The sequence below is a fragment of the Salvelinus alpinus genome, chromosome 16 (assembly GCF_045679555.1).
Source record: "Salvelinus alpinus chromosome 16, SLU_Salpinus.1, whole genome shotgun sequence".
NCBI classification, from domain to species: Eukaryota; Metazoa; Chordata; class Actinopteri; order Salmoniformes; family Salmonidae; genus Salvelinus; species Salvelinus alpinus.
The window spans coordinates 42866514-42937664 of record NC_092101.1 but is presented as its reverse complement, the minus strand read 5'-3'; the positions used below and the strand labels follow the sequence as shown (position 1 = coordinate 42937664).

The 71151-nt window shown below is 43.7% G+C and overlaps 4 protein-coding genes and 1 long non-coding RNA gene across 8 annotated transcripts in view; 4 read left to right on the top strand and 1 right to left on the bottom strand.

Moving 5' to 3' along the window:
- Positions 1-10925: 10925 nt before the first annotated feature.
- LOC139541549 (tetraspanin-1) lies at positions 10926-36264 on the top strand. Its single transcript, XM_071346319.1, has 9 exons — positions 10926-11164; positions 16735-16930; positions 17223-17285; positions 25959-26165; positions 27224-27298; positions 33548-33646; positions 34369-34512; positions 35047-35130; positions 35923-36264. The coding sequence occupies exons 3-9, from the start codon at positions 17229-17231 to the stop codon at positions 35980-35982; spliced, it is 726 nt and encodes a 241-aa protein (XP_071202420.1). The 5' UTR covers positions 10926-11164; positions 16735-16930; positions 17223-17228; the 3' UTR covers positions 35983-36264.
- A 10021-nt stretch (positions 36265-46285) lies between these two features.
- Positions 46286-48058, top strand: LOC139541790 (uncharacterized). Its single transcript, XR_011668412.1, has 3 exons — positions 46286-46531; positions 47423-47555; positions 47781-48058. It is a non-coding gene; the product is annotated as an uncharacterized lncRNA (long non-coding RNA).
- Positions 48059-59575: 11517 nt separating this feature from the next.
- On the top strand, positions 59576-61191 carry LOC139540629 (interferon-induced protein with tetratricopeptide repeats 2-like). Its single transcript, XM_071344438.1, has 2 exons — positions 59576-59608; positions 59840-61191. The coding sequence occupies exons 1-2, from the start codon at positions 59576-59578 to the stop codon at positions 61184-61186; spliced, it is 1380 nt and encodes a 459-aa protein (XP_071200539.1). The 3' UTR covers positions 61187-61191.
- A 245-nt stretch (positions 61192-61436) lies between these two features.
- On the bottom strand, positions 61437-65961 carry prpf38a (pre-mRNA processing factor 38A). Its single transcript, XM_071346317.1, has 10 exons — positions 65739-65961; positions 65164-65323; positions 64876-64997; positions 64693-64778; positions 64499-64609; positions 64242-64348; positions 64088-64114; positions 63777-63868; positions 63582-63630; positions 61437-62778 (listed from the first exon to the last, which is right to left on the bottom strand). The coding sequence occupies exons 1-10, from the start codon at positions 65866-65868 to the stop codon at positions 62733-62735; spliced, it is 930 nt and encodes a 309-aa protein (XP_071202418.1). The 5' UTR covers positions 65869-65961; the 3' UTR covers positions 61437-62732.
- Positions 65962-65965: 4 nt separating this feature from the next.
- The window catches only part of orc1 (origin recognition complex, subunit 1), a 10090-nt gene continuing 4904 nt past the window's right edge, over positions 65966-71151 (top strand). For 2 of the 4 annotated variants that reach the window (XM_071346309.1, XM_071346308.1), the window contains exons 1-9: positions 65966-66224; positions 66401-66508; positions 66645-66772; positions 67049-67221; positions 67484-67916; positions 68056-68305; positions 68715-68837; positions 69167-69232; positions 69336-69440. In XM_071346309.1, coding sequence (XP_071202410.1) covers positions 66411-66508; positions 66645-66772; positions 67049-67221; positions 67484-67916; positions 68056-68305; positions 68715-68837; positions 69167-69232; positions 69336-69440 — 1376 coding nt within the window. In that variant the 5' untranslated portion in view covers positions 65966-66224; positions 66401-66410. The remainder of the gene's footprint in view (positions 66225-66400; positions 66509-66644; positions 66773-67048; positions 67222-67483; positions 67917-68055; positions 68306-68714; positions 68838-69166; positions 69233-69335; positions 69441-71151) is intronic. The other 2 variants (XM_071346310.1, XM_071346311.1) reach the window with 2 other exon arrangements.

Below are 71151 nucleotides of genomic sequence, written 5' to 3'. Positions count from 1 at the left end.
AGACACCATCCATGAAGTTACCTGCGGCTCCAGAGTCTACCAAGGCTTGAAGGGGAAGCTCGTGGTTGTCCCAGGAAAGGGTAACTGGAATGAGCAGGCGGGAGTTGGATGGATGGGAGGAGGTTATGTTACCCGTTACAGTCCTCCCAGGCCTGCACGGGAGAGTGCGTTTTCCCTGGAGCCCGGGACACGTGGAGAGGAAATGGCCCGGTTTGCCGCAATATAGACAGCATCGCTCCCTCATCCGGCGGTCTCTCTCAGCCTGGGAGATGCGTCCAACCTGCATGGGTTCCGGTGGAGTCAGTGAGGATAAAGGTGGAGACCCGGAGCTGGGACCGATAGGAGCTAGGGTGAGAGATCTACGGTTGAGCTCTCTCTCTCTCAGACGCTGGTCTATGCGTGAAGCCAACTTGATCAGGGACTCGAGGTTGTCTGGTGGTTCCCGAGTGGCCAGTTCATCTTGGATGGTGTCGGAAAGACCCTTCAAAAAACACACTGTGAGCGCCTCGTCATTCCAGCCACTCACTGCTGCCACCGTGTGGAACTGGATGGCATAGTCCATCACGCTGCGCCGACCTTGGCGGAGAGTCAGGAGCTGTTTGGCTGAGTCAGGACCGCTGGTAGGACCTTGAAACACTCGCTTGAATTCTTCAGCAAAGGTAGAGTAGCTGGCACAGCAGGGACTTTGGGCATCCCACACAGCAGTAGCCCAGGCTAGGGCTCTTTCCGACAGCAGGGTGATAATATATGCTATCTTGGAGCGGTCGGTGGGAAACGACGAGGGTTGCAGCTCGAAGGAGAGAGAACATTGGGTGAAAAACCCCTTACAAACACTCGGATCACCTGAGAACCGTTGGGGAGGCGGCAGACGAGGTTCAGCCAGGGGGTTAACTGCCACGGGCACTTGAATCTGATGAACTGGAGCAGAAGCGGTTGCAGGAGAAAGTTGATCAGAAATCTGCTTTATGGAAGTCATCATCTCCGACAGAAGTTGAGAATGTCCAGCCAGTAAGGCCTCTTGCTGAACCAGAGCAGCTTCGTGACGTTGGACAGTCCCCTCGTGGTGGGACAGCATGGGAAAAAAGTCCTGGGTACTGGCTGCCTCTGGGTTCATATTAATGGCTCAGTGCTTCTGTCAGGACCCGGTGCGAGAAACAGTCACTAAATAATTGGCAGAACCCAGAAGATGAGGCAGACACAGCAGTACTAGAGATGGTGGTTTAATAAAAAATAGATATCCTCCAAAATACAACGAAAAATCCACAAAGTGGTAAAAAACAGCAGGGAAAAACAAACCTCAAAAGACTACTCAAATAATAAACAAGAACAAAACCAGAGAACCTCTGGAAAATCCAACAAGAGAAAAGTCTATATAAAACAAGGCTTGGGCTGGGGCTGGGTGCTAACTTACAAACACTGAGCAAGGAACTAAGGAACACACAGGGTTTAAATACTAACAAGGGAATGACTTACAGGTGCAAACAATAATTGGAGCAAGAAAAACAAAAGGTACAAAAAAGGTGCAAGGGGGACATCTAGTGAACAAAACCTGAACAGTCCTGGCCAAAACCTGACACTAATAGCCAAGAATATTGAGGCGGCTTATTGTAATGCTTACCCTATAGCAATGCACTCAATCCCAGATTCATTTGGCACATCATTGTGCACATGCTGTTACATTTCAAGAAATATATTGAGGCAAAAATGACAAACAGTGTAGCCTACAAATAGAACTGAAATGACTGAACATGACATTTATTTCAATATGATTTAAATATGTCGACTTTAGAATTCCTGTGTTTGTGTTTTAATCTCGCTTTCCATTTGAAAAAATTTTTATCCATCACTTGTTCATTTGGAAAGGCGTTGGCATTCGTAGTCAACGCCATTCCCAAATTATCAGCGGTCATAGAGAGACGGATTGTCACGATTGTGCCACCTGTGCCGGCTCCACGCACCAGGCCTCCAGTGCGTCTCCCCAGTCCGGGCGCAGCGTCCAACCCAGCTCCTAGGCCGGAGCCTTCCTCTGCGCCGGTGCCCAGTCCAGGCACGGTGTCCAGTCCAGCTCCTAGGCCGGAGCCTTCCTCTGCGCCGGTGCCCAGTCCAGGCACGGTGTCCAGTCCAGCTCCAAGGCCGGAGCCTTCCTCTGCGCCGGTGCCCAGTCCAGGCACGGTGTCCAGTCCAGCTCCTAGGCCGGAGCCTTCCTCTGCGCCGGTGCCCAGTCCAGGCACGGTGTCCAGTCCAGCTCCTAGGCCGGAGCCTTCCTCTGCGCCGATGCCCAGTCCAGGCACGGTGTCCAGTCCAGCTCCTAGGCCGGAGCCTTCCTCTGCGCCGGTGCCCAGTCCAGGCACGGTGTCCAGTCCAGCTCCTAGGCCGGAGCCTTCCTCTGCGCCGGTGCCCAGTCCAGGCACGGTGTACAGTCCAGCTCCAAGGCCGGAGCCTTCCTCTGTGCCGGTGCCCAGTCCAGGCACGGTGTCCAGTCCAGCTCCTAGGCTGGAGCCTTCCTCTGCACCGGTGCCCAGTCCAGGCACGGTGCCCAGTCCAGGCACGCACTTCAGGAAGGGTGCGGAGAGCTGGCACAGGACTCACCAGACTGCTGACAGGCTCCTCAGGTCGGATGCCGTGCAGAACACACCTACATAACATTTCTCTCATCTCTCTCTCTCCCAACTTCTCCATTGCCTCCCTGACGGTTTCTGGCTCTTCAGGGTGAGTACGGGGAGCTGGCACAGATGGCACTGGACTGATGACCCGCTCTTCCACTATCCGCTGCTCCGCCAACCACCCCTCGTGCCCTCCCCCCCCAAAAAAATCTTGGGGTTTCTGTGGCCGCAGTCCCCGGCGTCGTCGCTGTCCTTCCACCTTCCTTGGTGTCTCCTTCCAAGGAAGGGTCTCACAACCTCCCATAATTTCTTCTCAGGTCCTAAACTCCTTTACCTCCGTCACACGCTTCTTGGTCCTTGCTTGGTGGGATATTCTGTCACGATCGTCGTAATGAGCGGACCAAGGCTCAGCGTGATTGAAGTTCCACATCTTTATTACGGTGACACTTTAAACAAAAAACAATAAACCAATAACGAAACGTGAAAGTAGTGCTGCACATGCACAAACACAAAAAAATATCCCACAAACACAGGTGGGAAAAATGGCTACCTAAATATGATCCCCAATTAGAGGCAACGATTACCAGCTGCCTCTAATTGGGAACCATACAAAACACCAACATAGAAATATTGAGCTAGAACACCCCCTAGTCACGCCCTGACCTACTACACCATAGAGAACCAAGGGCGTGACACGGATAAACATCTTGATTATATGTTTAGCGGAGATCTTCTGTGTATAAAGTGATGCGGAAGGGCAAGAAAGCATCTAACGACGCACTTAGCTGTTCTACGAGTGGTCTGAGGCAGTCTGTAAATAACGAGAGTTTTCAAGTGCAACTTTACTAGAGATTGTTTTGAGAAACAGCTAGGAGATTTAACGATGCTCCTACGAAGGTTCTAACGAGCCTTAAGACGCTTTTGGGAAACCGGGCTCAGATGTGCTTTGTTTAGGGGGGACCACGTTCTCTATATCCTCCTATATCTGCAGAGCAGGCTGAAACAAAGGGTCGGGTTTGATGCCGTAGAAAACAAAACAGCTTGGAACGACAGCCTAGAGTAGCATATTACCCTTTACACACATGCAGGCGCGCACACACACACACACACACACACACACACACACACACACACACACACACACACACACACACACACACACACACACACACACACACACACACACACACACACACACACACACACACACACACACACACACACACACACACACACACACACACACACACACCCTCCTCTAGGCTAGTTATGTGCTGCAGTAAGCCATTCATCTGGATAATGAAGCCTATGTAGTGTCTGTTAGTGATAGCACATATACCTTGGCCCGGCTGGCAGATGCATCTGCTCAGAGGAAGACACACGGCGTGTGATGGGCTGAGTCAGCAGCGCCACCTGACAGATACATGGATAGCCGTCTCCAAACTAATACATACATAGACGTGTGTGTGGACACATAGAAATGCACATGCACACACACACACACATGCACACGCACACACCAAGCAGAACCAAGAGGACACTAATCTCTCACAGCTACATGAAAGGTCATAAAGAACCAAAGAAAATATATGGGGGATTGAAAATGATGCAGACGATTACATTGATAGAAGCCACAATCTATCTGAAATATTAAAGCTGATCTACCCCCTAAAAAATGTAAATAATAATACAAATAAAGAAGTAATGAAGTAGTGAAGGGAAAGAGAGGGAAGAACAGAGGAAAATAAAACAGGTGAGAGAGATATATTGTTACAGGAGAGAGAGAAGACATGGAGGACAAAGATAAGGTAGGCACCTCCTCTCTGCTGCACGGTAGCCCATCAAGGTAGGCTGTTATAACACAGCTCATCTCCTCTCTGCTGCACGGTAACCTATCAAGCTAGGCTGCTAAAACACAGCTCTCTCTGCTGCACGGTAACCTATCAAGCTAGAATGCTAAAACACAGCTCATCTCCTCTCTGCTGCACGGTAACCTATCAAGATTGTCTGAAGACACTGAAGGGAGAGACATTATGCCAGAGAAGAGGAAACCCTACTCCCTTTCCTCCCTCCATCTCCACCACTTCATCTCTCTGTCATCCCTTTTGGGCTTGATGACACCCATTCATTACCACAGGGGTTTGTGTGTGTGACCGTGTGTGTGTGCTTGTGCATGTGCGTGTATGTTTTGTGTGTGTAAGCGGTTGCGTGCATTTTCGTATGCGGCCACACTACCTTGCAATCACCTCCACGGTTTCCCAATTACCTCCTGTCTAATTGATGTTGGACATATTAAAGGTAATGAGGCGTCCGCCCATCTGTTGAGTTAGAGTTACAGAGCTGTACAGAGCAGGTCCTATGAGGGAATTATCATTGAGAGGGTGAGCCAAGACAAAGCTGCAAGGACAGAGCCATAGAAAGACTAAGGAGAGAGGGAGGGAGAGAGAGAAAGAGAGAGAAAGAGAGAGAGAGGGAAAGACAGGTGAAGGATAAAGAGAGAGAGAGGGGGATAGAGATAGCGAGAGAGATCTAGAGAGAGAAAAGAGAGAGCGAGAGAGAGAGAGAGAGAGAGAGAGAGATGGGGAAAGACTGAGGAATGAGAGGGAAAGAGAGACAAAGAAGAGAACTGTTACCGCCAAGCCATCTCTCTCTCTCTCTCTCTCTCTCTCTCTCTCTCTCTCTCTCTCTCTCTCTCTCTCTCTCTCTCTCTCTCTCTCTCTCTCTCTCTCTCTCTCTCTCTCTCTCTCTCTCTCTCTCTCTCTCTCTCTCTCTCTCTCTCTCTCTCTCTCTCTCTCTCTCTCTCTCTCTCTCTCTCTCTCTCTCTCTCTCTCTCTCTCTCTCTCTCTCTCTGCTTCTCTTTCTCTCCCTGCAATCAAAGACAAGCCTTCGCCTCATGTCACTCTATTTTCTTCTCCCATACATCTTGCATCTCTTTTATGGCAGTCATATTTCAACTATATGGCTCGATGTATGGCAGGTATATATATATATATATATATATATATATATATATATATATATACACTGGATAACATATGATTAACGGGGCTCAACCAGCTCTGTACATCGAATAAATTATAAATATATATATTTTATAGACTTATATAGTCCTCAGTGCCAGTTTTATTTGAGATGACAGTTGGTTGGTTGCTGCTGGCCAGCGTTAGTGGTTTTGAGTAAGCAGGTGCCAGTGGAGTCTAGTTACAGCTCTCGTCTCCCTTTGTTGTGGCTTCATCCCCAGTGACTTATCAAAGGGAGAGCCTCTGGACAGAACCAAAGTCACAGCGTGTGTGTTGTGTGCATACGTGTGTACGAGTGTGTACATGTGCGTGTCTCCTCTTTGCCTTTATGTGCCTTTGAGTTTGTACTTATGAAAGTGTGTGTGTGTGTATACACGTTTTACTATACTTGTGAGTACCAGAAGTCCTCACAAGAATAGTAATCCAACAAAAATTCTGAGAAGGGAGGACATTTTGCCGGTCCTCACTTGTAAAAAAGGCTATTTTCACTTAGGGCTAAGGCTTAGGGGTTAGGTTTAGGGTTAGGGTTAGGGGTAAGGCTTAGGGGTAAGGCTTAGGGGTTAGGTTAAGGGGTTAGGTTTAGGGTTAGGGGTAAGGCTTAGGGGTTAGGTTTAGGGGTTAGTTTAGGTCTAGGGGTACGGCTTAGGGGTTAGGTTTAGGGGTTTGTTTAGGGGTTAGGTTTAGGGGTTTGTTTAGGGGTTAGGTTTAGGGGTTAGGTTTAGGGGTACGGCTTAGGGGTTAGGTTTAGGGTTAGTGTTAGGGGTAAGGCTTAGGGGTTATGTTTAGGGGTAAGGCTTAGGGGTTAGGGTTACGGGTAAGGCTTAGGGGTTAGGTTTAGGGTTAGGGTTGGGGTTAGAATTAGGGTTAGGGTTAGGGGTTAGGGTTAAGGTGTTAGGGAAAATAGGCTTTTGAATGGGAATCAATTGTTGGTCCCTAAAAAGTCCTCACAAGTATAGTAAGACATGCGTGTGCGTGTATCTGTCTGTGTGTGTTTGTGTGTGTGTCTGTGTTTGTGCGTGTGTGTGTGTGTGTGTGTGTACCTCTGTGCATATATCCACACATGTCTGTTAGAGTTGAATGTCATCTGTCCCTGTGTCTGATGCTGTGCCGTGTGGTGCTCTGCTGTGCTCTGCTGTGCTCGGTGGAGCTCTGCGGTCCTCGGTGGTGCTCTGCGGTGCTCAGTGGTGCTCTGCCGTGCTCGGTGGTGCTCTGCGGTGATCGGTGGTGCTCTGCGGTGCTCGGTGGTGCTCTGCTGTGCTCGGTGGTGCTCTGCGGTGCTCTGCTGTGCTCGGTGGTCATCTGCTGTGCTCTGCTGTGCTCGGTGGTGCTCTGCTGTGCTCTGCCGTGCTCTGCGGTGCTCGATGGTGCTCTGCCGTGCTCTGCCGTGCTCTGCGGTGCTCGGTGGTGCTCTGCTGTGCTCGATGGTGCTCTGCGGTGCTCGGTGCTCATCTGCTGTGCTCTGCTGTGCTCTGCGGTGCTCAGTGGTGCGGTGCGCTATAGGTAATTACTCTCTGCGGTCTCCTGCCTCCCTCCCTGGTCTCTGTAACTCCACTCAGACAACAGTCCACTATTTTTGACCAGATCTCCCTATGTACTATATAGGGAATAGGGTGCTGTTAGTGACTCCCAGGTGATAGCTACCCCTACAGAGCCACCAATCAAAAGCCATTATCCAAACTGTTTCACGAATGCAGGTTTTAAACACAGTATGCTGTTCAGTATTTTAAAGAGGACAAGACAGATACAGAAAAACAGCACTAAAACCCCTACTATAACTCTACAATGTTCAAAGCTGTTCTGAGGGGTCATTCTCTGATACACGGTGACATGAGGGTCTCTTTTGCGTTACCATGCTTAACAATAACCACGTGTGAGTGAGGGAGGGTGCCTTTGAACTGTAAAATGAAGTACTGTTGCTCCATATGGATGGGTAGATGCATAGTAAGGGATATGGATGCATAGTAAATCGTGCTCCGGGATATGGGAGGAGGCAGGCCAGTTCCCAGAAAGCACTTCTAGATGCCACGTGGATGAGATTAGCCCCTTCACCTCTGAACCCATGGTTAAAAGACAGGCAGGGAGAGAAGGATAAGTGGCGAAAGAGTGAAAGCGGGAGAGAGAGGGAGGGACAGACAATGACTAAGGGGGCAGGAAGAAAGAGATGGAAAGGGGGAATGAAAGAGAGGAAGATTAGAATGATAGAGGGGGGTAGAGAAAGGTGGAGGGGGAAGAAGGGGTGGGAGGTAGAGAAGTGGTGGGAGGCAATGAGCCAGAAATCCACAGCTTCAAAGCTGATCAAATTTTACAGTTGAGTTATCCCTTTCTCAGTGCCTTGAAATAGCCAAACAATTTTACAATCATCCAACACATTAACCTTTCGCAAGTCAGAGTGAGTCACTGTCCATAATGGTTCGATGAGGCGCTTTGCATGCCTGATCAGATGAAGGAAGATAATTGCTCTTTCAGGGGGCGAGACAAAAAAAGGAAAGAGGAAGAGAGGGAGAGAAGGAGGGAAGGAGGAAAGGAAGGAGAGGAGTGATGTGGTTGCCCATTGTACTCCTCCCTGGGCTCTGCCCATCACTGTGTGGTATGATAGAGTTAGTGGGTCCTGGGCCCATACTTAACATTTCCTCAGGTGAGAAGTGAGCGGGGGAGCACGTTAGACGGATGTGGAGGAGCAGAGAGAGAGACAGAGAGAGAGACAGAGAGTGAGTCTGACAGACAAACCAACCTGCACATGTCCTCTATGCCATTGTTATTGTTATTGTCTATTGTATGGTTACGTCATGCCAATAAAGCAATTTGAATTAAATTGCGAGAGAGAGGGGGGGGGGGGGGGGGGAATAGTAAACACGTTCTTAACAGATGATATGACTTAAATGAAAGCTTTTAACCACATGGGGAATTGGTGTTTCTGTGTTCACAGCGTTAGTGAACTGTAATCTGTTAAGGTTAACAGGCATTTGTAGCAATCGTATTAGGTTTGAGTTACTCTAATTATCAGAATAGGAAATGCAATTACTGCCACATAGATAGATTGAGAGAGGGATGGAGAATGAAAAATACAGAGAGGGATGTCGGGACAGGGAGGGCTGTAGAGAGAGAGAGATTAACAGGGGGATGGAGAATGAGCAAGAGAAACAGAGCAAGATAAAGGAGAGAAAGGAAGCATAGAAAGAGGCCTCTTTTAGCTAATTAGCCAGCCCGCTAAGGGTCCTGGGAGAATTCCCCCTTCCCCCCTCTGCTACACCATACAAACCCAGGGGCCGTAGGTGAAATAATATGTATGGCCATGAGGCTCATAACCAAGGCATGTCATACCACACCATGTCATCAGTCACAGAACAAAGGACACACAGGTCAGAGGCTGAGCTCTTCTTTCGCTCTCCACTGTCCGCTCTGCTTGCTCCGCTCGCTCTCTGCTCGTTCTCCGCTCTCTGCTCTGCTCTGCTTGCTCCGCTCGCTCTCTGCTCGTTCTCCGCTCGCTCTCTGCTCTGCTTTCTCCGCTCGCTCTCTGCTCGTTCTCCGCTTGCTCTCTGCTCTGCTTGCTCCGCTCGCTCTCTGCTCGTTCTCCGCTCTCTGCTCTGCTCTGCTTGCTCCGCTCGCTCTCTGCTCTGCTTGCTCCGCTCGCTCTCTGCTCGTTCTCCGCTCGCTCTCTGCTCTGCTTTCTCCGCTCGCTCTCTGCTCGTTCTCCGCTTGCTCTCTGCTCTGCTTGCTCCGCTCGCTCTCTGCTCTGCTTGCTCCGCTCGCTCTCTGCTCGTTCTCCGCTCGATCTCTGCTCGTTCTCCACTCGCTCTCTGCTCGTTCTCTACTCGCTCTCTGCTCTTTGCTCCGCTCGCTCTCTGCTCTGCTTGCTCCTCTCGCTCTCTACTCTGCTTGCTCCGCTCGCTCTCTGCTCTGCTCCGCTTGCTCTCTGCTCTGCTTGCTCCGCTCGCTCTCTGCTCGTTCTCTGCTCGCTCTCTGCTCTGCTTGCTCCGCTTGCTCTCTGCTCTGCTTGCTCCGCTCGCTCTCTGCTCGTTCTCTGCTCGCTCTCTGCTCTCCACTCTGCTCTGCTACACTACACGCTTCTCTCAGAATTCTCGGCCTTTTCATATAGATCCTTCTTGCATCGCCTTCCTCTGCTCTTCCTCTTCTTCTTCTTCTTCTTCCAGTGATGTAATGGTACCCCCTCTTCTTCTCTCGCTCTCTCTTTCCCCTTCTCCTCTCCTCCCGTCTCTGTCATAAACAGCTTTCCCTTTGTGTGTGAGTCAATTAGAGAGCCCTTTGGTTTGATTTATAGAGCCGGCTTCCATTGGCCTAATGGATTGCTGTGAATTAATATGCATTTTCTCATGTGTGTGATAAATTATAGAGTTGGGAGACAATAGAGGTCACAGTAGTAGAGTCCTGGTGTTTAGTCAGCTCCACCAGCCCACCACTTTAAACCTTCACTGGAGGAAGGGCCATCAATTAGAAATGTTTAGGCATAATGTATAGACCTAATGGATTATGAACAATAATAGGACTGAGCTAGGCTCATTGAGCTCTTTCAGTATTTTTCACATTGAGTAGACAAGAATGAGAGGTTAATGCAGATGGATTAGAACTACTGATTACGACCGTCTCATGCACGAAAGAATATTGTATGTGGGCTATTCCACAGAAACAGAGTGACACTGAGACTCAGATTTGTCCATTTAAAATGTATCTCAAATAAAAAATGATGATTGCAAAGTTAAACAAACCAGGTCTATGCACAAGGACTACTTTTAACTATTTTCACTAAACATTTCCCAAAAATACATTTCTACTGAAAATGTAAAAAATATATATTTACTTGAAGAACAGTGCAGATGAACAGAATGACGATTTGTGCCGTCATTCTCTTCCCAAACCTTTCATCGGCACTTCTCTTCAAGTAAATGTGTTTTTGTTTGACATGAACATTTTAAAGTGCAAAATCTGTGTCAGTGTCACCGGTGTTACTGTGGAAATTGCCCATGTCGGAATTAGATTTTTAAAAATCTTGATGGTACTGTTCCATTCATTTGCTTTGAAAAACCAGGGTGTAATTCAAACCCCCTGACACCCAGCAGAGCCGACTAGACCTGGACCTACGGGGTCGTGAAACCACTACATCATCACATTATTGTTTCACTCCAACCTCTGTTTTGGTTGCTTCTCGTTAGGTGCCACGATGCCACTTCCGGTGTCTTGTAATTCATGAGGTCAGCCATACCTTACCCTTTCCTTCCCTCTCATAGGCTACACCATTAAAAACGTTTCCATTCCTGGGAGATATGGACTAATGACAACAGGCCCTCTGGTGGTGCAGGTCCACTTAGCGTTAGCTGCAGCGGTAGCGATTAATGGTAGAGCCGAGATGTATTACCCCGTTACCCTGGAGAGTCAGAGATAATTCTCAATCTGGCCCATCTCATCAAGGTACCCGCTTTTTACGCTTTTCGTACGCTGAAACCCCCGGTAGATCTCGCCAGCCCATCACGTCCCGTCATCCGCCGCAACGTGATGAAAAAGCCCACCTCTAATCATTACGGCACGGTCAGTAGTATCAACTGGTTTAATAGCTAAGGAAGCCTGACAGGTGCTCTTCTTGCTAAGATTGAGGAGGGTGGGATTAATGAGGGTATTGCTGAGATTGCCATAACTCACAAAAGGACCATTAAAGTGATATTACGGAGAAGGCTCGATCAGATATGTTTTCAACTCCAGCAAGGTGGCATTGGGCGGCGCGTCATTTTTCACTGAGATTTTTAATGCCTGCGGGTCTTCCGTGCCTCTCCACCACCAGAAATGTATAGAGAATCTAAAAAACACTGCTGATAAGAGAAGAAAAAGAGGAAAACAGAGAGAGAGAGAGAGAGAGAGAGAGAGAGAGAGAGAGCGAGAGAGACATGACAGATAGAGACAGAGACAGCGAGACAAAGAGAGTAGATAGAGAGAGATAAATAGGGGTGGGGGTGTGAGAGGTGCTGCTGAGGAGTTTTTTCTCCGTTCATACAGGCCTAAGAAAGGACTAGTTCACACATTTTGTGGAGAAAACACAATATATGTTGATATTTTTTTTAAGGGGGTGCTGCAGCTACCCCCAGCACCTCTACTTCCTGAGGCGATGCCCACCAGCATCATGCTGTGAGGGACAAACATTCTACAGATCTTTTCAGATCCTCCTCCCGATGGACTAGGGAGACCAGTGGAGTGCTTCTGCTTACTGGGACTAGACTACTTACTGAAGATAAATTCTTATTGAAATTCTTCATTATTTTCTGACCAACTGTCCAATCCGTTTTAACAGATCATCTATCTCCTTTCTCAACAATTTACCTGATTACCCTCACCTGGTGATGCAAGCCCTGAATCATGAGGAGCATGTCCAAATCCAAACCCGTGGACCAAGCCTAGCAGGCCTTCGCTATGTGAACAATGGCCATCCTTGACTGGTTTGAAAAGAAAACTGCACGTCAAAGAAAGGCGCATGCATTCCTTTACCGAGGGACACATTGATCAACACTGGTGCTTGAAGACAGTACAAAGAGAGGACAGACCACCAGACTCTACCCTGCAGAACACTACTGCCCTCTACTGGTAGGAAGTGGTACTCTATTTTACATCCACGGGACATTGCTCATAGGAGAACAAAGGACCAGCCAAGCTCATCACTGAAGATAAGCAAAAGATTGTGCAGGAAAACAGCAACTAAACAACAATGATACTTAAAGTTCACTTCAAATGAGTCATTCAGTTGGGGGATGTTCAGCTCGATGGTTCAGACGTCAAATGACTGAATTCATCTGGACAGCCTCTTGTTCATTCATTCATTCAACCAAGGAGGTAATTCAACCAAAGAATCACGTCAGTTTGGCATAGAACCTCAACACTAGATTAGCAGCCTGCTGTAGATGTAAATCATTCCCCACAGTGTGTGATGATTATACACTATACCCCTATGGTAAATAGGTGACAGTAGATTAGCAGCCTGGAGTAGACATGGATCTGCACAGTATGTAATAATTGTACAATATAACCATTATTTGTTACATTAGATTAGTTTACAGTTGACACTGATGATATACACGGAATGTACAAAACATTAAGAACACCTGTTTAATGAAATGGACTGGCCAGATGAATCCAGTTGGAATCTATGATCCCTTATTGATGTCACCTGTTAAATCCACTTCAATCAGTGTAGATGGTTAAAGAAGGATAAATTAGACAATTGAGACATGGATTATGTGTGTATGCCATTCAGACGGTAGTAGGTTCCTTGCGCACCAGGTGGTGTCAAGAAATGCAGTGCGTTTGGGTGTTTCCACTCGCAACAGTTTCTTATGTGTATCAAGAATGGTCCACCACCCAAAGGACATCCAGTCAACTTGGCACAACTGTGGGAAGGCCAGCATCCCAATGGAACGCTCTTTTGACACCTTGTGCAATTCAATATTAGGAAGGTGTTCTTAATGTTTTGTGCACTCCGTGTACATGGGGTACCAGTACCGAGTCAATGTGCAGTGGCACGTGGTAATTGAGGTAGATACAACATGTACTGTACATACACAACCGTTCAAAAGTTTGTGGTCACTTAGAAATGTTCTTGTTTTTGAAAGAAAAACAATTTTAGTCCATTAAAATGACATCAAATTGATCAGAAATACAGTGTAGACATTGTTAATGTTGTAAATGGCTATTGTAGCTGGAAACGGCAGATTTTTAATGGAATATCTACATAGGCATACAGAGGCCCATTATCAGCAACCATCACTCCTGTGTTCCAATGGCACGTTGTGTTAGCTAATCCAAGTTTATCATTTTAAAAGGCTAATTGATCATTAGAAAACCTTTTTGCAATTATGTTAGCACAGCTGAAAACTGTTGTCCTGACTAAAGAAGCAATAAAACTGGCCTTCTTTAGACTAGTTGAGTATCTGGAGCATCAGCATTTGTGGGTTCGATTACAGGCTCAAAATGGCCAGAAACAAAGAACTTTCTTCTGAAACTCATTAGTCTATTCTTGTTCTGAGAAATGAAGGCTAATCAATGCGAGAAATTGCCAAGAAACTGAAGATCTCGGACAACGCTGTGTACTACTCCCTTCACAGAACAGCGCAAACTGTCTCTAACCAGAATAGAAAGAGGAGTGGGAGGCCCTGGGGCACAACTGAGCAAGAGGACAAGTACATTAGTGTCTAGTTTGAGAAACAGACGCCTCACAAGTCCTCAACTGGCAGCTTCATTAAATAGCACCTGCAAAACACCAGTCTCAATGTCAACAGTGAAGAGGCGACTCCGGGATGCTGACCTTCTAGGCAGAGTTCCTCTGTCCAGTGTCTGTGTTCCTTTGCCCATCTTAATCTTTTCTTTTTATTGGCCAGTCTGAGATATGGCTTTTTTTCTTTGGAACTCTGCCTAGAAGGCCAGCATCCCGGAGTCGCCTCTTCACTGTTGACGTTGAGACTGGTGTCAATTTCGATTCTCATAGCAAAGGGTCTGAATACTTATGTCAATAAGGTAATTCAATTTTTTTTTTAAGTAATAATACTCTTTTTAAAACCTGTTTTGCTTTGACATTATGGGTTATTCTTTTGGGTTATTTTTGGGGGGGTTATTAAAAAAATATATATTTTAGAATAAGGCTCTGACGTAACAAAATGTTTTCCGAAGTCACTATAGGTAGGGGTAAAGTAACTAGGCAACAGGATAGATCATTAACAGTAGCAGCAGCAATGTCATGAGTCAAAATAGTTAATGCAAAGAGGGTCAATGTACATTGTCTGGGTAGCTATTTGGTTAACTATTTCGTAGTCTTATTTCTTGGGGGTGTGCTCGGGCCTCCATTTTCATGTAGTCCATGATCAGCTACTTTGTCTTGCTGGCAATAAAGGAGTTATCGTGGCACCACTCTGCCAGGTCACTGACCTCCTCTCATCGTTGTTGGTGTCAGGCTTACCACCGTCGTGTTGTCAGAAAACTTAATGAAGGTGTTGCCCTAGGGAACGCAGTCATGGGTGAACAGGGAGTACATGAGGGGACTATGCATGCACCCTGAGGGGCCCCAATGTTGAGGGTCAGCGTGGCTGATGTGTTGGTGCCTACTCTCACCACCAGGATCCATTTGCAGAGGGAGCTGTTCAGTCCCAGGGTCCTGAGCTTAGTGATTAGCTTGTAGGGAACTATGGTGTTGAACGCTGAGCTGTAGTCAATAAACAGCATTCTCACATAGGTATTCCTCTGATCTAGGTGGGTGAGGGCAGTGTGGAGAGAAATAAAGATTGCATTATCTGTTGATCTATTGGGGCGGTATGCGAATTAGAGTGGGTCCAGGGTGTCTGGGATGATGGTATTGATGTGAGGCAACCTTTCAAAGTGTTTTAGGGCTACAAATGCAAGTGCTACAGGACGATAGTCATTTAAACAGGTTACCTTGGCGTTCTTGGGCACATGGACTATGATGTTTTGCTTGAAACGTAGGTCTTACAGACTGGGCCAGGGAGACATTGAACATGTCAGTGAAGACACTCGCCAGCTGGTCAGCGCATGCTCTGAGTACGCGTCCTGTTAATCCGTCTAAATGTTGACCTGCTTGAAGGTCTTACTCACATAGGCTACAGAGAGAGATCACACTGCTGGTGCTCGCATACATGGTTCAGTGTTGCATGCCTCGAGGTGAGCATAGAAGCAATTTAGCTTGTCTGGTAGGCTCTCGTCACTGGGCAGCTCACGGCTGGGTTTCCCTTTGTAATCTGTGATAGTTTTCAAGCCCTGCCACATCCGACGAGCATCAGAGCCAGCGTAGTAGGATTCAATCTTAGTTTTGACGCTTTGCCTGTTTGATGGCTCATTGGCGGTCGTAGCAGGATTTCTTATAAGTGTCCGGATTAGTGTCCCACTCCTTGAAAGCGGTAGCTCCCTCACTAACCTTACCTCACCATCTTCACTACTATCAGTCTGCACATCTTTAGCTCAGTGCGGATGTTGCATGTAATACATGGGTTTTGGTTGGGATATGAATATACGATGTCGTCAATGCACTTATTAATGAAGCCGGTGACTGATGTGGTAAACTCTTCAATGTTATCGGAGGAATCCCGGAACATAATCCACTTTGTGCTAGTGAAGCATTCCTGTTGCTTAACATCGCTTCATCGGACCAATTCCGTATTGAGTGCATCACTGGTACTTCCTGTTTGAGTTTTTGTTTCTAAGTAGCAATGGTCAGATTTGCCAAAAGGAGGGCAAGGGAGGGCCTTGTTTTTGAGTGTGGAGTAAAGGTAATCTGAAGTTGTGTTGTTTCTAGTTGCACAGGTGACATTCTGGTAAAAAAAATAGGTGAAATGGATTTCAAATTAATAATGCCGGAAACTTTATTTTGCAAAAAAAGTTAAGATCAGCGTAAAAAAAAACCATACAAAATAATGGTCAGGAGCCTGTAATACGGCAGCTATCCACTGCAGCACCATCTTTGTTTTTAGGTTTGTTATGGGCAGCAGGTAGCCTAGCAGTTAGAGCGTTGACCCAGTAACCAAAAGGTTGCTGGTTTGTACACCCTCGCTGACAAGGTATAAATCTATCGATGTGCTGTTGAGCAAGGACGCCGTACTACTATGGCTGCCCCTGTAAAACAACACATTGATTCAACCAGTTTGTGCCCAGTGGGATACTAATATCTGCACAGTATGGTGATGATTATGCAATATAACCCTATGGTGTACAGGTGACACTGTAGATTCACAGCCTGGAGTAAATGTATGGCTATAAATCTGGACAGTTTGTAATGATAATATTAAACACAGATTATTTGTTACAACAGAATAGTTTACAGGTGACACTAGACTTGTACCTGTGTGTCCCCTCTCTGTCTCTACTGTGTTTATACCTGCAGGGGTCAGAAAGAGACTGTGACCTGAGACACACACACAGCACTCAGTCCCCGCAGTCTGTTCATCTGTCACCTGGGTGAGAGTCAACTGTACCTGTCCTGGCCACACCCAGTCCACCCTGAGGGCATCAGAGTATTCCTCCTCACTCTGACACAGCAGTACAAGTCAACCTGTACTGGTATACCTGATCACAGACACCATCACTCACCAATCAGAGACTCCATCCTCACACAGGTACCTGTTCTGAACACCTGGCGACACACCTGGATCCCTTGTTTCTTTCTGAGGGATCCTCCTCTGCAGTACTGAAGAGAACCCTGGTCTGCCGGAGAACAACGCCATCTCTCTGGGACCTAAAAGACACCACACTGGTAGCAGTCATCTCCTGGGTCTAACTCTTTAAGGCACACAGGCAGTCTCTACAACGCAGGTGGGTTTCATATGTTTAGATCACTGTAGAAAAATACAATACTGTGTTGCTGTTGTTGAGCCTGTTAAATCTGTGACTGACTACTTTGGTCTCTCTCTGTTTGTGTTCAACTAGCTTTTGATCACCAGGATGCATTGTTGGCACAATCATTTCACAGCGAGTGATTTTAAATGGCGGGAGAGGGACCAGAATGTATTAATATATGCATTTTAGAAGCTCATTGAGGGTGTGAGTGGGAGAGAGAGGTAGGGAGAAGTAAGCAGCGGCATCATTTATGTTCTCTTTATTACAGATTAAAATGGCATGCTTCACATTCTTCAAATTTATGATGGTCTTGTTCAACTTGCTTATCCTTGTGAGTATGTTTCCCTTTTGATTGCATACATGCACACGGGGGGGAGGGGGGGGCAAGCGAGGGGAGAGTAATTGCATTTGTTAATTTATTGCACGAAATCTTTATGAGTCCTGTGTGAATGAAACAACAAACAATGGCTTTTAATGCATAGAAAAGTATTTTCTCTCGCTGTCCCCCACCTCTCCCTCAGCACCATTTAACTCAACAACATATCAACGATGGTACACAAATACCACAAATCACTGAGCGGAAGCTCAAATTATACTCTTAAGTCTCTCTCTCTCTGTCTCTCAGCAGTTCTCATGTCATTAACTTTAAAACTCTCTAATTTTGCTACCTACGTTTTCCGCCTAGCGTTTATAACTAATGATGTTTGTGAAATGGAGGGGGACTTTGGCGTTGGTAAGCTGAATTTTCATTACACCTTGCTTCTCCCGTTTAAATGATCGTTGAAGTGTAAGTCCTTTTCTACTGGGTTTTCATTAGTGCCTGAGCCAAGTTATTTAATAAACCTACACCATACAATATGAGACACTGTCTTAATAAAGTCATGTTATGCATGCTTATGTGGATCTGGGAAGAACAGTTAGATGCAATCTTTTGACAAGGTCATAATGCTCTATCTCAGTGCCTGTTCACACCATTCAAATTATTCCACATTTTGCTGTGGTACAGCCTGAATTTAAAATGGATTATGTTGAGATTTTGTGCAACTGATCTACACACATTACCCCATAACGTCAAAGTAGAATTTAGTTTGTAGAATTATTTTACAAATTAATAAAAAATGAAAAGATGAAATGTCTTGAGTCAAATATTCAACCCCTTTGTTATGGCAAGCCTAAATAAGTTCAGGAGTAAAAATTTGCTAAACAAATTGCATTGTAAATTGCATGGACTCATTCTGTGTTCAATAAAAGTGTTTAAAATTATTTTATTATAATGACTACCTCATCTCTGTACCCCACGCATACAATTATCTGTAAGGTCCCTCAATAGAGTAGTGCATTTCAAGCACAGATTCAACCACAAAGACCAGGGAGGTTTTCCAATGCCTTGCAAAGAAGGGCACCGATTGGTAGATGTGTAAAAAAAAATTAAAAGCAGACGCTGAATATCCCTTTGAGCATGGTGAAGTTATTAATTCGACTTTGGATGGTGTATCAATACACCCAGTCACTACAAAGATACAGACGTCCTTCCTAACTCAGTTGCCGGAGAGCAAGGAAATTGCTCAGGGATTTCACCATGAGGCCAATGGGGATTTTAAAACAGTTACAGAGTTTAATGGTTGTGATATGAGAAAACTGAGCATGGTTCAACAACATTGTAGTTACTCCACAATATTAACCTAAATGACAGAATGAAAGAAGGAAGCCTGCACAGAATAAAAAAAATCCAAAACGTGCATCCTGTTTGCAACAAGGCACTTAAGTAATACTGGGGATATGGTGGGGATCCTAATAAAATACAAATACAAAATACAAATACTGCAATAACAAAAAAATCCAAGAAATGTACTTTTTGTCCTGAATAGAAAGCGTTATGTTTGGGGAAAATACAACACAACACATCACTTAGTACCACTCTTCATATTTTCAAGCATGGTGGTGGCTGTACCATCTTATAGGTATGCTTGTCATCAGCTAGGACTAGGGAGTTTTTCAGGATAAAGAAATTAAATACACCTATAAGCACAGGCAAAATCCTAGAGGAAAACCCGGTTCAGTCTGTTTCCCAACAGACACCTGGGAGAAGAATTCACCTTTCAGCAGGACAATAACCTAAAACACAAGGCCATATCTACATGGGAGTTGCTTACCAAGACAACGTTGAATATTCCTGAGTGGCCTAGTTACAGTTTTGACCTAAATCGGCTTAAAAATCTATGGGAAGTCCTGAAAATGGCTGTCTAGCAATGATCAACAACCAATTTGACAGAGCTTGAATAATTTTTCAATAATAAATGGGCAAATATTGTACAATCCAGGTGTGCAAAGCTCTTAGAGACTTACCCAGAAAGACACACAGCTGTAATCACCGCCAAAGGAGTTTACAAAGTTTTGACTCAAGGGTGTAAATACTTATGTAAAATAGATATTTCCGTATTTTATTTTCAATAAATTTACAAAAATGTCTAAAAACATGTTTTCACTGTCGTTATTGGGTATTATGTGTAGATGGGTGAGAAAATAAAAAATATTGAATCCATTTTGAATTCAGGCTGTAACACAACCAGTGACGATTTTAGAATGTCCATCTTGGTGGAGCCAACTCCACTAAATGTTTTGGGGATGCATGCCAGCAAAGACACTACACGACACAACACTAAACAATACAGTCATTGCACTATAACAGTGGCAAACGGTGCCCACAAACTGTTCGGGCCTACATCAAGCTGTTCCAACAGCAGAGTCCCAACAGCAGTCCCAACACCTTACCACTGCTACACCTGGCTATCAGAGGAGCCTTGTCAGGCAGTGAAACAGTTCATTCAGCCTCATTTACTGCCTTTTAAAAAAACATAGCTGATATGGCTGACTTGCTTAAACGTGGTTTCAACTGACACTTGTACAAACTATGGAATAAGGGGACGACAAGCGGATATTTTTGATTTAGGCAATAATGTGCGAGCTAGGACAGACGTTGTCAATATAACTATTTGTTCAGCACTTTGAAATGTATAGCAACAGAATTCAGAACATGGGCGGTTCTTACAGAGTTCTCTCTGTACACCAAATCAGAACCATAGGATATAAAGAGGGCATATAAGCAGACAATGAAAGCTCTAACAATATTCAATGATTACATTTCTCTAAAACAGGCTATAGACTACATGTGCACCATCAAGTCAGAACAGTTGGCGAAATTATGAGGAGAAAGGGACCAAATTATTAGGGTGAGGCACATGGGCTACCAACATCTTACTACACAACATACACTTAGTATTACTTTCTTAGCTACAGTATACATATCTCCCTGGCATATTACATCATTTATGCAGCAGCATACAAGCAATTTTGGACTCTCCTTGTTGTGCTGTGCTCACTTGAACAGGAAGGTGGCGCGGCGGTCCTTCATGGGCCAATTTTGTCATCAAACTTTGTCATCAAAGTCTGGCATTCTCTGGATTTATGGTGCTTTCAAGACAACTGGGAACTTGGAAAAAAAACAAGGTTGAATTATGATGACGTCAGTGATCTTCAGGTCGGAGTTCTAGCAAGAAGCCCAAGTTCCCGACAAGTTGGATGATCGGAGCTCGTTTTTTTCAGAGTTCCTAGTTGTTTTGAACTCACTGAAGTCAGATTTCCCAGTTCTGAGTTTCCAGTTGTCTTGAGCTCGGCAGAAGTCATGCTGGATTGACAGCACGGCCAATGTTGAATCCTTTCAAGCTTGGAAAAGAGACCCTTAAACCCAGACTTGGGACCACACACCCACTCCACTGAATAGTAGGCTAATGATTGCTGTGCAATGCTTGCAGTTAACCACAGATTCCTTCCCAACCACTCATTGTTGAATTTGTGATTTCTAACTTGTTGTGTAATATTTTTGTCCAATGGCTGATGAGCACCGATACGTTTTATCTATAATTTCTCTTAATTTTTTGTCTTCATATGACATGGATTAAAAAGGATTTGCCGGTAGATTATTGACTTGATTCATGATGATGACTGTTAGCTTGCTGGCTACGATTTTGAAAGTCCAATCAAAGCTACTGTAGATATAACGTGATTTGAAATCAGTGTATCTGTGGCCAATGACCTTGAGCCTTCTTGGATGGGCACTTCTAATGTAACTCTATGGCAGCACCCAAGTGGGTTGAATTTTGAGCTCTACCCTTAGATTTGGCGGTGACGTGGTGTCACCATGAGTGACAGAACACTGAGCCGATCACGGCGCAACTAGAGAACATTTTCAACCCCAACGCTCTGTATTTTCTGCTGGCTTGCCCACCACCATAGAAAGCACTGAGCTAGGCTGAAACACCTGCATTTTGTAGCTGCCTAACTCAAGAAAGCAAAAAAGAGACCATGATTGTATGAAGGCTTTATTGACTCAAGTATTATTATAATTATTTTTACATTGTTTGCAAACTGATATGTGACACGTATTAATGCCAAAATATCATGGAAAACAGAAGACAAACATGATACACTTATATACAGCACCAGTCAAAAGTGTGGACACACCTACTCATTCCCGGGTTTTTCTTTATTTTTACTATTTTCTACATTGTAAAAAAAGTAGTGAAGACATCAAAACTATAAAATAACACATGGAATCATGTAGTAACCAAAAAAAGTGTTAAATAAATCCAAATATATTTAATATTTGAGATTCTTAAAAGTAGCCATGCTTTGCCTTGATGACAGCTTTGCACACTCTTGGCATTCTCTCAACCAGCTTCAGCTGGAATGCATTTCCAACAGTATTCATTCATCCATTCGCCCCCCCCCCCCCCTCTACAGAGGCCTATATGGCTCTGTTCAGAAGTCTCCTATTCAATCCCTCCAGCCCTAATATCTTTCATTTGTCCCTTCCATATTGTACTCACCTATCCCATTTACCCAGTTGACCTCTAGTCCTAACCTGATTTCCATGTGATCTATGACAGGTCTCATGGTGTCTGACAGGGCATCCCAGGCAGGTGGCATTCCATCTACCGCATTAGCCTGCAAAAAAATAAAAGAGAAAGCCAACCACAATTAGATCAGGCAGAGGGAAAACGCTGCCAGACAAGGAGTTAGGGGGAATATGGTTGTCGTATCACATTTACCGAGCAGGGCGTTCATCACTGAGAACAGGTGGAGGAAGAAATAAAAGACAAGATACCCTGAGGAGAAAGGAGAGGGGGAAGAGGGGAGGAGAGGAAGACAGGGGGAGATTATTCTCATGTGGAAGACATCAGGGCTGATGGGGAGGATGGTGGCAGGCAGACAGACTGGCAGGCCTAGTTTCATGTGCAGCTGACAGAAAGCAGAAGGTCTCCTGTATATGACTGACATAGCTCTGATTGGAGACGACAGACAATATCAGGTTTCAGATGCTTTCTGTTCTGTGGGGAGGAGAGAAGGAATAGCATAGTCTGACATCCACCCACTCTCTCACTGATCTGACCTACAGAGAAAGAAAGAGAGAGCGAGAGAGTGCGAGAGAGCGCAGATGAGATCCAACGGTAAAGCAAAACATTAGATCTGTCAGACCAGGCGTTTGGTATATTCAGTTCAGTATAGTGCCTTCAGAAAGTATTCACACCCCTTGACTATTTCCCACATTTTGTTGTGATACAGTCTGAATTTAAAATGGATTAAATTGAGATTTATTGGCACTGGCCTACACACAATACCCCATAACTTCAAAGTGGAATTATGTTTTTAGAAATGTTTACAAATAAATAAAATTTGAAAATATTAAATGTCTTTAGTCAATAAGTATTCAACCCCTTTGTTATGGCGAGCCTAAATAATGGCAAGCCTAAATTAGTAAAAATGTGCTTAACAAGTCATGTAATAAGTTATATGGACTCACTCTGTGTGCAATAATAGTCTTTAACATGATTTTTGAATGACTACCTCATCTCTGTACCCCACACATTCAATTATCTGTAAAGTCCCTCTGTCAAGCAGTGAATTTCAAACAGGTTCAATCACAAAGACCAGGGAGGTTTTCCAATGTCTCGCATAAAGGAACCCTGTTGGTAGAAGGGTAAAAATAAAACAAGCAGACATTGAATATCTCTTTGAGCATGGTGAAGTTATTAATGACACTTTCAGCAGGACAATAACCTATGAACCCTTTCTGAAGGCACTGTATATGCTTAAAAATCAAATATATTGCCCCACATTTCCCGTATAAAGTAAATAATACTTCCATTACGTGAATCAATGTGTGAAGTAGGTATCTACATTTGTAGATAAAATAACATTTGTTTAGAGCTAGACCAGAGTTCCCGAGTAGACCTAAAGAGCTAGAGTTGGTTCTCCAGCAGTCCTATGACATCATCCGGCAGAGCCGAGTAAAAATATAACGTTCTCCTCCTGGCCAATCAGAAAATAGATAGATACCTCCTGACGATAGATACCTCCTGACATTACATTATAATCCAGATAGAATTCCATGGTTGACTTCTGCATGTCACACAGAGAGAACAGGTCAAGATGATCACTAAGTGGATCCCTGCCTATTAAGCTGTCTGGTATTGGTAGAGAAAGAAAAAGGGTCATGGGGAAAGGGCAGTGTTTCCTTTAGAAAAGGTAACAAGAGGCCAAGTTCTCTTTGGCTGGTATATAACAGAAGCCTCGGGCTGACAAAATAAATTCATCTTCCTCTCCCCCTGACCCCCTCTTAACCTTTTTACTGCAGTGGGCTAAATCAGGGTCACACAGAGTGGTTCTTGGGAGTCTTAAACAAATCTACTTTGAAACAAAAGTATACACCTCACACACATTGTTATGGGCTTAAAAAAAGAAGACACCTGTACCATGTCAGATATATTGTGCTGTTTGTTTTTAGCATTAATCATATTCATGAATTTCCTAGACAAAGAACACTGACATTTCGATAATGTATATAAACGCAACATAAAAATACATAAAAATATAAACGCAACATGAGCTGAAATAAAATATTCCAGAAATGTTCCATATGCACAAAAAGCTGATTTCTCTCAAATGTTGTACACAAATGTGTTTACATCCCTGTTAGTGAGCATTTCTGTCAATATAATCCATCCACCTGACAGGTGTGGCATATCAAGAAGCTGATTAAACACAGGTGCACCTTGTGCTTGGGACCAAAAAAGCCACTCTAAAAAGTGCAGTTTTGTCACACAACACAATGCCACAGATGTCTCAAGTTTTGAGGGAGAGTGCAATTGGCATGCTGACTGCAGGAATGTCCACCAGAGCTGTTGCCAGAGATTTGAATGTTAATTGCTCTACCATAAGCCACCTCCAATGTTGTTTTAGAGCATTTGGCAGTACATCTAACCGGCCTCACAACCGCAGACCATGTGTAACGACGCCAACCCAGGACCCCCACATCTGACTTCTTCACCTGCGGGATCATCTGAGACCAGCCACCCAGAAAGCTGATGAAACTGAGGAGTATTTCTGTCTGTAATAAAGCCCCTTTGTGAGGAAAAAATAATTCTGATTGGCTGGTCCTGGCTCCCAAGTGCCTGGCTGAATTGTAACTCAGTAAAATTGTTGAAATTGTTGCATGTTGCGTTTATATTTTTGTTCAGTATACATCCCAGAAGACTGAAATATAACAAAACTGTTTGACATAGAAGCACTGGATGTTCGTCATTATTTAAAAATATATATCTTTATTAATTATGAAATTAAGAAAAATATTAATAACATTCCACCCATGAGGCCAAAGGAGGTGCTTTTGGTCATTGACACTAGGAAAGAGCTACACAGCAGATGATGTGGTGGTGTCGTACAAAGGTAGGATAGGGTAGTGACACAACACACGTATTACCTCATGAAAGAGCTGTTGACCCAGCAGATAAAACTGCTAAATCAAGTGGCTGTTTTAGTTCAGCAACAATGTCTGGGTTCTCTAATAAAAGTACATGTGAAATTCAGGTCAGTCCCAAAACAAGGCAAGAAATCCCCTCAAAAACGCGACAAAATACAGATAATCCAGCTGCAAGAAATGAAATAAGGGTTGAGTTTACAAGCTCAGTTGTAGACCCTAGCAATAGCCTTCCAAACTTTGGTCTGCAGAGAAAACTTCTCTCGACAATCGATACAATCTCCTTTAAACAAGTCTTTAAGAGTGTTATCACTTGTATAGAGTGAGAAAACTAGGCTTTTAAACTAGTTTCCTAGTTACCAAACTTTTCTGGCCACAACATGTAGTCAAGATGGCTTCCCTCTTCCTGACACACCCACTTCCTATTTCATTCCAACTAGGAAGTAGCTGTGGGTTTTATTTGTATTTTGTATTTTTTTAATTTAACCTTTGTTTTAATAAGTAGCTATGGGTGTGGCTGTGGAGGGACCAGGGAAGAGCACACAGCCTATACACATCTCAAGGAACCATGGAACCTTGTGGGTTGCACGTGTCTTTGTGTGTATTGACCTATGTGTATCCTGTGTGTGTGTGTGTGTGTGTGTGTGTGTGTGTGTGTGTGTGTGTGTGTGTGTGTGTGTGTGTGTGTGTGTGTGTGTGTGTGTGTGTGTATCCCGTGTGTGTGTGTGTGTGTGTGTGTGTGTGTGTGTGTGTATCCCGTGTGTGTGTATCCCGTGTGTGTGTGTGTGTGTGTGTGTGTGTGTGTGTGTGTATCCTGTGTGTGTGTGTGTGTGTGTATCCTGTGTGTGTGTGTGTGTGTGTGTGTGTGTGTACGTGTGTATCCTGTGTGTGTGTATGTATCCTGTGTGTGTGTATGTGTGTATCCTGTATGTGTGTATCCTGTGTGTGTGTATGTATGTGCATGTGTATATGTGTGTGTCCTGTGTGTGTATCTTGTGTGTGTGTATCCTGTGTGTTTATGTGTGTATCCTGTGTGTGTGTATATGTGTGTATCCTGTGTGTGTGTAAATGTGTGTATCCTGTGTGTGTATATGTGTGTATCCTGTGTGTGTGTGTGTGTGTGTGTGTGTGTGTGTGTGTGTGTGTGTGTGTGTGTGTGTGTGTGTGTGTGTGTGTGTGTGTTTCCAGCTGGGGGGTCTGACCCTGCTGGGCGTGGGGATTTGGGTGAGTGTGGATAAGGGTTTGTTCCTACAGGTGCTGAGTCCCTTCTCCACCCTCGACACGCAGTTTGTCAATGTGGGCTTCTTCTGCATCGCTATTGGAGGAGTGCTGGTTCTACTGGGTGTCCTGGGCTGCTGTGGAGCCCACAAGGGGAGCAAGTGTCTGCTGCTACTGGTAGGTACAGTCCAGAGTACAGGCCCACTGTTGAACACAGCCAATTAACTTACACTAACTGCTATGTTGAACACAGCTAATTAACTTACTCTAACTGCTATGCTGAACACAGCTAATTAACTTACACTAACTGCTATACTGAACACAGCTAATTAACTTACTCTAACTGCTATACTGAACACAGCCAATTAACTTACTCTAACTGCTATGCTGAAGATAGCCAATTAACTTACACTAACTGCTATAGTCACAATTGTGATCTAACTCAACATAACTACAAAACCACAAGGTACATTATTAACTATATCTGCAGTATATCATTCATGACCGTATTATAGACCTTACATACCCACTCCACACTCCCAATTAATCTATCTACACAGTTCACAAAACAAGCTACCATATCCATGAAGGACTATCTTCCTCCAGTGTAGTCCTGAAGAGGGTGTGTTAATGTTCATTAACAATGTGGCTAACTACCCCCAGAGTCCATTTCATTGATAATGAGTAGCACAGCTAGAACATTTTCCCCATAAGCACCATCACATACATACTCAGACTGATAGATTCTAACGGATAGTAGTCCATATAGGATACATTACTGTTTACAGCTCTCAGCCAGGAGAAGATGCTTATCGGTTGTTTCAGCGTTCACATTAAACCACTTCCCTGTTCTCCTTTGTCTAATCAACGGTTAGCTGTCCTTTATCGAAGGGCCTTTACAATAACATGACAGGACAAAGGCTGATTACGAAGCCCAGAGGAGTGTAGGAGTTGTGTTGTGGTTGGATAGGGGTTGTTTAGTTGTTGTATTTGTGTGTTGTGTGTTGTGGTATGGTGTGGTGGTTGGTTTGTGAACTTGTGGTTGTGTTATGGTTGTGTTTGTGAACTTGTGGTTGTGTTATAGCTGTGTTGTTTTGTGACCTTGTGGTTGTGTTATGGTGTGTTATGGTTGCGTTCTGGTTATTTTGTGAACTTGTGGTTGTGTTGTGGTTGAGGTTGCAGTCAGCTCCTCTAATCTAAAGCCAAGTCCTTTTTCTTTGTCTTGTTCTACTAAGTTTTTCTCCATCATCCTGATTATTTTCATCGCTGAAGTAGCAGCCGGAACGGTGGCCCTCGCCTACTCTTCGTTTGTAAGTCTCCCTCTCTCTCTCCACCTCTGACTTGAACCTCCCTCCCTCTCTCTTTCTCTCTCTCTTTGTATCATCTCTCCTTATGTCTCTCTCTCCCTCCCCCCTCCTCCCTCTCTTGCTCCAGCTTTCACTCCCATTCTCGATTTTTATCTCCATGTAAATTTTCCTTCATAGCCCGGCCATCATTGAATTACTGGGCTTTATGTCCACTTCAGTACATTTGGCCCTTTAATGACCCCCAGATTGCCTGGGGCCTCTCACTTTGAGCAATTTATTACTCTGGAATATTGAAGTTAAAGCATTTTATATGCAAAACAGACTATTTACATATATAGGTCTCGCTCCTGCTCTTTCTCCAGTCCTGTTCAGTAAAATACTAGCGGGACACCCTGTCCTTTCGGACGGTAAATCATTGGAAATGAATAATTTTATTTAACGAAATTCTCTCCTCCTGCAAATCAAAAATGCGTTTATCTGTTCTGCATTTTGGTCTCTGGATATACCAATATTCTCAAATCCGGAGCATTTAAAAAACTCCCATCGGCCTATTTCCTGTGGGATCAAGGCACTTGCCTTCTCTTTCAAATTCAATGTTGGCCCCATGTTGTCTATATATATTTAAAAAACAGTATAGGAATGCGCCAGACTTAGATTTATTCAAGAAATACGTTGTTTCATCCAACACGTCCAAGCAGGAATGCAAAATAAAGATATTTTGATGCAAAGCACGTAAATCAGTGATTGGCATGAATTTTGGGTTGACAATTAGGCTGTTGTTGCTATAATTGTACTGTCAAAATAGTGTTCCAGAATTTCTGTTTATTTTGTTCAATAGAGATACATATACTGTAGGCGAAATCACTTGGGGCTAATCACTGAGGAAGGGGAAACTCGAAAACAAACCCACAACAGTAGCCTACTTATTTTTCCAGCCAATCCGGTCTCATAGATTAGACGTAACACAGTACAGCCAGCTTCGTGCAAATGCGTTTTTCTCTTCCTCGCCTTCTCTTCAGCTAGTCTACTCGGGGGGCACAGAGAGAAACAGGGGCAGCAGGGAAAACACCTTGATGCAGGAATCAGGATGTTACCGTTTGATCAAATCATGGTTTTAGCTGCTCCAAAAATAGAATGTTTTGAGTAAAGTGACCAGCTAAAATTTGTAACTCGCACCGATGTGACCACATCCAAGCATGTAACTGTAATTTCTACCTCTCCAATGTCTACCAGCTCACGTTTGTTGCCTATGTTTTAGGCCAAGAGCTTATTTGACTTGTTAAATACCTTGCTTTATTTGACAGTATTATTTGAAGGGATTTGAGGATTACTTTAAGTGTTGGGGAAAACAGGGAAGCGGGTCATGATGAGATGTCGTTTAAAGTTTTACACGTGGGCCCGTCAGACTATAAGCACAGCAGCGCAGTTGATTTGGAATTTCCAGTCAATTAGCATTATGGGTAATAGGCCTAGTCATTCTATGACAGCATCATCTCCCGTAGTAACAGTGTCATTCCAAACACAAAAACCTGGAAAATGATCGTCAAAGTTACTCAAAAGTCCTAATTTCATTTTTTTTTCATCTGATTTAAACCTATCCCTAGCCTTAACCACATTGCTAACCTTTTGCCTATCCCTAACCTTAACCACACTAATAACCTTTTGCCTAACCCTAACCTTAACCACACTGCTAACCTTTTGCCTAACCCTAACCTTAACCACACTGCTAACCTTTTGCCTAACCCTAACCTTAACCACACTGCTAACCTTTTGCCTAACCCTAACCTTAACCACACTAATAACCTTTTGCCTAACCCTAACCTTAACCACACTGCTAACCTTTTGCCTAACTCTAACCACACTGCTAACCTTTTGCCTAACCCTAACCTTAACCACACTGCTAACCTTTTGCATAACCCTAACCACACTGCTAACCTTTTGCCTAACCCTAACCTTAACCACACTGCTAACCTTTTGCCTAACCCTAACCTCAACCACACTGCTAACCTTTTGCCTAACCCTAACCTCAACCACACTGCTAACCTTTTGCCTAACCCTAACCTCAACCACACTGCTAACCTTTTGCCTAACCCTAACCTTAAATTTGGACAAAAAAAAACAAACAATATACAATATATTTTGACTTTGTGACTGAGGTAACTAGTGACAACTTCTGCATCTTGACATGATTGTGTGTGTGTGTGTGTGTGTGTGTGTGTGTGTGTGTGCGTGCGTGCGTGCGTGCGTGCGTGCGTGTGTGTGTATTTTTGTGCGTCTGTGTATGTTGGTGGGTCTTTGTCGAGGGCCAGAAGAGATCCTAGGCGTGTATTATAGATTCTCATTGTTACTTAATTAGATATGCTTATAGTGAATCTATTGTGCTGTTTTTTAGCATTAATCCTATTAATTCATTACCTAGACAAAGCACATTGCCATTTCGATAATGTATTTGGCAGTCTCCGAGCATCTGCCCATCCCCGGCTTTTGATGACACAGTATCATTGCAATAATTAATATGGATTGGGTAGTAATATACATAGCCATCCATGAACATAATAACTCTCCGAAATATACCCCTGAAACAATGAAATGGGCAATACATATAGGGTGTTGATCTATTTCCTACTACTATATCTACCACATAAATCTCCCTTTCCCCATCGGGCCTACGCCCTAATCTAACCAAAAAGCCATGACCCGATGGAATCTGAATAACTCTGATTTAATAACCAATTTTAGAGAGCGTTATACAAGCGTTATATGACTGCTTTATAGTTCTAAAAGACATTCAGAGGAGACGCTTATATGATGGAAAAATGTAAAACAACATTGCAAGTTACTACAGGGCCTTAATAACAGATCGATTATAACAGAGAGGTGGTTGTTCCTGTCGGTAAGAGCTACTCTGCTATAGAGCTTCCTCTGTTTGTTACAATTAAATAATGTCAGATAATTAACACTTTTTCATGATTTATATTTAAAGAGATATTATATATAAACAGTATATACAGTTGAAGTCAGAAGTTTACATACACCTTAGCCAAATACATTTAAACTCAGTTTTTCACAATTCCTGACATTTAATCCTCGTAAAAATTCCCTGTCTTAGGTCAGTTAGGATCACCACTTTATTTTAAGAATGTGAAATGTCAGAATAATAGAGAGAATTATGTATTTCAGCTTTTATTTCTTTCATCACATTCCCAGTGGGTCAGAAGTTTACATACACTCAAGTAGTATTTGGTAGCATTGTCTTTCAATTGTTTAACTTGGGTCAAACGTTTTGGGTAGCCTTCCATAAGCTTCCCACAATAAGCTGGGTGAATTTTGGCCCACTCCTGACAGCTGGTGTAACTGAGTCAGGTTTGTAGGCCTCCTTGCTCGCACATGCTTTTTCAGTGCTGCCCACAACTTTTCTGTAGGATGAGGTCAGGGCTTTGTGATGGCCACTCCAATACCTTGACTTTGTTGTCCTTAAGCCATTTTGCCACAACTTTGGAAGTATGCTTGGGGTCATTGTCCATTTGGAAGACCCATTTGCGACCAAGCTTTAACTTTCTGACTGATGTCTTGAGATGTTGCTTCAATATATCCACATAATTTTTCTTCCTCATGATACCATCTAGTTTGTGAAGTGTACCAGTCCCTCCTGCAGCAAATCACCCCCACAACATGATGCTGCCACCCCCGTGCTTCACGGTTGGGATGGTGTTCTTCGGCTTGCAAGCCTCCCCCTTTATCCTCCAAACATAACGATGGTCATTATGGGCAAACAGTTCTATTTTTGTTTCATCACACCAGAGGACATTTCTCAAAAAAGTACAATCTTTGTCCCCATGTGCTGTTGCAAACCGTAGTCTGGCTTTTTATGGCGGTTTTGGAGCAGTGGCTTCTTCCTTGCTGAGCGGCCTTTCAGGTTATGTCGATATAGGACTAGTTTTACTGTGGATATAGATACTTTTGTACCTGTTTCCTCCAGCATCTTCACAAGGTCCTTTGCTGTTGTTCTGGGATTGATTTGCACTTTTTGCACCAAAGTACATTCATCTCTAGGAGACAGAACACGTCTCCTTCCTGAGCGGTATGACGGCTGCGAGGTCCCATGGTGTTTATACTTGCATACTATTGTTTGTACAGATGAACGTGGTACCTTCAGGCGTGTGTAAATTGCTCCCAAGGATGAACAAGACTTGTGGAGGTCTACAACTGTTTTTCTGAGGTCTCCTTTTGATTTTCCCATGATGCCAAGCAAAGAGGCACTGAGTTTGAAGGTAGTGCTTGAAATACATCCACAGGTACACCTCCAATTGACTCAAATTATGTCAATTAGCCTATCAGAAGCTTCTAAAGCCATGATGACATTTTCTGGAATTTTCCAAGCTGTTTAATGGCACAGTCAACTGTAATGTTAACTTCTGACCCACTGGAATTGTGATACAGTGAATTCTAATTGAAATAATCTGTCTGTAAACAAATGTTGGAAAAATGACTTGTGTCATGCACAAAGTAGATGTCCTAACCGACTTGCCAAAACTATAGTTTGTTAACAAGAAATTTGTGGAGTGGTTGAAAAACGAGTTTTAATGACTCCAACCTAAGTGTATGTAAACTTCCGACTTCAACTGTATATATACAGTACCAGTCAAAAGTTTGGACACACCTACTCATTCAAGTTTTTTTTTTTTTTTTTTAAACTATTTTCTATATTGTAAAATAATAGTGAAGACATCAAAACTATGAAATAACATGTGGAATCATGTAGTAACCAAAAAAGTGTTAAACAAATCAAAATATATTTTAGATTTTAGATTCTGGCCTGAGTTGGACCACAGGGTGAAGGAAAAGCAGCCAACAAGTGCTCAGCATATGTGGGAACTCCATTAAGACTGTTGGAAAAGCATTCCAGGTGAAGCTGGTTGAGAGAATGACAAGAGTGTGCAAAGCTGTCATCAAGACAAAGGGTGGCTACTTTGAAGAATCTAAGCGTTAAATGTTTAACGCTTTTTTGGTTACTACTTTATTCCACATGTGTTATTTCATAGTTTTGATGCCTTCGATATTATTCTACAATGTAGAAGATTGATCAATAACATTAGGCATATGGCCTAATATCCTCCACAACTCTCCTCTCCTTGCATAGTTTAGTTGATACAGTTGGTACGTTATCCCCTCCTGGCTCAGAGCCCAGTGTGTTGGTTGTTTAGGCCTTTTTCCTGTCCACAGTGTATGTGTGTGCGTGTGTGTATGTGTGAGTGTGTGTGAGGGAATGCAGTGTAGCGAGGGGCACGCAGGGCAGGCAACCAGGCAGGCAGAGTGACAGTGATGAATTAGCTAGCTGGTAATAACCCCTCTGATCTGAGCCCCTCTTCCCGCTTCTTGGGGGGCACTTTTAATTGTAGCATGTCTCCACGTCCCCTCAGGCTACTCTCTCCCTGCTCCCTGAACACACACACACACACACTCGCTCCCCTGAGTCTTTGTGTGACTGTACGCCAAGGGCTTATTAATCAAAATGGAAAAAACGGGGACACACTGAGTGGAAGGGAGGTAGGGAGGTAGAGAGAGGGAGGGAGGTAAAGAGAGGGAAGGAGGTAGAGTGTGGGAGGGGGGAGAGAGGGAGGTAGAGAGAGAAGGGGGGAGAGAGAGAGGGAGAGAGAGGGAGGGGGGTAGAGAGAGGGAGGGAGATAGGTAGGTAGGGAGGGAGGTAGAGAGTGGGAGGGGAGAGAAGGGGGAGAGAGGGAGGGGGAGGTAGAGAGTGGGAGGGGGAGAGAGAGGGAGGTAGAGAGAGAAGGGGGGGAGAGGGAGAGGGAGGGAGAGGGAGGGTGGTGAATATAGGAATATGTCATATAGGAATTCACTCTCTACAATAACAGGAGCTATGGATATGTTTTCTCTGTATGAAATAAATATGGTATGAAACACAATGGGAGAAAGTGTCCTGATCGAACAAACGGCAGCATCAATATATATGTAAATGTGACCACTTACAATCACAAAGGAGAAAATGGAGGAAAATGTCCCAGTCATCTTCTCAGGGACAGGCTATGGGTTTTATTTCCCAGGTGCTTTGTTTGGTTCAGATAGACATTTATTTCATTATTGATGCATAGCTGACTGCCTGAGGTGTACACTCTGTAAAAACAGACGATATGTTGTAGGTTTGTTCAGTGACCTTGTGTGTGTGTGTGTGTGTGTGTGTGTGTGTGTGTGTGTGTGTGTGTGTGTGTGTGTGTGTGTGTGTGTGGTCTCCAGGCCGAGGGGATTCTTAAAGCATGGGCCACCCTTGTCTTGAAGAACCAGTATGGCAGCGATCCGGTGGTCACCAAGATCTGGAACAGCACTATGACTGAGGTATGGCTACCTCAAGTTACCAATATTTCTCCGCTATCCAGGAGCAAGACAGGTGCCGTTTTTCACAGACAATGATGAGCCTGAACCATCCAAGTCCGTGGCTAGCCCTCCTGAGTCCTGACTAACCCTATCTGCGATATTTAATCCCATACGGTATGGGCCATAACTGCTGAGTTTGTCATGCTCTATCTATCACACGTCAATCACATTCTACCCTGTAAGAGTTTAGAATGGTAATAATATGGCTTTGACTCTATGTATTGTATAGCTTTTGTATTGTGCCTTACTGTGTTTTCAGTTGCACACAATTCTACATTTCTGCCATTGCTCAGCTCTCCTTATTATGCTTGATACATTCAAAGACCTTGACTTGTGAACCTCTCTCTCTCTGCTAAAAGCATGTCAATACATCATGTACCTCTCTGGGACCATGGCCACCATCTTTAAGTAGCCTACAGGCTAGAAAGTACAGAGGAATACAAATCAATAACCTAAGTAGAATGCCAAAGAAAAGCTGTTCCTTACATAACCGTCCATGTTGTGTTGCTTTTTATTGAATGGTAAATCAATAACTAAATTAAATGCCTTTATTTTGGTGAACACTTGCCAGTGTGCTCGTCCATCCTCCAACACATTGTTGTTAGCATGTCACTCAAGTGTTACAAGGGAATGCTGAGAGAATGCTACAACACATTTCTCTCTTTCTCTCCGTGTCCCTGAAGCTGAATTGCTGTGGCTTCACCAACTACACAGACTTTACTGACTCGTACTACTTCGAGCAGAGTGAGGGCAGCTACCCACCCAGCTGCTGCCAGCTAGACACTGCCCCCTGCAGCCAGCAGCATGCATGGCACAGTGCTGTTCAGGTGAGACCACGGCTGCCAATGGCTCACTATTCTGAATGATCAAAGTTCTATGTATAATGAGCAGTGCATGACTCTTATGGTAACATTAGTTCATTGGGCTTTCTCCATTCTGATGGTTTTAAACTCAACCAAACAAGGACAAAACTGACAAAGAAGTAGTCCAATTTGTAGAACTTTCTTTTATTTATTTAGCACTGCTTTCAAAATATTATTATAAACGGTATCATCTCTGGTCAAAAGTAGTGCACAATATAGAAAATAGGGTGTCATTTGGGACACACACCATAGACTGGGTGAGACACCCACAGAGTGACACTGTTTCCCACAGGAACAACCATAAGTCTCCTTGTTTACACTCAAATGTATCATAAACTAAACATCTTCAACAACCTTCACTTGATCTAGAGAAAAACACGTGCAAATGTGTAACAAGTCTGACCTTAATGCCTTAATGACCTTGTGTTTTAAAACCACTTAGACGTGTACAACAATTGTCCTATTAATAATTCATGTTCTGTACACGTTCCTCTCCAGGGCTGTTTTGCACAGCTGTTGGAGGCCCTTCAGAAGCATGCCAACATCGTAGGTGGAATAGCCGTAGGCATCGGAGGGCTAGAGGTAAAATCAACAGGTCATAAATTATCCCGTGTGGCTCAGTTGGTAGAGCGGGGCACTTCTGGCGCATGGGTTCAATTCCCAGGGGGGGACCAGTATGAAAGTTGTATACTCTTAAGTTGCTCTGGATAAGAGTGTCTGTAAAAAAACGTGTCTGTGCATTGTTCAGTGCAGGAGTATAACCGTGTACCATGTCTATCAACCTCTTGTCGCAGGATGAGTGAAAGCCATTGATTTGCATGTACTGAACATCCAGTGGAGATGTTTTATGGCTTTGAGGAATCTGATCTACAATCTGATCATAATGTTATAAAGTGACTCACGCATATTCACAAGCAGTCAGGAAGAGATGATAGGGTAGGTGCATATAGGAACCGTACGGACCAGGGCTAGGGAGTTTTTGCTGTTATGGTCCAGTCATATGTGGTTATGGTCAGGTCATCGTGTCAGGACAAACTCCCAGCCATTATGACAGCTAGTGTTGGATACAGGAGCTGTTACAGTGCCTTCAGAAAGTATTCAGACCCCTTGACTTATTCCACATTTTGTTGTTTTACAGCCTGAATTCACATGTTTATTTTATTATTTTAATTTTATATAAAAACATAATTCCACTTTGACATAATGGGGTATTGTGTGTAGGCCAGTGACACAAAGTCTACATTTAATCCATTTTAAATTCGGGCTGTAACACAACAAAATGTGAATGCTTTCTGAAGGCCCTGTACATGTAATCAAAGCCATATTATTGTAGTTGTGATCTAGATCATCCTAACACAAGTTTCTCTCTCCTAGGTGGCAGCGATGCTGGTGTCCATGTATCTGTACTGTTATCTGGACAACAATGTCAGCTGAGACTTTGTATTGTACAGACAATATGTTGTTATGTACTGTGAAAGGTTAACAATAGTGATTGTAGTGCCATCATATCTGATAGGTTGGCTTGATGTTATTATCTACAAATGTATATCAGTTATCCATTATTTCACGTTTACTAATCAAATGAGATATCTTTTTAATTAATAGCACACAAAAGCCAAAACATAGTACTGTAATTGTGTGTAATGTTATTTTAGATATTGTCACATTTATCTACTGTAAATACACTTTATATTTACAATAAATTTCAGCTACCAACATGTCTGGATGTTTTACAACAAAATCACACATTTGAAGTTCCTACATACACTGAGTGTTCAAAACATCAACGACATCTTCCTAATATTGAGTTGTACCCCGACCCTTTTTGCCCTCAGAACAGCCTGAATATGTCGGGCATGGACTCTACAAGGTGTTGAAAGCGTTCCACAGGGAGGCTGGCCCATGTTGACTCTAATGCTTCCCACAGTTGTGTCAAGTTGACTGGATGTCCTTTGGGTAGTGGACCATACTTGATGAGCACGGGAAACTGTTGAGCATGAAAAACCCAGCAGCGTTGCAGTTCTTGACACAAACCGGTGGGCCTGGCATCTACTACCATACCCCGTTGAAAGGCACTTAAATATTTTGTCTTGCCAATTCACCATCTGAATGGCACACATACAATCCATGTCTCAATTGTCTTAACGCTTGAAAATCCTTATTTAACCTGTCTCCTCACCGTCAGTCTATGTCATGGAAAGAGCAGGTGTCTTTAATGTTTTTCTACTCTCAGTGTATACTGTAATATGAATTTTAGATCATTCAAACCCAGATATATTACATGAGCAACAACACACTGCATTGTACTGTGTGTCACATAATAGTACTGTGTGTTCTGCCCATGAACGAGGCAGTTCTTTGGCCGTCATTGAAAATAAGAAATTGTTCTTAACTGACTTGCCTAGTTAAGTAAAGATGAATGGAATACTGTACATTTTTTGTCTTTGTTCTATTACCACACTGTCCACAGAAGTTACAGTAAATATTGACCAATCGGGGGTCTCTGAAACATAGCAAGGAGGAATGGAGAGAGAGCGTGAAATAGTGTATTGTTCAAGCCTCGTATACCATGCCTCTGGCTATTGCACCTGAATTAGTGGAATCATCATCTTAAATCCCTGTTCAAACCCTGAACGCCAAGCAAATGTTGTTGTTCCCCTTTGACGGTCTGTTTAAGTGACCCTGGTATTCTCATTGCTCAGGGAGAGGGGTGGGGGCAAGACCATATACCATTCTAGCCAATTAGACCTCAGAAGTATTTAGAGATAAATCTCTCATCATTTCAGACCAACTGTGCTCATCTCAATCGCTCCCATGTATAACGATAACCCTCACACACCAACCCCCTCTCTCAACAAGAACCTTCATACAGCAACCCTGTCTTCTCCTCTCGTTCTAGAGAGGACTACAACCCCCTCTCTCTCTCTCTCAACAAGAACCTTCATACAGCAACCCTGTCTTCTCCTCTCGTTCTAGAGAGGACTACAACCCCCTCTCTCTCTCTCTCAACAAGAACCTTCATACAGCAACCCTGTCTTCTCCTCTCGTTCTAGAGAGGACTACAATCCCAGCGATCGATCAATATTTCATCTATATCTCCAACGCCGAGGGGCTTAGAGAGAGTACTGCTCCTCTCAATGTTCAATAAGTCAAAATGACATTAACCTAGGCTCTGATAGGATCCACTGCTCTTGACGGACAGGCCAAATGAACAGGTTTAGCATTAGCGTTAACAATAAAACACAATCAAAACCCCCTTATCTATCGGATCCAGCGACAGCTTCATTGTGTGTGTACACTGAGCCAGAAACAATCGCCCTGTAGGAAACTAAACACTGTCTTTATGTGGGGATGATCATGTGAAACACACACACACACACACACACACACATTTAATTATGAACAAACATGAACATTCAGCTTGTCAGACTAATTCAGATACAGGCATACAGTTTATACATAGTACATGCAGATGTGAGCACACAAGTTCAATGCACACACACACAGATACTGATGTCGCTATGAACACACACATACAGTCTAGCTGTGGGTTCTGACAGGGCATCTCCATTAAGAGACCATTGAGATGGCGAGGCATGATAACTCAAAGGACAGGAAGGTGTTTGTCCTTGGTCAACCACCGTGGTTACGGAAATGTACCATCCAGGGGATTTGCATACATTTCCCTAGCCCACACTCTGCTCCCTTCTCCTCTCTGTTGGTTTACCCAACACCTTCTCCTGGGAAATCTGGATACAAGGACGAGGCTGGAGAAAACAACCTTATCAAGAACAAGAAAATGTATTATGAATATTCTAGTAGTAATAAATTAATGTCGTGATGCCTGCTGTAGATTCACCTCTATAATAAATTAACATACTTTTGTTAATCACGCAGGTATGAAGTATTTCACTACAACTCCCTCAATCCATAATAGACACATTGCAAAAACAACTGACACCACTACCAAACTGCATAAGAGATAAATGTGTCTATAGATGAATGTGTCTATGAATGTGTCTATGAATGTCACGCCCTGACCATAGAGAGCTTTTTATTCTCTATGTTGGTTAGGTCGGGGTGTGACTAGGGTGGGTTATCTAGGAGATTATATATATTTATGTTGGCCTGGTATGGTTCCCAATCAGAGGCAGCTGTTTATCGTTGTCTCTGATTGGGGATCATATTTAGGCAGCCATTTATTTCCCTATTGTGCTTTGTGGGATCTTGTTTTTGTGTAGTGCCTGTTAACACTGCAATTACTTCACGGTTCGTTTTGTTTTCTGTATTTGTTTTGGTGAGTTTCTTTGATTAAAACATGTGGAACTCTACGCACGCTGCGCCTTGGTCCAATCATGCTAACGATCGTGACAGAAGATCCCACCACAACTAGACCAAGCAGCGTGCCCGGGAGGAGATGGCATCCTGGACTTGGGAGGAAGTCTTGGAGAGATTTGAAGGCCTGCCGTGGAAGCAGACGGAAGCAGCGAAGGAGCAACAACGACGAAATCGGGGTTCGCGGCCACGACGGAAGCCCGAGAGGCAACCGCCAACGGAGCCAGGGTTTAAACCCGAGCCAACTCCCTGTACTCACTGTGGGGAGCATGTGACCTGTCAGGCACCATGTTTTGCAGTGATACGCACTGTGTCTCCAGTGCGCATTCACAGCCCGGTGCGTTCTGTGCCAGCTCCTCGCACTTGTGGTGCTAAAGTGGGTATCTGTCCAGGACGGGTTGCGCTCCTGGTCTCCAGTACGCCTCCAGGGTCCAGTACATCCTGCACCGGCTCTACGCACTGTGTCCCCAGTGCGCCTTCACAGCCCAGTGCGTCCTGTGCCAGCTTCCCGCACTTGCCGTGCGAAGGTGGTCATTTGTCCAGGACGCGTTGTACCAGCCCCACGCATCAGGCCTCCAGTGCTCCTCCACAGTCCAGTACGTCCTGTGCCTCCTCCCCGCACTCACCCTGAGGTGCGTGTCACCAGCCCGGTGCCACCTGTACCAGCCCCACGCATCAGGCCTCCAGTGCTCCTCCACAGTCCAGTACGTCCTGTGCCGCCTCCCCGCACTCACCCTGAGGGGCATGTCACCAGTCCGGTGCCACCTGTACCAGCCCCACGCATCAGGCCTCCAGTGCTCCTCCACAGTCCAGTACGTCCTGTGCCTCCTCCCCGCACTCACCCTGAGGTGTGTGTCACCAGCCCGGTGCCACCTGTACCAGCCCCACGCATCAGGCCTCCAGTGCTCCTCCACAGTCCAGTACGTCCTGTGCCTCCTCCCCGCACTCACCCTGAGGTGCGTGTCACCAGCCCGGTGCCACCTGTACCAGCCCCACGCATCAGGCCTCCAGTGCGCCTCCAGCCTCCTGCGAGGGTTCCCAGTACGGAGACCCTGGCAACGACCCACGGTCCGGTTCCTCCGGCGACGATCCACGGTCCGGTTCCTCCGGCGACGATCCACGGTCCGGAGCATCCGGCGACGATCCACGGTCCGGAGCAACCGGCGACGATCCCCGCACCCGAGCCGCCATTGAAGATGATGTATCCGCAAGCGGAGTGGGTACTTCGCCCCGCACCGGAGCCGCCCCTGACGGTAGATGCCCACCCCGACCCTCCCCTATTGAGTCAGGTTTTGCGGTCGGAGTCCGCACCTTTGGGGGGGGGGGGGGTTACTGTCACGCCCTTACCATAGAGAGCTTTTTATTCTCTATGTTGGTTAGGTCGGGGTGTGACTTGGTGATTGGTTATCTAGGTGATTATATATATTTATATTGGCCTGGTATGGTTCCCAATCAGAGGCAGCTGTTTATCGTTGTCTCTGATTGGGGATCATATTTAGGCAGCCATTTCCCCATTGTGCTTTGTGGGATCTTGTTTTTGTGTAGTGCCTATTAATAAATCCTCTCTGGGATAGGCGGGACGCTTGCGTCCCACTTGGCCAATAGCCAGGGAAAATGCAGAGCGCCAAATTCAAAAAGATTATATAAAATCAAACTTTCATTAAATCACACATGTAAGATACCAAATTAAAGCTACACTCGTTGTGAATCCAGCCAACATGTCAGATTTCAAAAAGGCTTTTCGGCGAAAGCATAAGACGCTATTATCTGATGATAGCACAACAGTAAACAAAGAGAGTGTAGCATATTTCAACCCTGCAGGCGCAACACAAAACGCAGAAGTAAAATATAAATCATGCCTTACCTTTGACGAGCTTCTTTTGTTGGCACTCCAATATGTCCCATAAACATCACAAATGGTCCTTTTGTTCGATTAATTCCGTGCATATATATCCAAAATGTCAATTTATTTGGCGCGTTTGATCCAGAAAAAAACAGCTTCCAATTTGCGCAACGTCACTACAAAATATCTAAAAAATTACCTCTAAACTTTGCCAAAACATTTCAAACTACTTTTGTAATACAACTTTAGGTATTTTTAAACGTTAATAATCGATCAAATTGAAGACGGGTCTATCTGCTTTCAATACAGGAGGACAACAAACTAACACTACTTTTCTAGTCTTGCGCAACTCTCAAACAGTACACATAACGTTACACTGATTCCAGATGGCCGTACTTCTTCATTGCACAAAGGAATAACCTCAACCAATTTCCAAAGACTGGTGACATCCAGTGGAAGCGGTAGGAACTGAAAACAAGTCACTTAGAAATCTAGTATCCCAATGAAAACTGATTGAACAGACAGTGACCTTAAAAAAAAAGAAATCTGAATGGTTAGTCCTCGGGGTTTTGCCTGCTACATAAGTTCTGTTATACTCACAGACATGATTCAAAAAGTTTTAGAAACTTCAGAGTGTTTTCTATCCAAATCTACTAATAATATGCATATCTTATATTCTGGGGATGAGTAGAAGGAAGTTGAAATTGGGCACGCTATTTATCCAAAAGTGAAAATGCTGCCCCCTATCCACTGCAAATACTTCACGGTTCGTTTTGTTTTCTGTATTTGTTTTGGTGAGTTTCTTTGATTAAAACATGTGGAACTCTACGCACGCTGCGCCTTGGTCCAATCATTCTAACGATCGTGACAATGAATGTGTCTATGTCTATGAATGTGAGTATGAATGTATCTATAAATGTGAGAATGAATGTGTATGACTATCTATTAATGTGTCTATAAATGTGTCTATAAATGTGTCTATAAATGTGTCTGAATGTGAGTATGAATGTGAGTATGAATGTGAGTATGAATGGGTCTATAGATGTGTCTATGAAAGTGTCTATAGATGTGAATATGAATGTGAATGTGTCTATGAATGTGTCTATAAATGCGAGTACGAATGTGTCTATAGATGTGAGTACAAATGTGTCTATGAATGCGAATATGAATGTGTCTATGAATGCGAATATGAATGTGTCTATAGATGCGAGTACGATTGTGTCTATAGATGCGAGTACAAATGGGTCTATAGATACGAGTACGAATGTGTCTATAGATGTGAGTACAAATGTGTCTATGAATGTGTCTATGAATGCGAATATGAATGTGTCTATGAATGCGAATATGAATGTGTTGTTGTTGAGCCTGATGATGCCAAAGCGGTAGCAGCAGGACACGTCAAGGATGATAAACTCTACCTTTCCTCTGCTCTAGCATACACATCCACATGTCCCAGTCCCAAAGATAGAAACACCCAGGTTTTCATTTCACAATGAAAATAGACTGATAGAAACACACACCTTCTCAGACATGGGCCATTTGGCCTCCAGATCATCCTTGTAGAGGCTCTTCTTCAGCATCCAGCCAAGGCCTGACATACTCTCCACTCTGTAGAACAGGGCGAAGTCCTCCACTGTGTGTTCATAACCCTGTTATAACACACACACTACATAAGCACACTCTCCACTCTGTAGAGCAGGGAGAGGTCCTCTGCTGTGTTTTGATAACCCTGCACAGCAGAATTACAACAGATTTGACACATTACATAAGAACATAATTTCCACACATTACAGCAACGAAGGGAAAGCGTTTAAGGGTGTAGAGGTGTTAAAGTGAGAGGTGGAGACAGGACACGGACTGACCTGGTCATTCCAGACTGAGATGCAGCTCAGGCTGTCATCCTCGTTCAGTAGATCAGGTCTGGCTCAGGAAACTGGACAACATCAACAATATTAAACATGATGCCACCAGGAGAACAGCATCAGTTCACCAACAATACTTGGATAGCTTCATTTCATGTTGGAAATCTTTAAAGCCAATTCAAGACTACTCTACTATAATACATTCCATTCCTGTATGGTGATAGTTGAACTTGGCTTTCTACCTCTACAAGTTCTTGCTGGTCTTTCCCTGTGTGTATACAGCTTTGATTTTTTGATTCCTAGTTGATTGGCTAAATGATCAAGATGGCGCCGACAGAGAGGGCTGCCTCACTTCTAGTCCTTAGGAAATTTTGCTACAAGCATTTCGCTACACTTGCAATAAGATCTGCTAACCATGTGTATGTGACCAATAACATTTGATTTGATTTATTAAATGTAATTTCAAAGGGGCATGTTTGTGAGGGTAAACAAGCATTGAATTCAATCGGCCCAATCCTCCAAATGTTTCTAAAGCATTTGCAGTCATTAGTTTATAGAGGACAGAGTGTACACCTGTTCAACAGTAAATATATTGAAGGCTTGGGGCACATAATGGAGAATGAGTGTCCCAGTGAGTTACAACAGCAGGAAGCATGTGGATCTGCTGCCCCCTTCTGGTCATTAATGGTAACATTCATCCTAAAGCACATGCCCAGCTACATTCAACTCATTGACGATCTTCCAATGATCTTTGCTCTGAGATTGAAGAAACAGTCATTTTGAGGGCGTATTCTAGATATAGTAGTACCCCTCTATATGTTGTATAGTTAAAGCTTCCATCAAGCTAAAACTGTAGACATCATATCTGAAGAAATCTATGGAGATATCCAGGTCTTCTTCCAGGACTAGGGCAATGTTGGCATCCTGCAAATCAACCACATAACAACCACATAACCAGGTGGAGGTGGACGGGAAGATGAAAATAGTCACTGGGTGTAGGTTGAAGGTTGCAGTCAGACTGGCTTCGTAGTGCTGAGAGAGCAGAGAGAGGTGGTAGTGAGTGGGTTTAGCGATGCCAAAACACTGTGTGCATTACAACACAACATTGCCATCCATCTCATAGATAAAATAAGTGATTTCTAGTTGACTGTTTCAGCTGGTCCGTGTCTCTGATGGCGGCTGCTCGGAGGGTGAGGAGTGTGTTGGCTGACAGACACCTCACCTGTGATACTCTGGTATTCCTGATGCTGATGGGGAGGTGTTGGCTGACAGACACCTCACCTGTGATACTCTGGTATTCTTGATGCTGATGGGGAGGTGTTGGCTGACAGACACCTCACCTGTGATACTCTGGTATTCCTGATGCTGATGGGGAGGTGTTGGCTGACAGACACCTCACCTGTGATACTCTGGTATTCCTGATGCTGATGGGAGTGTGTTGGCTGACAGACACCTCACCTGTGATACTCTGGTATTCCTGATGCTGATGGGGAGGTGTTGGCTGACAGACACCTCACCTGTGATACTCTGGTATTCTTGATGCTGATGGGAGTGTGTTGAACCCCCTTCTGTCCAAACAGCTCCAACACATCCATGGGCTCCTGTACACACACAAACAACTAAAGGGTAGCCAAATACAGAAGTCCATACTTAGTGGTGCCGTCCACTGCCACACAGACCTCGGAGCAGCTGATGTACACCTTGATGTCCAGGAGCTTCCTACCGCTTGCCAGCGTGCACAGGGTCTCGTCTGAAAGGGAGCAGAGGGGAGGTCAGCCATTTTGAATTATGGAAACTTGTTTTATAAGTTGACTAAGACTGTGCATAATATTGTTCAGCAGTAGGATTTTCATATGTCATCAACTTCTTAAGGCTAATGCTAGTGAGGAACAACTTTTTATATACGGAATAATGGAAATATGTGTGAAACAAATGGTGGAAGAATGTTCAAGACTCAACATACTCCTGTACTGGCTCTCCCTTGTTAGCTTCTTGTGTCTAATATGAGTTTGATATTCACAAGGACTGTGACCAGAATAAAATAGAACCGCTCCTGCCTGCACAGAAGTAAAAGACAAGAAGTTGTTCTCAAAATTATCTCAAATGTAGCCTAACCAAAGGTGACAGTGAATACTCACCTGGAGGCCTCAGCAGATGACTCTCTTGTTAGTTAGGTTGTATTTCCAGGTTAGGTAGAGGCTCTGTTGTTGGCTGGAAAGTACGGTTTCGCTCGAGGATTGGGTCTCCAGGTGTCCATCTCTGGCTGTGGCATGAGACTGCAACCCCTCACCTCCTCCTTACACCGAGCGCGTTACGACAACGCATGTACCTAAACAGCCTCCAGTGCAAGCTGATAACCAGAAAGTAGATAGAGCAGAAGTTGAAGAATGCCATAGCTAACTAACTAGTTTGTGTACTGCTAGTTAAATGGTTAGCGTGATCCAGAATCCTTGGGATGTGCCTACCCTACCATACACCTTCACTAACCATGCAGGGACATCACAAGGAGCCCGGATAGTATGGACCCTAGCTAAACATAACTAGTTCATGATTCTGTGAGAGGCACTTATTTTGCACATTTTTGCTTTCAATAACAAATGTTATTATTGGCTAGTAGTAATAGTTAACACACCAATAAAGTGAACAGATGCAAGATCAAAGAATAGCAGCACTGCAGGTTCATCACACCCATAGATATTTACCGTCAGCTACCTAACACGCTACTTATGTTAGCTAGCTTCACTCATTGCCACCTGGTTGAAGGATGTACACTACCGTTCAAAAGTTTGGGGTCACTTAGATATTTCCATTTTTTTGTCCATTAAAATAACATCAAATTGATCAGAAATACAGTGTAGACATTGTTAATGATGTAAATGACTATTGTAGCTGGAAACAGCTGATTTTTAATGGAATATCTAGATAGGCATACAGAGGCCCATTATCAGCAACCATCACTCCTGTGTTCCAATGGCACATTGTGTTAGCTAATCCAAGTTTATCATTTTAAAAGGCTAATTGATCATTAGAAAACCCTTTTGCAATTATGTTAGCACAGCTGAAAACTGTTGTCCTGATTAAAGAAGCAATAAAACTGGCCTTCTTTAGACTAGTTGAGTATCTGGAGCATCAGCATTTGTGGGTTCGATTACAGGCTCAAAATGGCCATAAACAAAGAACTTTCTTCCGAAACTCGTCAGTCGATTCTTGTTCTGAGAAATGAAGGCTACTCCATGCGAGAAATTGCCAAGAAACTGAAGATCTCGTACAGCGCTGTGTGCTACTCCCTTCACAGAACAGCGCAAACTGTCTCTAACCAGAATAGAAAGAAGAGTGGGAGGCCCCGGTGCACAACTGAGCAAGAGAACAAGTACATTAGAGTGTCTAGTTTGAAAAACAGATGCTTCGCAAATCCTCAACTAGCAGCTTCATTAAATATTACCCGCAAAACACCAGTCTCAACGTCAACAGTGAAGAGGCGACTCCGGGATGCTGGCCTTCTAGGCAGAGTTCCAAAGAAAAAAAGCCATATCTCAGACTGGCCAATAAAAATAAAATATTAAGATGGGCAAAAGAACACTGGACAGAGGAACTCTACCTAGAAGAATGGAACGCCGTTTGGGTCTTAAAGCATGTCGTCAAATCGCAATCTTTTTATTGCTACGTGTGTAAAGTTAACAGACGCAGGCGCTAAATTAACGCCTAAGCGTGCAAATGTGCTTGCAGGCGGTTCAACATGTGCTAAATAAACGGCTGCAAGCGGTCCTGCACACGTCAAGTTAACGCCTACAGCTGCTAAATATACACCTACACACGCTAATTTAACACGTTCCTTAATATGCTAATTTTACTAGCCAATTTCCCTAGCTTCTCCTTTCAACCAGATTTCACAGTATGAAGGAACATCCTTTTCCACTGCAAGCAGGGTTTGAACCTTTACAGGGTAACGGGTTTGTCTGAAATTTGTTGTTACTGATTCGTAAAGTTTATCAGCTAGTTTACAGTGGAAGGATCTGTTTCTCATCACTGGCTATAACATTTAGCTAACATTAATCTAGCACCAGGATCAGCAGTGCTTAGCATAAGCTAAATGAGATATTTTGCTAGCTAATTTAGCTAACGTCGGTAGCCTCGGACCCCGGCCATATTATATCATATAGTTTAGTTAGCCTCAAACTTTGCCCGGTCATACTGCTAGCCGCAGGGAACGGCACCGTCTTGTGTTTTATTAAAAGCCCTGCTGAAAATAACATGTTAACTATAACAGCCACAGAAACACATTGGACTGTGTTAATACTATCAAGGTAAATTAACTTACATACTAGCAAAATTGTTGCTTGCATGCAGGGCCAGGCATACATGGATTAGACAACGGAGATACTCAAAATCCTGGTAGTTTTCGATTTTTTAACTATTGTAATTATTTTGATTTATCATTGATTGAAGGAAGACAAGCTACCTAAATGTGATCTATCGGCTATTACTGAAGCATGACATGTTTTTGAGTTACGTTTTTAGCCCAAAGCCTTGTATTTAAGCAAAACTTAAGGTAGGCAACTTCTTCAGCCTGACTAGCTTTCATTTAAACGCTAGCGTTAGCCGCGCTAGCTCGCAATTAGCATGAAGACAGAAAAGCTCACATAAAGCAAATTTGGCTAACATCTAAGGTTATGTCAGCTTTCGAACAGAGTAGACTAATGTGCATGTTCACTTTTTTGAATATATTCCATCAAAGCTTATTAGGGTAAAATAACTTCAGGCATATACCCAGTACTGCTTCAAAGGAATATGGTTCCCATTCCTTCCGCTTTATTTTCACACAATTGTCTTGCAGAAAGGATCCGTGAAGAGGAGCTTGGAGTGGGCAAGGGGGAGGCTGATAAAGCAGCAGAGAAGACCTGATTCATCAAGTATCAATACATTTTGGTGATTCTCACCTGGTTGGCATGCATGCACAACACGACAAGGTATGCAACATTAAGCTCAATCAAATATCCAATGTTATTAAAATTTGTATCCCAATTTAGTCAAGCAACGTTTGTCAGTTGTGTTAATGTTATGAACTACAAACAATCTATGGTTCTTGGAGTCAATGAATCAATTGAAAGTGACTACAGTTAGACATTTTAAAACTGTGCCAGTAAAGATGACAAAGTAATCTGCTCTTATGGGTCGGTTTACATTTTTTCCAGACACTTCAATCTGACACTCTTAATGTTTGACGTCAGGCAGAACGTCTTCAGCCACGGAGAGCCGCTGGATGGCATTTGACTGCAGTGTCTGTGGGTGTACCAGGAAAGGACGTTAGAAGTTAGGTCCCCATGATATCAAAGCTTCTTACCGTCTCCACTGCAGCCCAGTCAATATAGATTTTTTTTTTTAATGGAACAATAGATTGTGCTACACTATGTACAACTCCAGTTTGCCTATTGTCCTAACAAATGTCAATTATACATTTTTACATACGTCAGAGTGCTTTTTCTTTTATAGCTGTGTTCAACACCATCCTTAGCCACAAACTGGTTAGCAGGCTCTGGCTGTAAATCCTGTAATAAATTCGATTTTTACATTATAAGAATGTGTATCCCAAGAATGGACCCGACACTACCATGGTACATCATGAGTACATGAAGGAGCTGTGGGACCTGACAATGGTGATAGGACAAGTCTCAGCATAAGCAAAACAAAGTGGTCAAGTATCACCATCTATTCTCCCATCTACTGTACATTGACATGGAGATGATCAGCAGCTTACAGTTCCTGGGCACCATGATATCCTTTTCTGCCCTCAGTTACTTCACATAAAGTCCCACTTGTGCTTCTCCACTACCCTCAAACTTGCTGCACCATGACCTGTGTACCAACTACAGTGTCTTATTGCCATAACACATGTAAATATTTGTATGTAATGTTTTTGAAAACTTTCACTGCACAACTTTATTTTGCTGATGGACAATCCTGTCGGAAACTTTAATAATACCAATAATTTTGGGACACATCAATTAACATTGGCTGCAGTATTCCGAACTTACCAGGTGGTCATGCAATAAACGTTTTGGATAATTCCCCTTAAATTAATTATTTAAATCAAATCCAATTGTCACATGTGCCAAATACAACAGGTGTAGTAGACCTTACAGTGAAATGCTTACTTACAAGCTCTTAACCAACAATGCAGTTACAATTTTTTTTTTTTTTTAAGTAAATAAAGAGCATCAGTAAAATAACAATAGCGAGGCTATATACAGGGGATACCGGTACAGAGAATGTGCAGGGGCACTGGTTAGTCGAGTTAATATATACAGTACGTGTAGGTAGAGATATTAAAGTGACTATGCATAGATAGAGTAGCAGCAATTAGTCTAGGTAGCCATTTGATTAGATGTTCAGTAGTCTTATGGCTTGGGGGTAGAATCTGTTTAGAAGCCTCTTGGACCTAGACTTGGTGCTCCGGTACCGCTTGCCGTGCGGTTGCAGAGAACTGTAGCTGTGGCTCCACTGGCTAGGAGTGCTGAAGCGCCAGAAGTGAAAATGAAAACACAGAAGACAAACAGTAAATAAAGGACACATTACATACAAAAATCAAATGTCTTACTCAAGTCATATATATTGCCATAAACAAACGTGTCTTTGTTGGTGTAAAAGTTTAACTCACCTTAAGAGTTGCAAGAAAGGCATTTTTGTCAATCAGGTCCCTCAAATATTGCAGAGGAATGGATGGCACTCATTAGCAGCCGGAGAAATTCTCTTGAGGGACCAGCCTCATCAGCTGCCCCTTTTCCGTCAGGATCCATAAAAACCAAGTCTATTTTTGCCTCCGGATTAAAGCGGGCTCTCTTAAAGCCTCTCATTGCACAATCATAAACGTTGTCCCTCATCACGTTAATTTGGTTGGCATCTCATTAACTTCAGCAGTGTTTGGAGGTCAACACTAAAAAGATACATTCAGAATAACAAAGCTCAGATACTCCCCACAATTCATCTGTAGTAAGGCATTTCATTATTTACAGGGATGACTTACTCATTGTCATCACCAACATCAACAGAAGAGTGTGGTGAAGGTGGACGATAAGCCTCAAGGAATGGTGGAGGGGGGCCACAAGAAGTGGTGCAGAAGATGGGGTGCCACAGGAATAGGTGCGGTGCTGCCACAAGTGTAACCTCGTTTGTAGAAGTAGTCTGTAAAAGGTCATTTAAAGGCTTATAGATTTCTTTTTCCCCTCTCTTTTTACCCCTTTTTTCTCCCCAATTTCTTGGTATCCAATTGGTGGTAGTTACAGTCTTGTCTCATCGCTGCAACTCACTTACGGGAGAGGCGAAGGTCGAGAGCCATGCGTCCTCTGAAACACAACCCAACCAAGTCGCACTGCTTCTTGACACAACGCACATCCAACCCGGAAGCCAGTCTCACCAATGTGTCAGAGGAAACACCGTACACCTGGCGACCTGGTCAGCGTGCACTGCGCCCGGCCCGCCACAGGAGTCGCTAGTCCGCGATGAGACAAGGATATCCCTGCCAGCCAAACCCTCCCTAACCCGGACGACGCTGGGCCAAATGTGCGTCGCCCCATGGACCTCCCGGTCGAGGCCGGCTGTGACAGAGCCTCGACAGAGCCTGGGCTCGAACCCAGAATCTCTGGTGCGCCACCCGGGAGGCCAAAGGCTTATACATTTCAAAAACATGGAGAAAGCAATAAAGCTGTCAAACATAATGTGATTGCGTTCTGAAAATGATTTACAGAAGAAAAAAAATGTAGCCGCATGCATCACTCACTATAGAATGTAATCAATGTGTAGGTCAAGAAGACCTTTTAAGGATGCATGTAGCTCTATTTTTTTAAATAATACTTTCAATATGTATTACATTCAACAAGCAGACGGCGTTTCCTCCTCCCTGGTCCGTCCTAACTGGAGGGAACGTCATGTCTGGAGACAGCATTCATCAAGCAATCCATTACAGTACTGCTGCGATTGTTGCTGGAAGCACGGAGAAACACAACGAGGCGGCTGTACTAATCAATGCCACCATGTATGACTATCCTCCACCTAAATCAGAAAACACAGCACTGGTTTATACAAAAGCTGAACACATGAAATATACAAACATCTCCATCCTCCTTTACCACTTAGATGCTGCATCATGTTCCTGCAGTATATAACAAAGCAGCAGACCAGATATTAAATTACCATCCAAAATGTGGAACAATGTTAATGAATCAAGTTAATGAGTCAAGAGGACTCTCCTGTTGTTCACTTAGGCACAAATACTTTGTTCCAACCGTTTTTGCCTCAGTATGTCCTCAATATAAGCATGTTTGTTAATTTCATGATGCAGATATTCTATCATCACAGAACCGCCTGCAAGCACATTTGACGCGCGTAGGCGTTAATTTAGCGCGTGAAGACGTTAATTTAACTCATGCACGCGTTAATTTAGGCCTGCACCTGTTTACTCTACACACGTAGCATTAAAAAGATCGCGTTTTGACCACGTGCTTTAAGACCCAAACGGCGTTCCATAACAGGATGGTAGTTCTCCAGAAACAGGGTTGGAGAGCCCTGGTGTAACTAACCTGTAAGGCCACCGAAACACGCACGTTGTTTGTTGACTAGGGTAAACAGTCTAGGACACAGATTTCCCATGGAATAATCAAGTTGTATTTTATTTGGATGAACAGACAGTGCACCCCAGTACTGACCCGCCACACACAACACCTTCCCAAAAACTCTCTCTCAGCATGCCTCCTGCATCCTCACATTCAGCAACTCATTTGCATAACATTGTGTGATGTGTAAAACATTACATTACCCCCTTCTTAAATTGAACTGTGTTTAATAAACCTGTGTAACGGATGTGAAATGGCTAGCTAGTTAGCGGTGGTGCGCGCTAATAGCCTTTCAATCGGTGACGTCACTTGCTCGGAGACCTTGAAGTAGTGGTTCCCCTTGCTCTGCAAGGGCCGCGGCTTTTGTGGAGCGATGGGTAACGATGCTTCGTGGGTGACTATTGTTGATGTGTGCAGAGGGTCCCTGGTTCGGCCCGGGTCGGGGCAAGGGGACGGACTAAAGTTATACTGTTACACCTGGACAAACACACACAAAATACCCTCTGAGAAGTGTACAGTAACCAAACACATTTAGAATGCATTGACCGTGTCAAACACAAAACCCTCTTGCCAAACAGGTCTCCTGATAATTCTTTGGGGTCTACCCCCATGACCCATGCGATTTTCTGCTGCAGTTGACTCAGGTGCTTGACCCATCTCAAATAACACACTTTCTCTTGCAGGTGCACAGTGCAACTCAGTGTTCATGTCTGTTTGCGTGGTATGAGTCTCTGTGTCTTTGACTGAGCTTTCAGTCCTGACAGTGTCCAGTTTTCGTTCCACTGAGACATTAACATCCCTTGGAGCCCCCATTCTCACAATGTCCCCCACCTTTCTCCTAAAGGGTAACCTAGACAACATTGGTTGCTTTTTCCTCAGAGTACCCTGTTTCCTTGAGGGGTAGTATTTATGACTAGGCACAAATGAGTCAGTGCACAACTCAGTCTTTTGTCCCTTGCCAGTGACCTCATGCTCTGAAACAACCCCAAAGTAAAGTTTGAGCCTGTTGTAGTGTACCACGGCATGATAACGTGCCTTACACTGTAATACTTCATACAACACCTCTGACAGTTTCTTTTGCAATTTTGAAAGGACTCTTTCTCAGTTTGGGTGACAACCCCTATTTCCTCTGGTAGTCTCTAAGCCATACGTATTCATTTTCCTCATACCTATGGGGTGTCACCGTTAGATCACAGTATTGCTTTTGTTTACCTGTGGCTTTTAAGTGATTTCTCTTTACAGCTTCCCTTACAGTGCTTAAATATCCTTGCACGTTTTGCACATACTGAGAAACATACTTTTCCCCTTAATTTTGTTGTGATCCCATAACCACATCAACCGGTAAAGTCCTTTCAGCACCGAACAGCACCCTGTATGGTGTGAACCCCGTGGAAGATTGAACACTACTCCTGTATGACATCATCTCATATGGGAGTATCTCATCCCAATTTCTTTGATTGTCATCAACAAAAAGTGACAGCATATTGATCAGAGTTCTGTTCCTTCTTTCCAATAAACCATCTGCTTGTGGGTGGTACGGAGTGGTTCGTGTTTTGTTCATTTGTAAAAGATGGCACATCTCTCTAAAAAGAGAAGATAAAAAATTTCACCCCTGGTCGCTATGGATAGAGCGAGGAACGCCTAGCTTCAACACAAATTCTTCTACCGGTTTCCTGGCCACTATTACTGCTTCCTGATTGGGCATGGCATATGCCTCTGACCACCTAGTAAAGTCATCTGACACTACCATAATGTGTTTGTTACCTCGTCCTGTCTCTGTAAACGGACCCATTAAGTCTACAGCTATCCTCTCAAAAGGGCGGCCTGTGACAGACCTTGTCATGGGCGCTGGACCCTGTAACTTGTATGCAGCACATGCCACACAGCCCTTACACCACTGTTTTATGGCTCTCTGCCAGTGATGTAAAGTACTTAAGTAAGAATACTTTAAAGTACTACTTAAGTAGTTTTTTGGGTATCTGTACTTTACTAATTATATTTTTGACTACTTTTACTTCACTACATTCCTAAAGAAGATAATTTACTTTTTACTCCATACATTTTCCCTGACATCCAAAAGTACTCGTTACATTTTTAATACTTAGCAGGACAGGAAAATGGTCCAATTCACACACTAATTCCTGGTCATCCCTACTGACTCACTAAACACACATGCTTCGTTTGTAATTGTTGGAATGTGCCACTGGCTATCCGTAAATTAAAAAACAAGAAAATAGTCCCGTCTGGTTTGCTTACTGTCCCTCAGGTTGTTTGAAGATCCTCAGCCACCTCAGTGAACTGTGATCAGATCTCAGTAGAAATGTCCTCCCCAACAAAAAGTGTCGGAAATGTTTAAGAAACACTACCACAGCAAGAAGCTCCTTCTTGGTAGTTGAATACTTCCTCTCCTGTTTTGACAGTGGCCGACTGGCATACGCTACTACTCTCTCTACCCTCGTGTTTCTGAGAGAGGACTGCCCCTATGCCTGTGTCACATGCGTCAGTATCCATTATGAAATCTAGATTTGGGTCTGGGAAAGCCAGTATGGGGCATGTGGTAAGCTTGGACTTTAATTCATTAAAGGCCACTTCACACGCTGCGTTCCACTCAAACATTTTCCCCTTATCTGTCAATCTGTACAAAGGCTCCGCCATAGCTATAAAATCTGGTATGAACCTCAAGTATGACGACAGGCCTAAAAAGCTTATTGCCTCTGTCAGTGACTTGAGGGTAGACCATGACCTGACTGTCTCTGTTTTCAAGGGGTCAGTGGACACTCCCTCAGCCGAGATGATGTGTCCCAGGTAGCTCATCTGTGACCTGACCAAATGGCACGTAGATGACTTCACCTTAAGTCCTGCCTACTCCAATCTGCTGAAAACCTAGTCTAAACACTTCACATGTTCCTGGAATGTACGACCAAACACTATGATGTTGTCTAAGTACACCAAACATGTTGTCCACTGTAAATCAGCCAGAACCAGGTCCATGAGACGCTGGAAGCTGCTTGGAGCATTTGTCAACCCAAACCCCATGACCTGGAATTTGAAAAGCCCTCTCTTTGTCACAATAGCAGTTTTGCAACAATTCTCGGGTGCATCTCGACATGCCAGTATCCACTGGCTAAGTCTAAAGTGGAAAACCTCTGAGCACTGGCAAGCGAGACCCAGGTCTCTTCGATGGATCAGTGGATCAGCATCTTTAACAGTGTTTTTGTTTAACCTTCTGTAATCCGCACAGAACCTGATTGAGCCATCCTTCTTCTTACTAACACCACTGGTTCGGCCCATGCACTGCTGGATGGGTTAACTATTCCCCTTTCTAACATGTCCTGCAAATGCTTGTTAAACTCTGCTTGCAGACGAACAGGCACCCACCTCAACGCTTGTTTGATAGGCCTGGTGTCCCATGTGTCAATCCTATGCTGGACTAGTTTTGTACAGCCCAAGTCAAAATCACCCGTGCTAAACACACCCACATAACTTCACACCATTTCCTTTACAGCTCTCAGCTGCACCTCAGTTAGCTGGCTGCAATCTGTCCAGCTCTTGCATTAACTATTCTACGTCCCACCTTGCTGTGGTAGGAGAGTATGGCGGCTGGTTAGAATCCTGTAGGCTAGCAACGATAGAGTCTCACTACCCTTCTCCCAGATAAAGAAACGTCCAGTTCAGCGCCCTCCCTCAGTAACTGAGACTGGAGTTACATTCAGTTTCCCCTTCACTGAGCTGCAAACGCTACATGCTACCAACAGGTTACTTGTATCAGTGGCTTTAACACAGGGCTCAAAATACAGAAAAAACACATAGGCTAGAACCCTTTCTACCATAGGCTACATGATTTATATTAAATACATTTTACAGTCTTGGTGGAGCGCCGCAGCGCTAAGTCTCTCCAACAGTACCCTGGAGAGGTTCGCTGGGCATGGACAAGTTAAACATTTTGTGCCCCTGTCTTTGGCAAAGTGGGCACTTATCATCAAGTCAAAATCAAATGTTATTGGTCGCATACACATATTTAGCAGATGTTATTGCGGGTGTAGCGAAATGCTTTTGTTCCTAGCTCTCACAGTGCATTGATATCTAACAATACATAACAATACATTTTATTGGCAGATAAAGGGTTTTTATCAAAACCAATCATTTTGGCACAGGAAAACACAGAATCCTACTAATTACTACACATGCTTAACTATGTCACTTTTGTTTTGAGCCGACTTCGCCATGGGCTTTGAACTGACCTAGCTAACATTAGCCAAAACAAATTGGAATTCGTAACATATTGTAGCGACCCGCACAGACAGCTGTGTGTTATGTGTTAGGCTAGGAGGTGGTTGTGTTGTACTGACCAGTACCCGGTGTTCGCGGGGTCCGACATGTCAATCAACCTGCTATCTGCCAATCACGGGAATGCCTGGAATGTTCTGATGCCGGGCATCCTGGTGGTTGGCGGAGTGGCGTGGAGGGGGGTTGGGCAGGGGGGTGGAGCATTGGAAGTTAAGACCAGGTTCAGCCTTTGTTCTCTCTCTCTTACGTCTGGGCTTCACAAGAGAAGGTCACGATTGGCTTGTGGGTTATCTGTCATCTATTTGGCGTGTGCTACGGCCCAAACAGTAGCCTGTGTAAAGTTGGTTTAATAAACCGTCAATTCGCAAACTCAAGCCTCTGTCTGGACAATTGTTCATTTATGATCTAGTCAGGTCATTACAATATCATAGCTTTTAGCAAATTCGGAATGTTACACGCCTCGGACTGAGACGTAGTCAGCAGATTATAAACCTCTAAAACAAGGGAAATGATGAGACTGGAAATAAGGTGTCTGGTTCATGGACAGCTTCACTCAAAATAAGGAATTAGCGCCACGGTCAAAGTACATCATCAACCAGAGCTGCCAAATATCGCAGTCTCCCCCTTGTGGTGACACTTGGTATAAATGACTTCCAATGTAACGTCTGGAAGACATATATTCTTAAACAGTATATTTAGTTAGAAAAATAAGGTGCGCATCTCTTAAATAAAAGAAAGTGAAAATAACACCAAACTGTGACCATACATATGTGTGTGTCACAGTAACATATTGTACAAATTGCGATTCATAACATATTGTACGAAATGGATGATGGACATCCACACATGAATACATACTATATAGAACGTAACATATCATACTAATTGGAGTGTTCCGGGTTTACATTTGCTATGTTACGTCTACCCCTGAGTCCAGGTTGAGGGGAATGGAAGCTTGTTGCATGCAACAGGGAGGGCCAATTGAATGCAAGGTTCACAAAAAATGTAAATCATAAAATAATTTCTAGCCTTTACATCTATGGGTAACAGGGTTCAAATCAATCTAACTTTATTGGTTGTGTACACAGATTTGCAGGTGTTATAGCACATGCAGCGAAATGCTTGTGTTACTAGCTCCAACAGTGCAGTAGAATGCCCGTCCGTCCGTCCAGCATCACTACTCTGGACGGTTCTGACTTAGAATATGTGGACAACTACAAATACCCAGGTGTCTGGTTAGACTGTAAACTCTCCTTCCAGACTCACATTAAGCATCTCCAATCCAAAATTAGATTTAGAGTCGGCTTCCTATTTCGCAACAAGGCATCCTTCGCGCATGCTGCCAAACATACCCTTGTAAAACTGACAATCCTACCGATCCTTGACTTGGGCAGTCATTTACAAAATGGCCTCCAGCGCTCTACTCAGCAAATTGGATGCAGTCTATCACAGTGCCATCCGTTTTGTCACCAAAGCCCCATATACTACCCACCACTGCGACCTGTATGTCCTCGTTGGCTGGCCTTCGCTTCATATTCGTCGCCAAACCTACTGGCTAAAGGTCATCTATATGTCTTTGCTAGGTAAAGCCCCGCCTTATCTCAGCTCACTGGTCACCATAGCAGCACCCACCCGTAGCACGCGTTCCAGCAGGTATATTTCACTGGTCATCCCCAAAGCCAATTCCTCCTTTGGCCACCTTTCCTTCCAGTTCTCTGCTGCCAATGACTGGAACGAACTGCAAATATCACTGAAGCTGGAGATTCATATCTCCCTCACTAACTTTAAGCACCAGCTGTCAGAGCAGCTCACAGATCACTGCACCTGTACATAGCCCATCTGTAAATAGCCAATAGCCATCCAACTACCTCCTCCCCATACTGTTATTTATTTTGCTCCTTTGCACCACAGTATCTCTACTTGCACATTCATCTACTGCACATCTATCACTCCCATATTTAATTGCTATATTGTAATTATTTCACCACTACGGCCTATTTATTGCCTTACCTCCCTTATCCTACCTCATTTGCACACACTGTATATAGACTTTTTCTATTGTATTATTGACTGTATGTTTGTTTATTCCATGTGTAACTCTGTGTTGTTGTTTGTGTCACAGTGCTTTGCTTTATCTTGGCCAGGTCGCAGTTGTAAATGAGAACTTGTTCTCAGCTAGCTTAGCTGGTTAAATAATGTCTTGTTACTAGTTCCAACAGGGCAGTAGAATGTCTTGTGTTATTAGCTCCAACAGTGCAGTAGAATGTCTTGCAAATACAATACAAATACACAAAAAATCTATTAATATACTGTATATTTTGTCCAGCTACATACTTAATATCAAAGATCAAAGCTGAATGTTAAAACAGGGCAATTACTGTATGTCATATTGGCCAGTAAGTACAACTGTATACTGAAGTAAGTGCATAGTTTACCATTTGAAACAATATACAGTACCAGTCAAAAGTTTGGATACACCTACTCATTCAAGGGTTTTTCTTGAATTAGACATCAAAACTATTAAATAAAACATATGGAATCATGTAGTAACCAAAAAAGTGTTAAACAAATCAAAATATATTTTGGATTCTTCAAAGTAGCCACCCTTTTCCTTGATGACAGCTTTGCACACGCTTGGCATTCTCTCAACCAGCTTCAGGAGGTACTCACCTGGAATGCTTGAAGGAGTTCCCACATATGCTGAGCAGTTGTTGGCTGCGTTTCCTTCACTCTGCGGTTCAACTCATGCCAAACCTTCTCAATTGGGTTGAGGTCGGGTGATTGTGGAGGCCAGGTCATCTGATGTAGCACTCCATCACTCTCCTTATTGGTCAAATAGCCCTTACACAGCCTGGAAGTGTGTTGGGTCTTTGTCCTGTTGAAAAAAAAATGATAGTCCCACTAAGCGCAAACCAGATGGGATGGCATATCGCTGCAGAATGCTGTGGTAGCCATGCTGGTTAAGTATGCCTTGAATTCTAAATAAATCACTGACAGTGTCACCAGCAAACCACCCCCACACCACCTCGTCCATGCTTCACGGTGGGAACCACACAGGCGGAAATCCTCCGTTCACCTACTCTGCATCTCACAAAGACACAGCGGTTGGAACCAAAAATCACAAATTTGGACTCATCAGACCAAAGGACAGATTTCCACCGGTCTAATGTCCATTGCTCGTGTTTCTTGGACGAAGCAAGTCTCTTCTTGTTATTGATGTCCTTTAGTAGTGGTTTCTTTGCAGCAATTCGACCATGAAGGCCTGATTCACACAGTCTCCTCTGAACAGTTGATGTTGAGATGTGTCTGTTACTTGAACTGTGTGAAGCATTTATTTGGCCTGCAATCTGAGGTGCAGTTAACTCTAATGAACTTTTCCTCTGCAGCAGAGGTAACTCTGGGTCTTCCTTTGCTGAGAGCCAGTTTCCTCATAGCGCTTGATGGTTTTTGCGACTGCACTTGAAGAAACTTTTAAACGTTCTTGAAATTTTCCGCATTGACTGACCTTCGTGTCTTAAAGTAATGATGGACTGTCCTTTCTCTTTGCTTATTTGAGCTGTTCTTGCCATAATATGGACTTGGTGTTTTACCCCTTCCTTGTCACAACACAACCGATCGGCTCAAACGCATTAAAGAGGAAAGAAATTCCACAAATGAACTTTTAACAAGGCACACCTATTAATGGAAATGCATTCCAGGTGAAGCTGGTTGAGAGAATGCCAAGCATGTGCAAAGCTTTCATCAAGGCAAAGGGTGGCTACTTTGAAGAATATAAAATATATTTTGATTTGTTTAAGACGTTTTTGGTTACTACACGATTCCATGTGTTATTTTATAGTTTTAATGTCTTCACTCTTATTCTGCAATGTAGAAAATAGAAAAAATATAAGAAAAACCCTTGAATGAGTAGGTGTGTCCAAACTTTTGACTGGTACTGTATATACTACAGTTCATTCTCTTTGTAGGAAATTACATGAGAGCGATGTCTAGGGCAGTCACCTATACATGTAGGTAAAAGCCTTCAATATGTGTGTTTCTGTTCGCTGAAATGGAAAGCAGAGTCCAAGCATTACGTGGAGGTGAACATTGGTTTTATGGCACCCAACCCACTGCACTGCAAGATAACGGTAAGGACATGGATATAAAGCCAGGGTGTTTACTCACTTGTCCAGGAAACTCAAGACAGACACAATAAATCATACTCCTGCTCAACTATGAAGTAAGTACTCCTTAAATAAAGAAAATCAACAAAAAACTGCAGATTCAATATAACTCAATGTTAACTAACTCAAATTAGATTAGGGATGGACTTGTATCACATTAACTTTTGATCTTGATGCTTAATAGTTTTAAATCAGTTTCCTGTTCCAACCCTTGTCTTAACCAGCCCTGCTCAGACCGCCCTGAAGACTAAACTGGAAGAGCTGGAGTGTCACTTCACCTGGGGACTGGAAGTCAGCAGGTCCAAGCTGCTCATTCACAGAAATCACCTGGAGGACATTGGCAGTGACGAGGGCTTTCCATGGCTGGGTCAGATGTACAACTTGTGGGCTTACATACACCACACCCTGGACTCCACTGACGCAGCCCTGCAGTGCCTCAGTAAGGCAGAGGAGGCCTTTCACCTAAACAGTCCTTCAGACACGATGGGTCCTTGGCAGCTGGTCCACTATGGGAACCTAGCCTGGGTGCACTATCACCTGGATAACCTGGCAGAGAGCCAGCGGTGCTTGACAAAGGTTGAGGGACTGCTACGAGATTACCCCTCGCCTTCCCAGGGAGAACTGCACCCTGAGGTGTGTGTTGAAAAAGCCTGGACCCTTATGAAGTTTGACCAGGACAAAAGACTGAAAGCAATAGATTACTTTCAAATGGCTATTGGGATGGAACCTGAGAGAAAGGAGTGGCAATCGAGCCATGCCTTGGCCTTAGAATCAGTCTATTTTCATCCAATCACCCAACAGAAGGAGTCTGAGGTTCTAGAGGAGCTGAGACTTGCCAAGGAACACGATCCAGACAACTTGTATGTAGCAAGTATCTATCTGCTAAGACTTGGCCGGAGTGGCCAGGTGAGAAGGGAGGAAGCGCGACAGCTAGCGCAGCAAATTTTAAAGAAGCCTGTCAGTTGCTACAGTGGTCTTAGACCCTTACTTAAGTTTTACAGAACATATTTATCACACAATGAAGCTATTGACCTAGCAGACGAGGCTCTGGAAAGACATCCAAATGTGCGCTACCTGAAAAAACAGCTAGCGATTTCCTACAAATGGAAAATATTTTCAAAGGAGGACAGTCCGAGGAGGCAGAGCATGTGCGACAGAGCCATCAGTCTCTATACAGATCTGATCTCACTCTATCCAGAGACATCACTAAAGGTCCAACTGGAGCTTGCAAGCATCTACGCAGAATCAGACATTGACAGGACAGAAATGGCCAATCAGATCTATGAGAATTTATTCTCCAGCGAGCAGGATCCATACGAGTTGCAGATGCTCTACTTCCATTACGCTACATACAACAACTTCCACATCCAGGATCGCAATGCATCAATTGATTATCACAAGAAGGCAGCAGAAATACCAAATCCTAACAAATACGGTAAAAAGAGTTTCAACATCTTGAGGAAGATTGAACAACGGGGAAGAAATCAAAGATGTGCAGAAATCTGGGAATTTCTCGAAAACCTTTCTTCTCACAATGAATAAAAGCAAGGAGGAGAATTAACCAATCAAAGAGGTTAACCAAATTGAGGGTCCCATATTGTACATACAATGTATTTTCTTTTTATGCTCTTTGGGCTCTTTAGACCAGGTTGGTGCTAAACAAAATGTGCCAAATGTTTTTTGTTGTTGTTGAAAGCGCAATGCAAATAAAACTATTGTTTAAATTATTTTTGTGTTTTTATACTAAAAGAATTGCTCATGCCCATAACACCTATTTTCATAATATTTCCAATGGGGGCAAAATAAGTTCTTTATTTGTATAAGTGTGGCAAACACTTTCAGTGTGTAAATCATAGCATTCCCACATTCAGACAAGGACAACATACGCATTGAGAGACATCCAAATCAAATGCAACTATTTTCACACTTATTCTGTAAAGATGAGGCACATCACATTACCCATTGTTTTTACAACAGCTCTCAAGGGTCTTGTTAAAACAAATCAAATTGGGATTAACAACCATTATTACCATGGTCCCAGACCTGCTTGGACTGACAATCCATACAACAAGGAGACTGTGCAGACATGACATCCTCAGTCTTCATGTTCAAAACATTGAGCAAAGGTCTCTGCTGGTGCATTGGGTTGTTGACAGCTGCCTATAAGCTGCAGATTTAAGAAATACAATTCAGATTGATTCTTTCTGTAACATAGTCTGAAAATATAAAAAAATGCAATCAGTTTCTAAAATGAAATACAAACACCAGGGGTTCCATACAGACGTAAAACCTTTGAACACATTTAACATCCAATTAAAAAAAGATCCCATATTCAATGGATTGTAGTTGAATTGAATTCTACCATTGACAAAGAGTGGGGTTTTACATCAGGAAGCCGAGTTTAAACCAGGGGTTTCAAACTCATTCCACAGACAGCCTAGAGTCCGCAGGTTTTTCCTTTCAATTAAGACCTAGATAACCAGGTGAGGGGACTTCCTTACTAATCAGTAACCTTAATTAATCAATCAAGTACAAGGGAGGAGCGAAAACCTAGGGACATTCTGCTCTCAGGGGAATGAGTTTGACACATGGTCTAAACAGATGACATACTATCAGAGTGGATAAATATGTTGGATGCCTTCTGGGAACTTCCTGAAAGAAAGCAGATGGCCTAGAGAAGTAGAAACCCTTATTGACGTCCCACAGCTTATTTCCCTTCTGATGTCGGGTCAGTTTTGCCCGGTCTACGAGTTGAGTTCTATTTTCTAGACATACCCTTACTGATTAGCCAGTGTTGCCACAATCACACCGGATCACGCAACAAAAGGTCCTTATGTTTAAAACATTGAGAAACTTTTTCCACTGATGTATAGGGTTGTGGACAGCTCCATACGAGCTGCAGATTTTAGAAATACATTGGAGATAGATTTTTACTGCAACATGGTCTGAAAATATCAAAAAAATGCAATCAGTTTCCAAAATTAAATATAAAATACCAGTGATTCCATACACAGACGTAAACATTTTGCCACATTAACTTCCAAGTCAAAAAGAGGAAATGTCCAAGAGAACAAAATACAAAAATGGGTCACTCGTTCCCTCTTCGACTCTTCTTGTGGCTCTTTTTTGAACTCCTGGAACAGAGATGAACAAATCAACAACAGTAGGTGACATAAACCAGGTTTCCATCCAACCATTTAATGAGCATGAATTACATGACGCATTAAAAAAGTAATGACCGGGCTGATGGAAACAGGAAATGCCGGTACAATTCTATACATTTCAACAGACAATGTTTGTTCAACATGGTGGGATCTTTTTGGGTCGGTAAACTTAATTATGCGAGAAATGGCAGTGGAAACGCCTTTATGCGCAAATATTGGCATAACAATCATATGGAAAAGCATGCAGCTTATTCGGATATGATGAACTTCACAGGGTGGTGAACGGGAAGGTGATGAGTATGATGCTCTTTTCCAATAAATATCGAGGGACCACAACAATCTCATCATGTAGGTAGCCTACCCACAATGTGTCTGCCAGCTGTTAGCTAGAGAGCATGTGCCAAGACCAGAGAGGGCACATTTGCTATATAATGCCAGTTTGTTTGTCAAAACCATCAGTAGAGTTAAAAATGCGACTGTACATGGGAATTTAATAGCAAAATATTTTTTTTATGTGCACTACATCACACACAGCCTTTTATCTGCAATAAATCCATTTGTGGGAAAATGCGCTTATTGTTTCATGCAGAATTTAGAATATTCACATGAAAATCTGTCGCCAATTGGATGGAAACCTAGCTACTCTCACACAAAAAACATCTCCATCTTTCATATGCTGGTATTCACAGACAATTCAACTACACCAAGAACATTGAAAGTGGCATTTTAAACTAGTATAGTGGCGAGGGTCTTTCTCTTGCTCCATGACTTACCTCTCTGGGGATTTGGAGTGACTGCGATGCCTGTGGCTTCTGTGATGGCCTGGGACAAAACAGAGCACCTCTAGGTCAGACTGGGACTATTGTTACAAACATGTTAAAGTCAAATGATTATAGCTGACAGTCACAAGCATAAACAAATATGCGACTTTTGATGTAGTGCGATGCAGTATGGCGTTGCTATGATACCTGGGGACTTTGAGCGGTGACGTCTCTCTCGGGAGCGGCTGCGGTGGCGACGGGGACTTTTGCTGCGGTGGCGCTCTCGTCTGGGGGATGGGCTGTGAGTTAAAACAGAAACAATACAGCCAACATTAATACAGCACTGCTTTTAAGTAACCAAGACCATACTCAATTAAATCTAAGCTTTAGTCCCTTTATAAATCAAACACTAAATTCTTTAACATTATATTTCAATATCTGAGTTTACCATCTGACGGTACAATGGAAAACACAAGGAAAATCCAGCAGAAAACAACCAAGGTAGAGACTCTACATACCTTCGTCTCTTGGGTGATCTGCTCCTCCTGGACAGAATAAAAAGGATAAAAGACGTTTAGTGTCTTCAGGATGTGAAAAGAAATTAATTCTGAGTATGTGTAAATGGCGAATAAAGGTGATTCTGGACTTTAGATTAGATCAATTACTAGTTACCGTCTGGGTGAACGGCTGCGTCTGTAGCGTGGCGAGGGCGAACGGCGAGGGCGGTCGTTGTCCCGGTAACTCCGTCTGTGGGGCTCCGGGGTCTGAACTCTCTCTGGCTGTAGACATTTGAACAGACAGACAGGAGATAAGAGACAGACATGAACAGAGTGAAACAACATTAACATTCCTCTGACTACTAGCCTAAGTTTACTCAACTTTACAGTTAGTCTATGCAGGCTCTAGGTGGATAAAGATAAGACGACAACCTTCTCCTCTTCCTCGTCTTCCTCGTCACTGGTCTCCACTTCATCCAGGTCCTCTTCTAGGGCGCTGATGCGTGTGTCTAACAACTCCGCCTCCTCAAGGACCTGCCTTTTCTGTAGTGAACACACACAAAAGAATGTCAGCGGTCTAGGTCAGTGAAAAGGGGTCTGAGCACATACAAGGGGGGTAGACTTACCTGAAGCCTGGGAAGGATGATGTCACACATTCTCTCAGAGTGTAGCAGTTCATCAATGAACTCATCTACATGTTGCAGCTCAAACTCTGAAACAAACAGTGAAAGGATATGGTGCCATTTAAAACCAGGAGACATTTTGCATTGTACAATCATTCCATTATACACATAAACGAAAGGACTCACCTCCATTTCTGTTCTGGCTCTTGATTTTTCGGTAGTCGTTGTACAGTGGTTCCAGGTATTTGTAGCAATCCACTGATGTCCCAGTCAACCTCATGTACATTGCTCCTAGCAAGCGGACATACCTAAGGTGAAGAAAAACATCACAGTGAGGTTTGTAATGAATGAGCGTACCGATTTGTTTATGTCACATTTGTCAAGCTAGGAGTTAGAAGACAGTTGATCTAACTTTTAAATGGATGATTAAATACATAAAGACGTATAATAAGCAGCCCAAAAGCCCAGACTTACTTGAAATCCTCGTTCTTGATGAATTCTACAATGATGTCTTTTTCTGGCTGAATCTGTAGCATCTTCAGAGTGAGACACAGAAACGGTGTAGGTTTGATATTTCCTCCATAGACTCCTCCGACAAACTTCAACGCCATGGCTTTGTCAACGACAAGTTCGGCTGTAGATCAATGAGAAAATAGTGATTAGAAAGATGATCAAACATGGTGCGGTTTGGACAAAAGTTGGATTCAGATGTTTATTTGATAGCGAGGGTTTCTAGAGACTATACATATTGTGGCTCTTTTCCGTCGCCACCCACCAGAATGATGCACAACTTAAGGAGTGCAACTAATACACAGACTCTCCAAAAGCATTCCAAAACCCTTCTACATGCATGGCATCAAGTAAGGCTAGCCAAGCCAATGCCTTTGGTGTGCATAAACCTCCTATTAGTGTGTGAGCGAGTCTAAGTGAGTGTAAGTAACTAACAGGGTAAAATGTACTAGACGTAAGCACACTTCCTAATAGTTACTTTGTTTACATGTGTGGTATTTGTACTTCAAGCTACCTAGCGTTAGCTAACTCCAACTCACCAGTCAGTCCAAAGCATTCTTCTTTCCAATATTTTGATTCATAAATTCGAGTACGAATAATTTTCTCTACCAAGTATTGTGGATTTGTTCCATGTATACTGTTTGCATCTTTAACAGTCCTATTTGCCATTTTTACTGCTCAAACCGGAATGAAAAATTAGTTGCTGTGGGAAACGAACTCGCATTAGAAGTTGCTGTATCTCTTCCCGTGTAACAACGTACACTTCCGGGGCAGAATGTGAAGGCGTTCATTGGTCGATACTTCAGTCACATGCCAAGCACGCAATTTTTCGCGCGAAAGGTAGAAAGTGCAGCCACATAATCCGTTGTACTAGACAACATTTTTTTTGTTTGTTAGCTAGCTACGTGTAAAATATAACTAGCTGTATTACTACACTATAGCGCATCTTCGTTTATATTAAACTGCTTGAAATTTGATCAACTTGCCCGTTCGACTTTTATCAGACGAGTGGCTGTCTCTTTTCTGTGAGTATTGCACCTAGCCTATTCATAGAGGTTAGCTAGCTAGCAAACTAAGGCCACCTTGCTTTTTGGGTTACCGAGTGCAAGTATGGCAACTATCTAACGTGAGTTGTCTTTGTCCCAAGTTGTCTAACCAAGTATTGATTTGCTCACTGTGCCAAAATGTGTCTTTTGTAAAGGTCTGCAATTATGGTCCGCTACTTTACAAGATTGAGAGTGAGACGTATCTACAAATGGGGCGGAAGACCTTGTATCTTCGACAGAAAATTAAAGAATTACGGCTTTGAGTAAGTTTCAACTTAGTTCTAGCATAGTGTCATAACATACATTTGCTTGGAGCCTCGTCAACAACGCTGTTCATTCATATTTTTGTTCCACTTGATTTCCAATGGAAACAATGTTTGTTGGTATTTTTCTCTCTAGGTACTTGACCATGAGCGTGGAGGGTCAGGAGGCAGTCACCACTGTAACACCTGGCCAGTACATCCTCATTGAGGGAAATGATGATGACAACCCCTTCGTTGCCAAGCTTCTCAAGTTCTTTAGCGATGGTGAGTCATGGTTTAATGTTATGCAATGTGCATAATGGCTTGCAACTTATTTAAAATAAATAATGATTAACCTTTATTTAACTAGGTAAGTTCTACTAGGCTGGCTAGCCTATCGGTATGAACTGTTATTTTTGCTCAGATGAATTTGGCAGAAATATGTTGAAAATGCTCTGTTAGTTGGGGAAACATTTTCATCCTTATTTCAAGCACCTAGGCATAAGTAGCAAAGTGGATCATGTCCTGCAATGACCTTGTGTACGTGTCTTTGGTCCTCAGAGTCCCACAAGCAGAAGAAGGCGCTGGTGCAGTGGTTCTTGCGCTTGTCTGAGGTGCCCCAAAATAAGAAGTTGTTGCTGGGCAGGAGCCCCCATCCCCAGGAGATCTTCTACTACCTGGGACGTGCCTGTGACGATGAGATCAACGTAGAATCCATCCTTGGCACTGTACATGTGAGGCAGCATAATTCACCAGTAGAACCGTAGTGTTAGCGCCTTTGCTCTCTCTTGTTGACTTGAGAGTTGGCCCTCTTAAGTATTAGATGTGTTTTTCCTTGTCCCTATTCACTTAGGATTGCTTTCGTAGTTGTTCGGTTCTGGTTCATCTGCTCAGTCTTTTGTGACTGTTGACATCATTAAAGCACTTAATAAATGTTGTTGTTCGATTTTTATATGGATTTTGATGCCATTTGAACGTCTTTCCTCTGCTCCCCAGGTCCAGCACGTCCCTGAAGATGCTCCTTTTCCAGAGCCTGGAACCAAGGACACCCTCTATGTAAAGCTGTCCTGGGACACCAAGGCCTTCAATGTCTTAGACCCTGTCCTGATGCAGGATACCCCTGCCTCAACCCTTCCCAAACCCGCTCTCTCTCTGTTTCCCCCCCGTGCTTCCCCCGCGGTAACCCCTGTGTCTCGGGGCCCAGTGCGTTGTGCCCTGCCCGCCCCAGACCCCACAGTGATGAGGAGAGCAGGGTCTGTGTCTGACACTAGAGCCACCATGAGCGCCGGGAAGATGGGTACCCTTGAGGCAGAGTCGATCCACTCTGCCTCCAAGCTCTCTGCCTCTAAAATCCTGAGCGCCAAGAGGAGGGGCAGCGCTGCAGACACACCAGGTGTACGCAAGAAACTACAGCTCAGCATCGGGGCCAGTGAGTGTCTATCTCAGGATGTGATCATCTAAAATGAATCCATTTTTAACAGTATGTTGGTCAAGAGGAGATGGTGGAGCGCCTGGGAGAGCAGGTCCTGGTGGTGTAACGTTTGTGTGTGTGTGTCTACTCCTACAAGGTCCAGGGAAGAGAATGACCAGAGCAGATGTCCTCTGTGAGCTCTTGGATGAGGAGGTGGAGTCAGAGAAAGGGATGTCCCTCAAACTGAGCTCCTCAGTTTCACACTCCCTCCAGCATGGCTGCAGCCTCTCTCCCATGAGAAGTGGCTGCAAGACCCCTAACGGCCAGAGGGAGTTCCCCTGGAAGCTCGCCTCGATCAGCCTGGACAGACTGTCTCCTACTGCCCTGGGAGAACAGGACTTCTCCAGGTAGGGTTAGGGTTAGACTCAGAGTATCCTTGACTCTGGTACCACAGGAATATACAGAGTTATGTGTGATGCTGTTTCTACAGGGCTTACAGGAGTTGTACAACGCTACAGAGATCAGCTGTACAACGTTACACAGATCAGCTGGTGCCATTTGGGTTAGATCTTAGCTATTTTTCACATTTTCGTCGCGTGTGCTTTGCAAAATAGCTACTTGTCAGCCTCTAAACATAATTCTTAACACTATATTCAAGTTCAATGTTCTGGTTGTGGAAGCTTTACCATCTTCCCAGGGTCCTCCAAGCTCAATGTCCTGGTTGTGGAAGCTTTACCAACATCATCCCAGGGTCCTCTAATGTACTGTGAGTAGTATCAGTAAGCCAGTGTGTCCCCTCCTTCCCTCCCTCTACAGTGTTCTGTTGCTGGCACTAGAGGATGAGGTATTTGAGGCAGGGTTACCTACAGACTCTGGCTCTGCCAAGACCCCCAAGAAGAGACAGGCCACCCCCAGGAGGAACTATGTTAGGGGACAGAAGTGAGTGTGCCACCCCAGGTCCGGTGACAGGAGCACGGGTGTGGTGGTGTAGGCGGGGTATAGCGGTCAGATTGGAGCACTTGGTGGGAGCTTGCCTGTCTGTCTTCAGACATGGCTTCGCAGCAGATGGTACATACTTCCACTGGCTTCATTTGAGATGGGTTAAAAATCCACAGCTAATGAGAGACGTCACTTAGCCGATGTTGATAAGCAGTGTGTTTACTACGGGCAGCTAAATCACCTTAACCAATAGACAAGTCACATATTTGTAGTAATAGTACATTGCAAATTGAGTGTCTTGACTCATATACTTTTCTGTCTTCCCAAAGAGCTACCGCCCCCTCCAGGAGGAAAGAGTCTGCCATGGCCATTAGAGAGCCTGCTCTGGGGGTGCTGTTAGTATCTAACAGTCTGATTGATCAGTCACATTATTGATTACTCTGTTCTTATGATCCCATTCAGTTATTTATATTTCTTATTATCGTCTGTGTGTCTCAGGGCGGAGGAGGACTCTGAGGACTCTCCCATGCAGCCGATTGCCATGACTCCTCGCTCCAAGAGGAAGTCAGCCCAGCTGGTGTCGTTACGCATCAGGAAGCAGTTGTAAGTGCTGGCTGTCATGTGACTTATAGGTATGCCCCATAGAGAATGATGGAGGTCTCCAGATGGATAAAACCTGTTTTTGGACATTACCATTGAAGGCTTCCACCGTTTTAAAGTAGTCAACTATGGGTTAAGGAAGGATCATTCAGGTCATCGGGATTCCATCCAGGTCATTGGGAGGGATCAACCAATGAATTCTACTTGAGAGCAAGCATTCCATAACTGCAAGTTGCAGTAAATCACCAACCGTGGCTTTATACCTGTTCAAACAACACACTCCAAGTGGCAGTATGCACCCTTGCAGTGTGTATACCAACTCATAGAAGTACTAGAAGAAAATGGACTACTTCAAAATGGAGATGTCCTCAATGGCGCTGCCAAAGATGATTTATTATATTGACAAGATAGTCGAGTGACCACTCTAACAATGGAAATGCATGTCCTCAAAGATGAAAGCGCTGTACTGTCTTTGATGGAATCAAATTTATTTATATAGCCCTTCGTACATCAACTGATATCTCAAAGTGCTGTACAGAAACCCAGCCTAAAACCCCAAACAGCAAGCAATGCAGGTGTAGAAGCACGGTGGCTAGGAAAAGCTCCCTAGAAAGGCCAAAACCTAGGAAGAAACCTAGAGAGGAACCAGGCTATGAGGGGTGGCCAGTCCTCTTCTGGCTGTGCCGGGTGGAGATTATAACAGAACATGGTCAAGATGTTCAAATGTTCATAGATGACCAGCATGGTCAAATAATAATAATCACAGTGGATGTCGAGGGTGCAACAGGTTAGCACCTCAGGAGTAAATATCAGTTGGCTTTTCATAGCCGATCATTAAGAGTATCTCTACCGCTCCTGCTGTCTCTAGAGAGTTGAAAACAGCATGTCTGGGACAGGTAGCACGTCCGGTGAACAGGTCAGGGTTCCATAGCCGCAGGCAGTTGAAACTGGAGCAGCAGCACAGCCAGGTGGACTGGGGACAGCAAGGAGTCATCATGCCAGGTAGTCCTGAGGCATGGTCCTAGGCCTCAGGTCCTCCGAGAGAGAGAATTAGAGAGAGCATACTTAAATTCACACAGGACACCGGATAAGACAGAAGTACTCCAGATATAACAGACTATGACAGACCCTAGCCCCCCGACACATAAACTACTGCAGCATAAATACTGTAGGCTGAGACAGGAGGGGTCAGGAGACACTGTGGCCCCATCCGATGGAAGGCTGGCGGGATGAGGCGAGACCAGGTGGGACCATTCTAGCCAATGAACAACAGACACAACTCCGGTATAATGTAGTTATTTTTCTGAATTTGCTGAAATCCTACATATCAGTGCATTCGGAACAACCTAACCCGTATGAAACTTCTATTGGATCAAAGAAGCCTCACGTAGCAAATTAGCAATTCCTTTTTTGTTGTTGACTAAATTAGACACGCTTTGACCTTCATACAAAAATTCCTCACTTTGTGGTCTTATTTTCATGGACAGATTTTGGGTGGAGTAAACCCTCATGCTTCACCTTTTTCACTATGGCTCTGCCCATGTGCTCAAACACAGACACACAGAAAAGTCCTCTAATTCTATCTCTGGTATGCCCCTACTGGCTGAAAGGAACTGTGACCGTCTAAGGAGTAATTTAAATAATTTAAATCTGAGTGATTTTAAATTAGTTGGAAAAAATGTAACAAGATTGACAGGTTGTTTAATGATACCTC

Excerpts from the sequence above, each read along its gene's own strand:
- LOC139541549 (XM_071346319.1), top strand. The coding sequence starts at position 17,229 with ATGGCATGCTTCACATTCTTCAAATTTATGATGGTCTTGTTCAACTTG. Across the intron at positions 17,286-25,958 it reads TGTTCAACTTGCTTATCCTT|CTGGGGGGTCTGACCCTGCT; the intron begins GTGAGTATGTTT and ends GTGTGTTTCCAG. Across the intron at positions 34,513-35,046 it reads CATGGCACAGTGCTGTTCAG|GGCTGTTTTGCACAGCTGTT; the intron begins GTGAGACCACGG and ends GTTCCTCTCCAG.
- LOC139540629 (XM_071344438.1), top strand. The coding sequence starts at position 59,576 with ATGGCACCCAACCCACTGCACTGCAAGATAACG. Across the intron at positions 59,609-59,839 it reads CACTGCACTGCAAGATAACG|TTTCCTGTTCCAACCCTTGT; the intron begins GTAAGGACATGG and ends GTTTTAAATCAG.
- prpf38a (XM_071346317.1), bottom strand. The coding sequence starts at position 65,868 with ATGGCAAATAGGACTGTTAAAGATGCAAACAGTATACATGGAACAAAT. Across the intron at positions 65,324-65,738 it reads AGAATGCTTTGGACTGACTG|CCGAACTTGTCGTTGACAAA; the intron begins GTGAGTTGGAGT and ends ATTGATCTACAG. Across the intron at positions 64,115-64,241 it reads CGCAGCCGTTCACCCAGACG|GAGGAGCAGATCACCCAAGA; the intron begins GTAACTAGTAAT and ends TATTCTGTCCAG.